Below are 72,089 nucleotides of genomic sequence, written 5' to 3'. Positions count from 1 at the left end.
CCAGTCTCACCTGTGGGACATCCGGCCTTAAGTGGGAACATGTAGTGATAGGGTGAGGAAGGAGACAGTTGGAGACATTCAGAAAGTTGTAATAATAACCATAATAAATTTACACATGCTGTCTTATTTGATCCTTATATGAGATAGATATTTTTATCCTTGTGTTAATTTTTTTTAATGTTTTATTTATTTTTGAGAGAGAGAGCGTGAGGAGGGGAGGGTCAGAGAGAAAGGGAGACACAGAATCCGAAGCAGGCTCCAGGCTCTGAGCTAGCCGTCAGCACACAGCCTGACGTAGGGCTTGAACCCATGAACCGTGAGATAATGACCTGAGCCGAAGTCAGACGCTTAACTGACTGAGCCACCCAGGTGCCCCATCCTTGTTTTAAAAGATGAAAAAAAACCTGAAGCTCAAAGAATTTAGAAATTGGCCCAAAGTCTTACATCTTGGTGGGAGGGAGTATACGGATTTATGTGATTCTAGGCCTCCATACTCCAATATCTTAGGCTGGGACCCATTATGCCCCTCTGCCCTGGCCAAGGGGTGCTATCATCCAAGAAATTCAGTGACCAGGTTCAGGTGAGTTTTGAGTTTTATTTTAATAATTTATTGTCCCGTTAGCTAACATACAGTGTATACAGTGTAGGCTTGGCTTCAGGAGTAGATTTCTGTGATCATCACTGATACACAACACCCAGGGCTCATCCCAACAAGTGCCCTCCTCTATGCTCATTTCCCATTTCACCCACCCAAGCCTCCACGCCCCCATCAACCCTCAGTTGGTTCTCTGTATTTAACAGTCTCTTATGGTTTGCCTGCCTCTCTGTTTTTAACTTATTTTTCCTTCCCTTCCATTATGGTCTTCTGTTAAGTTTCTTAACGAAGGGGAGAAATGAGATCTGGCACACAAGAAGGAGTGATGTTCATCTTTGGGTTGGGGGATAGGGCTCTATTAAATCCAGGGCACTAAATTCATGTGATTGGGAGATGGCATTAGCACTACAGATCCTGCCAAATGGGAGCTCTTGCACCAACCACTGTCCTTAGGGAACTTTTGTGTTTAACCTGCGATCAGTTTAGCATTATGGACTGTTAGCCTCAGGGTCTGTACATGGTCACAGCCTCCCGTAGAGTGGTCTCCAGTTCCATAAGGAATTGGGAGCTGGGAAGACAGGACTGAAATGGGCTCGATGCTTGAAACCTGACCCTTTCTCTTAAAGCTTGGAAGGGTAGCCAGTGTCACAAGAGGAGCATCAGCTGGGCACCATGTGGCTATTTGCAGCTTGACAGCCTCCACTGAATTATTGATACTCCTCAGTGCCTCGGGACCTCCCCCTTGTTAACAAATCGCGCTCTGTATTAAAATTTAAAGAGGCAAATGAGTGCAATCTCCCGCCCTATTATTCCCCCCTTCTTTTACCATCTGAGCTCTAATTTTTAAGTCAGTCAGCCTGAAAGGTGTCTCATGGGAGACAGCACAGCTCAGACAGCCAAGCCCAGGACAGGAGAACTGAAGGCCACAAATAACACCATGACCTGAGCCCTGAGTCAATTAATAGAGTCTGAGTGACTCTGGGCCAGGTGAGCACTGACTCTCTCTGAGTCACTGAAACCTGTAAGAAAAATCTATCCACCTTCTTACTGAAACAGCAATACCCCTGTCCAGTGTGTCACATCTCTAAAACTTCCCTGGAGCACAGTATGAAAACTTTTAAGTTGTGATCCAAATTTTGATTTTGGATGTTTTATTTGGTCTGCAGAGTCATATTGGTTTTTAAAAATGAAAAGAACTGCCAAAAACTTTAAAAATAGGAAGTTTTACACAAATATCCAATTTTCTGACTTTTCTTGAGAAATCAGAGGACTTGGGCATTCATTTGCACATTGTACCACTTCCTGGGGCTGATAGTGGCTGCTCTTTTATTTTTTTAATTTAATTTATTTTACTTATTTTGAGACAAAGAAGCGGCAGAGACAGGGAGAGAGAGAATCCCAAGCAAGCTCTGCTCAGAGCCTGATGCAGGGCTCGATCTTGCAAACCACAAGATCATGCATGACCTGAGCCACAATCAAGAGTAAGACAGATAACCAGCAGAGTTGCCCAAGTGCCCCATGTAGCTGCTCTTTTAAATGAGGTAAGACTTCTTTGCTTTGTCACAGTGTCTACCCTTCCCATTAATGGCTGAATCTGTGACCCTTAGGCTCAAGAAAGATGGCCAAACGGTGTTTCTATGTGCCGGCCCCAGTCTGTTAGCAGGACTGCCTGGGGTACCGTAATGGATCTGATCAGTTATGATAGACTGCATTGCACTTGGCAATTACTCAGCTTCCCTTCCCCATAAGAGGAGAATACATCGCTGACCATTGTCATGTGGTTATGTGCAGATTCTTGAAGCAGATGCTCTGAGAGGCATTGTCGGTTATCGCTGGCTGTCCGGCTCTTTCCCTCTGCCATGGGAATAGCATACCACGTGATCCTTCAGCCTGAAACCCCGTAGGACAGGGACACATGGTGCAGCCCAGCAGCTGACTTAAAGGTTGGAGCTGAGTCACACCCTTGACAGAGCAGCAGCCAACCCTCAACCTCCAGTAATATGAGTAAGCAGCCGTAAGCAACTGAGAATTGGGGGGTTATTTGTCACTGTTGTAGAACAGACAGATACAGTAAAACCAGGCTTGCTAGAACAAGGTACTGTGATGAAATAGCAACATTTCCCTGTTTTTGCAGAAGAGAAAAATGATGACCTTAGGGAATTCTTAAACATTAATTTTAATTGTCTTTAATTTAAAAAATAACTTAAGAGGATTCTGGAAAGATAATGGCAGAGGCCTCAGAAGAACCGGGTTGAGTTCCTGAGTTCACAGTTAATGAATAATTTCCTTTTATCAGAAAATTATCTTTTAAAAAATCACGTGATTTTCAGTTAATTTCACTTTGTAATAGTGAAGAAGACATTGCAAAATACCCATCATGTAAAGGGCGTCAAGAGTCTTCACCACTGCTTATTGTGAGGATCAAATGGTCTGAATTATTTGAAAATGTTTTGCCAGTACTACATGAGTACACACGCTGGTCTTTCCTAGGTTCGTAGTGATATGACATTGTTTTCCCATTTTCTCCAGTAGAAAGCAGGTCAGGCATTAGTATCCCCATTTGACAGATGTACAGACTGAGTCAGTAGGCAAGGATTTGTCAGCTACTTCAGGAGATAACTGAAGGAGAGTCAGTTTATCATCCAGACTAGAGCACCAGCAATCTGTCCATTGCCTTATACACAAAGGGGCCAACCAGGGACTTTTGAATAATTTTGCTAATACACAGATTTCTAGTCTAATGGTGTCAGTTATAATGAGATTTGGCCTGTACTGATTTCTTAGAAGTAGCCAAAACCTAATTAATTATCTACTTTCATATATATCTACCTTCTGCCTCCTTTGGCCCCGGCATTGCTTCTAATTTACATTTTCAGTTCATAATGTCAATATTCACCAGCCCCTTTCAGTCCTTGATTAACCTGGTCATTCGCTGAGCCATCTGGTGGTAGGCATGGTAGCTATTCTTATTTAAGAATTTGCATATGGGACGCCTGTGTGGCTCAGTTGATTGAGTGTCCAACTCTTGATTTTGGCTTGCATCATGATGCCAGGATCATGGGATGGAGCCTCTCTCTTAAATAAATAAATAAATAAATAAATAAATAAATAATAGCACACGTATTAGTTTGAAATATCCATGGCCTGCCAATTTCAATTCCAAGAGTTTCAGATTGGCATCATTCAGTAGTTTTGGACTTATTGTCTCTTATGACTGTAGGTCATTCTTTGGGACATGAAGGGCATTTTTACTTATCTGAAAGATATCTATGTCACTTGGTGGCTGGAAAACTCTAAAGGACAGGGACTGAAACTGAGTGCCTGGTGTCAGCTGGTACACCTCCCTTTCAAGAGATGCTGGTTTGGGGCAGAAGCTTGGTCACTGGTTAGATTTCCTATGCTGTCAGAATCCTGGGGGTCCACCAGGGCACCTGACCTCCGGAATCCTCAGGGATTTGGGAATGCCAAGTCACTGGCTCAGGATTCACGGGCAGATGGGTCGTCCGTGTGGCATGGTTCTTGCTTTAGAACCACTGTACGTTTAGAATGTACATTTCCCCTCCTTGTGTTCTTTGCTCACTTCTAACTGCTTCACGGAAAGTAGGCTTATGACACCACCCCATTAGGGAAAAGATTCCCTTCCGTTGACTTAAGGTTTGTTTTTTTTTTTAAGAGGAGGGTGTACTGAATCAGAAGTAGGTCAGCACGCAGGTCAGGTGAGGGAGATGTTTCCCAGGGGCCAGGGAGAGCTCAGAAGAGCTACTTGGGGGTGGAAGCAGTGAGGCCAGAGGTTATCCTGGTCTGAAGAGGAATCCTCACCCAGAGGCACCAGATCCTTAGGGCAGTCCCTCTGGGCCCCAGCCCGAGGCTTCTCTTGCATTTTCCACAACCTCCCTAATGTTAACATTTCTTAAAGCCCCAAGACCTTTGGTAAATTTTCCCCAGGGTCAGGCGTGAGGATAAGAGGCTCCTCAAGGCACTATGTTCAGTATGCTGGCCCCCCTCCTGACAATCAAGTATCACCGACTCCTGGCTTCTCTCCCCGTTCAGTGACGTGGCCCATTTTCTATCTACAGGGAACAGAAGTGCTCCCGTTAGAGAGGTCCCTGCCCACACAACCTCCATTCAGCGTTTCTGGTCACCCTTTCCATAGGAACACTCACACAAACCAAGGCCGTGTACCCTGACACCCGCTCTGCACATAGCATATGGCACCTTGTCCCCCCAGCCCCACATGAGGAAAACAACTAGAACCCAGGCCCTAATGTTTCACAGATACCCTGGAGTGTATGGAGTGATTTGATGCACATGACCACACGTCTCTTTACCTCAGTTGTTTTCAAGGCGGGAGCAGGGACCCCCATCTCAACTGCGGGAAGGCGAAGCCTCCCTCGGGTTACCCTACTTGGTCATGCCGCACTGCGGGAACCTGCAGACCAGCAGAGACAAACTCTCACTTGGAGTCCTGTCTTCTCCCACCGGGGTCAGCCCCCTGGGCCTGTGAAGGGCAGGCTCCTTCTGTGCTACAAGGAAATTCCCTTCTGTTTGCCCCCAGGTCCTATTTTCCCTTCTCCTCAGTTGGTTCCCAGAGCAGCCCTTCCACACACACCAAGATTCCTTCAACAGCTGTATTCCCTCTTCGCCCTGGACTCTCACAGGGTATATCCTTTTAAACCTGTTTCTTTTACAGTCTTCTCTGTTGGACAGCTTTCTCTCTTCCTCAAGTCCTCAACAAAGACCCTGTATTGTGTAACTTCTCTTCCTTGAGGTTTTTCAATGATACCTTGTGACCCACCTGATTAATGCATAATCTTTACCACAGCACACAAGCCTTCTCTCCTCTTCTATTTCTATTCTACTCATTTGATTCTTGTCTTCTAGCCATCTTTCATTGATTCGTGTCCCTCACTTTCAACAATGAACCTCTCTTTTAGGGCCTAAAGGTACAGGGTGTTGTTCCTTGCTTCTCTCCCCTCTTCAGGCCTAGAGCACTAGGTTTGTGTCACTTATAAGACATCACATTTTAGAATGTCTGGTTATTTCTTTGCATGTGTGTGTGTGCACGCTCAGGTATGATCTTCACTACCAGTGAGAGAAGTTCTTGAGGGAAGGGATCCCATCTAATACATCTTTATTTCTTGCTTTACAGTGTTCCTTACACACAGCTAATGCTGAATAATTCCTGGCTCAGTAACTAAGTAAATCATGATTGATGACCTTGGCTCTGGCTGTTGCTTCATTGCCAACCTGTCATGTGGCCACAGCTCCTACTATGTGCAGAACTCAAAGAACACCAGCCCATTGCCTACTGCCCCAGGAGGACTGCCCATTTGCCCACTGGTTGTTGTGCTGGTTGCAGAATCCAGAGGCCTATGGTCTCATTTGCTCATAGATTATCTGGAAGAGCAAGGTGCATGTGAGAACAGTTTGAAACATCATTTGATTATCTGAGATCTGAGTGATACTCAGAGAATACAGTAGATAGTGGCTACTCTTATGTTGGCTAAGAAGACTATAAATATTATGACCAGAGGTAAAGCCAGAAGTTAAAGCTAAAATTAAAGAAAGGAAAACCTTCTTTTCTCCCTGCTTCCTTTTAATCCCCTCCTGCTAGAAGAAGTTAAGGGCAATAGGAACCACATTGCTTTGCAAAGAATTCAGAGAGGCTGAGAATAAGGCACAGGTACATAAACACATACAATAATTCCCTCACTAATATGAAACCTCTTAGGAAACAGACTCATTCCAGAGGGTAGGGCTGGGCCAGCATAGAATGCTCCAAAAGGAGCCTCTGGCCAGGAGCCTTTGGCCAGTTGTAATTCTTCTGAGTTGTGGGGCTGGCTTACAATGTTTTCCAGCCCCTGTAGCTGTGGAGGAAGAGCCAAGACCACCCAAAAGCCTCCTCTAACCCCACTTCTAGTCTTCCTCACATTCTTCTATTCACTGTAGGTGTTGACTTCATAGTACCTCATGTTAGCCTTCACATGTGCTGTCCCACATGAGGCCGGCAGTACCATAATCCTAACAGCAGAGATAAAGGACTGACATGTGGAAAAATTCGAGTCTTGCCAAAACTTGTTTGCAGTAAATGACAGTGAAAGGAAAACGTTAGAGGAGATCAAGCTCTCAGGCATACAAACTGTCCTTGGATGAACCCAACATACACTTGATTTTGTGACTCTTCACTGCCCTTCTCCCTTCTAGCCTTCAAAACATTAAATGTCCCCCATGTCCCATGCAGAGCAAGAACCCACTGATGAACTTGCATTCTTTCTTTCAGACTACACTGATTTCTTCACCTCAGTAAAAGTGCCCCATGGGCCTTCTCTCACAGAGAAGGGACTCGAGATGTCCAGGCTGTCTGGAATGACTTGCTCCAAGTCACCAAACATGTGGTGACTGAGTCAAGTTTATAGTGAAAGCTGCTGCTTGACAGGGTCGGTCCTCCAACCAGCAGCCTGGGCCGATGAGTATCTCTTTATGATATGTTTTTCTCTTTGGCTTCCTTCAAAGCTCCTACCTCATGTTTTCTTAATCAATTACTTCTTGCGTCATCTGTTCCTACAGACTTGGCCCCACTATTGCCAGCACTTACAGCCTCCTTCATGCATTTCCTTAAAAATGTGCATGCTCTGCCATTTGGCAAGCTCTGTCATAGGTAGGAGACATCTCTGTTGTGTCAGTTTCTACTCCCACCTCACTACTAGTATTTCAGAATGAAATCGAAGTGTCCTTGAGCATCCCAGAAACCACAGGCTGATGAAGCCATTTCATCTCTAGAGTTGATTTCCACTTGCTCATTGCCATGGCCCACTGAGGGGTAAGAAACATTCAGTGGAGACTAGGATTTCACTGCAGCCTCTTGCTTGTGCATTCCAGATATTTGGCTGGAAAACTCAGTGGCAAGAGCTGGTGGGCAGGAACAGGGGGTAGCAGTAGAAGGGGTGGGTTTTCACACAGGGAAAGTCGAAGGACTTGAGTTCCATTCTGTAGTGGACATTGTATAGGGTACCAGACAAATCATGTTACCTTGTCTTTGTTTTAATTTCTTCTTTGGTAAAATAAAGAGGCTACCAATTTTAATTTGCTTGCATTGTCAGTAAGTAAGAATTTTTTTTTAAATTTTGTATGCCCAGATAAGGCCTGGAGTGTGATTAGAATGTTTCAGCAGGTGTGCTATGGCTATGCCTCATAATAACCTGGGGACCTTGGCCACATTACCTAATAACATCAGTCTCCAGTTCCCTTCAACTAGAACAAGAGAATAATAATTAGTACCTACCTCAAAGGCTTGGGTGAGGCTTAAATGAGTCAATGTGTATAAAATACTTAGAGTCGTGTCTGCATGTCTTTATTGCTTCGTGCAGTAATAGCAGTCAGAGTAAAATTAAACTAGCTCAGATGAATGGAGTTATGCATCTAGTCTATTCATTAACTGATAGCATTTGACAAGATGATCTTAAAATTTATACAGAAGAGCAAAGGACAAAGGATAAAGAGAGGCAGTTTAAAAAAGAGGTAGGAAAAAAAAAATAGGAAACTAGCCTTGCCCAACATCAAGACTTCTTATAGTGTTAAAGCAATGAAGAGAGATGGTACCAGTGTAGGAATAGAAAAATAGACCCAAATACTAGAGAACAACAACTAAAATATCCCATCCTTAAGTGAAAATTTGGTATGACAGAGCAGAAAATGGATGGACCATTCATTATCCAGATGGAGAAGAATAAAAACACACCACACACAAAAATCAATTGTAAGTGCATTAAAAAATTCTACATGAAAGCAAGAATGTAATACATTTATAAGGAAATATAAGAAAGCATTTCTGATTTAAGGGCTAAGGAAAGATTCCTTAGACAATGTATAAAAGGAAAAACCATAATGGAAAATAGTGACACATTTGACTACACTAACATTAAATTTTAAACTGATTTTTAAAAGAATGTCTCCATAAACAAAGATTAAGAGAGACACCAAGAAAGAATATTGAAAACTCATCATTGATTAAAGCCTAATATCCAGAATTTACAAAACACTACAACTCAGGAAGAAAAATATAGAAAATAAGCAAATCATAAAATGATAGTCATTAATTACCAATAAACACACAAAACATGCTCAAGGTCCCCAGTCACTAATAAACTACAAATTAAAACAACCATGAAATACCATTACTTACTCATCACCTTGACCAAAATTTTAAGTCTGATCAAAACAAGTACAAGCAAGGATAATAGATGCAAATCCTCCTACACTACTTTGTACCTAGTTAAGACCACTTTGAGCCAGTTCCACTTCTAGGCATATAACCTAATGAAACTCTGTCACATCTGCATGGGAGATATATAGAGGAATGTTGATTGCAATACTCTTAGTACTCAGGTAAAAAAGGGGAAACGACTTAAATAATCATCAAGAATGGATAAATAATTTACAGTATAGCCATACGATAGAACATCAGAGAGAAATTTAAATGAATGGACTAAAATTACATGTATTAACATGGATAAATCCCCAAAAGATGACATTGAATGATGAAAAGCAAATGACAAAAGAATAGGGACAACAGGATGCCATTTGTGTAAAACTCATAAGCCTATAAAACAAGGCACCTGGGTGACTCAATCAGTTCAGTGTCAACTCTTGATTTCTGCTCAGATCATGGTTTTATGGTTCCAGCTCTGCAGTGTCAGCTTGGGATTCTCTCCCTCTCTCCCTCCCTCTCTCTCTGCCCCTCCTCTTCTCATTCTCTCTTTCTCCTTCTCTTCCCTCCCCTCTTTCTCAAAAATGAATAAACAAACATTTTTAAAATCCTATAAAACAAAGAAAGACACATAAGACACCTACATGAAGAGTAGTATGAAACACGGAATGAGGACGACAAACATCAGATTTTGGATGATGGCTACCTGGAGGGTGGCTTAGAGAACTGGTGCACAGGAGACCCCAATTATAGTTTTGATATTTTATTATTTAAAAAATCTAAAGTAAAAAGGTCAAAGTGTTAAGGTTTGATAAAGTTAGGTGGTGGACACACAAGTGTTCATTATGTTATTTTCTCTCACTTTGTCCCTGTCTACAGGATTTTATAGTGTACTAAAAGATTCTAAATTGGCTTTTACTTCCAACGCAAAGGAAGATGAAGCGTAACTTTGCATTAAAGTGCTAATATATGACCACCTCTTTCCAACAGCCCAGGACAACTGCCCCTAGCACCTGCCATAGTGTTCCAGAGGGCTTGTGGTAAATGAAGATGGAAAAAAATGAATGGATGGAAAGGCCTATCCTTAGAAATGGAGGCCTGGTCATATGTTCACTATGCCTTTTCCATCATTAAATCACACTTGGGGAGTCATTTTCCTCCCATCCATCTCACTCAGGCTGAGTTGCCATCTAGTATAATAATTCGGGGGGATTACCTTTAGGGACCATTGCTTGCAATTCAGTCCCGGCTGTGCTCTGAATTCATTAGTGTTTTTGCAGCATTGGACGCTACTCAGAAGAAATGATCCTCTCTCAGATTAGGGCATTGCTGTCTTTCTCATATTCTAGTAATAATAATAACCAAAAACAAGCCCGAGGAAGTAAAATCACCGGGGAGGCCTTTCTCTTTAATTAAGGAGTTCTAATGCATCGCTGTCCCCACCATGCATGTGACTCAATTGTCCTTTATAAAGAAAGGATTGTGAATGTAGAGGGTGTTTCTGTTTGTGGCTCTGCTGTGTTTCCCCTGAATTTCTCTCTCCTGGTGCTGCTGCTTCTCTCTGTACATGCAGATAAACATATGTGAAATACATGACATGGAGATTTATACCTCTTTATTCATCTAGCCAGCTTGCACTTCTAAGATTCTTTTCATGTCATCCAAGGAAATATAATATTATAGCTTAATTGGTTGGTAATGGTGCTAATAAAGGTAGAGTCTTAAGTCCTATCCCCTAAAAGCCAGAAGGATTTTCTTTGTTCAGCAAGATACAGAGGACATCCCAAATCTTGGCAAATGTACCTCATTTATACATAGTGGATTGGACAAGGCAGGGTGTCAAGAATCGTGTCAAATGCACCACTACCATCGGAACTCAAAATTGTCCCCACCCTGGCGAGTCTATGATTTCTTTTATGAGGAAAGGGGAGTATCTTACGTGGTTAAAAAGGGTTATTAATGTCCCAGCTTACCTACAAACGTGAAACTGAGAAGGTGGTCTGGGCCCAGATTCCAATTTTTATTGCTAAAGAGTAGAAAGTAGATTTGGTCATTTTTATTGTCATTTTTGTGATTTTTCTGAATCTGAGTATATAATGAAAAATAAAAGGTGACAAACTCAAGCAAAGAGAAATTTGGGCTGAATTTCTGGGGCGGGGGGTGGGGAAATTCACATGAAATCTATTAGACTGTGTAATAGTTTCCCAAGGGGAATGACATAAACCTCATAGTTTTGCAGTCATTTAAAAGTAGAGCGATCCATGCATTTCTGAGCAGACCCTAGGGAACAATCCTGTACTGAGGAGGGAATAGGGAAGGTGATAGGCCAGATGACATAATAGTTCTTTTTCAACTTAATTTCTAGGATTATGGGGTCCTAATTAAAATGAGCTATATTGCCTATTATGAACCCATTACATTAATATTCTGTTAGGTCTCCAGGCAAGCCAAGGGAATTTCAGCTTTCTCTTATTTCTGGAGAGCTAGAGTCCATGAGCCACCTCAACCACGTTGTTGGTGCCCACGCTCTAACTTCTCCACCAGTAATGGTCAACTTAAAGTCTTTAAAGAAGTTAAAGCACAGACTCTGAATTAACATTTTATTCAAAGCAATCCAGTGGAATGAGAAGGATGCTTTGATACGTGTCATGACAATAAATTTTCTTCTGGCTAATGACCCCACAGTGAGCTGGATGTGTGATGGAAGCAATTGCCACCAAGCAACATCTAGGATGAAAATCGCTTTCTCAGAACTAGCCTTGACTTCTCCTTTCAGTTTCCACCAATGCTTGAAAAGGAGTGTTGATCACTGGAGAAATCGTAGCATTTCTGGTTCAGAGGTCCTGCCATCGTGGAACTACTCAGTTCTCCACTGACAGTAGCCTCATTTCCTTGACTGTCCTCCAGAAATGGAGACACCAGTGAGGAATACAGACAAGGCCACTGACAAAGTGGCCAGGACTGGACTGAGAACACCAGCCAAGGGACAGAGGGCACTGTAGACTCCAAAGTGGCAATAGTAGGGCAAGTAGAAGAGATCGGTGGTTCAGTTGCCCCATGTGGTGTTTTAGGTGAATCAGCTGGTAGATAAAAAGGAAAAAAAGGTGGGGTGACCGGGTGGCTCAGTAGTTTGAGCAATTGACCATTGACTTTGGCTCAGGTCATGATCTCACAGTTCATGAGTTCAAGCCCCACATGGGGCTCTGTGCTGAAACCGTGGAGCCTGCTTGGGATTCTATCTCCTTGTCTCTGCCCCTCCCCCACTTGCTCTCTATTTCTCTCTCAAAGTAAATAAAAATAAACTGAAAAAAAATTTAAATAATAAAATATTTCCTATGATTAAAAAAAAGAGTGATGACATCTATCTAGTAAACTATTTTATCAGTCTTCCTTGAGGATTCCCAAGAAGTTCTTGATGGGCCATAGAACTCTATCAACAGGAAGTAGACACTGGCGTGTCTACAGAGAATATTAAGCTCTACCTATTTTAAATTAATAAGCTCAGCTCTAATTAGCCTGCGGTGAGTTTCTATGGAAATTGAAGATATCACTCTTCAGTAGTACAGGAGTAAAGCATCAGGTAGGCAGAAGGATTGGAAGATCCCCTATTCCTTTAAGAGTCAGTTGGTGTCACCTCACTATGACATTATCCCTTACTCCTTTGGGCAGATTCCAGGAGCTCTCACTTCCATTATAATATTTCTGGTATGTAATTAACAGTGTACATATCCATATCCTATAGACAGGCGAGAGACTATATCATTTTGTCTATTTTCCCCAGAGGATAGCTCAGTCCTGACACAGAAGGCTTAATAATTAATAAAAACATGTTAGGTTATTATAGTGATATATTAGAACCTTGATTTCTTTATCTATAAAGTAGATTAGTAATATTAACTCAGATGGCTGTTGTGAGGGTTACAATGCCAGAACAAAGTCCTTAGGATGGTGCCCAGCACTTAAATAACATGCAGTTCTTTCTCCCACATTTTTGGTATTAGAGGGTTTTTATTTCTGGTTCTGCTAAATATCAGGCCAAAAGTGTTCTTAAAACAGCAAATAAGGTTGCAGTTTAATTATGTGTCCAGAATAAGTCAGTGTTTCATACCCTAAAAGTGTGATAGAGGTTGTACCAGCTCCAGCACAAATTGTGGGGCTTTCAACCCTTTTCTTCTGCTTGACCGGATGTGCACCATGAATAAGGGACATTTCTGAGATGGTCACACTTGATTCAATTTCAGACACCCATGAAATAAAGTTGGAGAATGAGTGAGTAACTCATCAGTGATGATAAAAATGGAGATTGGAAGGTGGCCCTATTTTTGTTTGTTGATCATCAGAATTTCACTCTTGTTGTCCCAGAACACCTGCAGGCCTTCCCTGACAATGCCCCTAGAGATATCTTCACTCTTTCTTCTTGCTTTATTTCTACAGAACAAGAAGCATCTACAGGGTGACTTGTGAAGGAGGCTTGTGTGGTCAAAACACACCAGAGGGCTGTGCTGGGTCTGCAGGGCCATCTTGGGACTGGGGGGCAGGAATGAGCACATGGACGGCCTACTTCCAACCAAAGCCAGGATGCCACTTTCCCACCAGTTCTGAATTTACCTCTTCCAGGCGCACTGGCATAACCTCGCGGCCTGCAGCTAGGTCCTCTCTGCTGACCTCTGATTGCCGCACCTGGCACTGGACCTGCAAGAAGCAAAGGAGGCCAAGAAGAGGAGGAGATGAGTGCTTCCATCACCCAGTTGCTGCCCGAAGGCATTAGATCTGTTGTGAGTTCAGTACCTGGCAATGCATTGAGCTCTTCCACCCCAAGCGCCATGCCTGCCCGGTCAGTCATCCCTGGGTTCCCGAATCTTCCACATCTTATCTCTCAACCACATGAAATCTATGTAGTCCTGGAGTCTGGGAGCAAGGGCCTTCTCTATCCCTTGCTTGTAATCCCAGTTGAACTCCTGACTTCTGACACTGAATTCTGCCCAGTAGATTTGCCCCTTTGGAGGCTGGAAAGTCTCCTCCTTGTGCTCTTTGCCCCCTGCTGGTGCACATTGTCATCTCTGGGTGCACGTTGTCATGCACAGCATGCAATAGGAGCGGTTTCTCTGCTCCTTCTTGATTCTGGTGCTTTCTCTTCCTTCTTTTTAGAACATTTGGCTGTAATATCTCAGAGTTTTTCCAGAAGCACTGAGACACCCCATGTCCCTTTGCTCCCAGTGACAGTCTCATGGGTCTGCCATAACACCTCTCTCACAGTGTCTGGCACTGGCCAGGCACTTGGTGAAGTTGACCTGTGGTGTCTGAAATGGGACGTGGCTGAAACGGTTCCGGAGCACTGAGTGGGGCTCGCGGACGTGGGGCTTAGACGCTGGCGGGTTCATGTCAGAGCAGGGTTTCTTGCTAATGACATTTGGGGCCAGTAATTCTTTGTTGTGCGGCTCTCCTGTGCTTTGCGGGATTTTTAGCAGCATCCCTGGTGTTGGGGTAAAAGCCCCACTTTCCTCAGACAGACTTCTACACACTAGGAGGTGCAGGTCTGCTCTCTGGGGCCATCCAGCGATTTGAAGAACACCCTCCTTCAAATTTATTTGAGAGATTGACACGATCACTCAGCTGCTGAATATGCGCGAGCGGAGGGAAGGGGTCTCATAAATAGCCTTTCTCATAAAGACTTCCGCTGAATCCTCCTGTTTCCTGCTGGATCAGTCTGTTGGGCCTGAGGCCTAACTTTGAGCCTTTCTGAGCCTCCCTCTCAGTCCTGTCCTGCCTCTCACTCTCCCCTCACCACCCACTGCCAGGGCCCTGGACAGCTGCGTCCTCCATCCTAATTCCCCAGTATCCCTTCTATATCCACGTTCCCTCTTCCTTTGATTTGTTAAAAGACTCTTGTCTGAAGGTACTTCTTTCGTATTCTACGTCATTGTGGGTTTATACTTACAATTTTGATTTCATTACAATCATTGGTAATCAGTTCTTGCTCTGTGGTCTCAGGAGAGAAAGGGAAATTTACCACCTGGAGTTGACTGGTCATCTTTGACCAGAAGGCATTCCTCCGACTGCATTTGAATGTCCCTTGTCCATCTCCCTCCACACCCTGGACTTTCCTCCGTCTCCACAGCACGTGCCACCCTATCCTAAGATTGGCTGTCTTTATCAGTCCTCCTGACTGGACTGTAAGCTCCTTGCATTGAGGTATCGTGTTTTTTTCATCCTTAACATCTCCAGTGCTGAGAAGGGCTCACAGGACTTAGGACATGCTCAGTAAAAGATTATTGAGTGCATGAGTAAGTTCAGCCTAGGAAAAAATTCTTTAATTTAAATTTAGCAGCAGACTTTCCTGAATTTAAAAAAACAAACAAACAAAGGACAAATATCTTTGAACTTCTAGTGCGTGTTTCTCCTCAAGGAGCATATCTCTGCTTTAGTTTGTCAAAACCTGCATTCAGGGGGGCGCCTGGGTGGCTCAGTCGGTTAAGCATCTGATTCTTGGTTTCGGCTCAGGTTAGATTCTCACTATTCATGAGATCGAGCCCCGGGTCAGGCTCTGTGCTGACAGCATGGAGCTTGCTTGGGATTTTCTCTCTGCCTCTCTCATTCTCTCTCTCTCTCTCAATAAATAAATAAACATTAAAAAAACAACAACAACCTTGCATTCAACCTCGGGTTTACTAGAATACAGGACTGGGAAGCTTCTGGTCTGTTACTGCTCCACTAGCTGTAATCACAGTGGAGTGGAGCCCAGTCCCCCGACATCCCAGTTGCCATGAGGGTGTCGCACACGGACACTACTGCGGACGCTAAGGCTGCAGACAGACAGACAGACCCTGACAGACAGACACTTTATTCCCGCCAGGACATTGATGGCGTCCCCTTAGACAGCCATCTAAAGACAAACAAAGCAGGATGAGTAAGAGGCTAAAGTGCCGGTATCACCTTCGTTGTGTCACAGTTCCATAATATGACCTGGGAGCCAACCTAACATTCTGGAAATTACCCAGAAGAATCAGACCATCTTTTCTTCCTAGGGCGCTTTTATGTGTACAAAACCATCACCATTACGGGCTTTGATTAACATTTATTGACGTGTATCACCATTCGTTTTATTACCTCTTCCCCAGGCCTAGTCACAAACTTCAGGACCGTTGTTTTACATTCGGGGACACAGAGGCATAGAGAGGTTTGGTAACTTGCTTAAGGTCACGGTTTGAATTGGGTGTGAGGCTGAGACCAGGAGGCGCAGACCGTGAACAGCGGGTTCCCTTGCCGAGGAGGGCTGCTGCTCTGGGGTCTGCTGTCGGGGGACAGCAGACAGAGTGAGCCACCTGGTAGCTATCCCAGACACCCGGCAAGAGGCAAGCTTTTCAAGAGTTAGCCAGCTCACTTTTCTGACACATGTCACATCTCCCACTGAAGGGAGAGCCCCACTGCTGCCAGGATTGTCCGTGGGGGCATGTCACAGTCTAGATGGCATATGAAAGACAAAAAGCTCCCTTGTCTGCCTTTCACTCTACCGAGACACATCCCGAAAGTGTGAGACGCGCAGCGCATATTAATCAGGGGGAGCGTATGCAAGCATTTTTAAGCCAGGGCCCATGTGTGGCTGGGCATGAAGACAGTAGCCACAAAGAGGTTCGGTCAAGGTTTGAGAGGCGCGTTCTAGGCTCAGATGCTGTGACTGAATCAGTAAGACCGTCTTCCCTGCCTCCATCCAGCCCTCCCGGCCCACCTGCTCTTTGGTGAAGTTCTTTGCAGTTTCCTAGGCCCAAGCCCCTCTGTGCTGCAGCCCTTGAGACTGGTGGGGTTGGGGAGGGGACAGAGGTGCCCCCACCACCTGGAGAACAGGGATGTATGCGCAGAGCAGCCTGGATCAGCAGGCTGAAAACTAGAAAACAAGGGAAGAGTTAGAAATAGAGTATTTTCTGGTCTGGTGGTTTTCAACCTTTCACAAATGCCATATCTGCTTGGGCAGCTCAATGTCCAGAAAGTATATATATATTTTTAGTTGGCTTGCAGTACTATTTCCTGAATATCACTCTTTTTTTTTTTTAATTAAAAAAACTTTTTTGGTTTAACGTTTATTCATTTTCAAGAAAGACAGAGTGCTAGTGAGGAAGGGGCAGAGAGAGAGGGAGACACAGAATCCAAAGCAGGCTCCAGGCTCTGAGCTGTCAGCACAGAGCCCATTGTGGGGCTTGAACTCACTGATTTGAGTTGTGAGATCACGACTTGAGCTGAAGTCAGATGCTTAACCTACTGAGCCACCCAGATGCCCCTGAATATCACTCTTTTATTATTTTTTTAATGTTTTATTTATTTTTGATACAGAGAGAGACAGAGCATGAGAGGGGGAGGGGCAGAGAGAGAAGGAGACACAGAACTGGAAGCAGGCTCCAGGCTCTGAGCTGTTAGCACAGAGCCTGCCTGACACGGGGCTCGAACCCACAAACGTGAGATCTGACCTGAGCCGAAGTGGGAGGCTTAGCTGACTGAGCCAGCCAGGCGCCCCTGAATATCACTCTTTTAAAAAGGCTCTTTTTTCTTCTTAAAAGAGGTGAGAAATAACCACAGGCCTCAGGTTTCATTCAGGTCAAGGGACCTTTCACCCTCTTGGTTAGGATTCTCCTGATGGACCCTACTTCTTTACATCATGCGTGGATAGAATAGGCCTTTTTCCTCCCTCGGGCCATTGTGCGGGTGCTAGTGACAGCTCACTGGCCTCTAACTCTTGCATGTCCTCCTGACCCTCCTCACCAGGCTGCTGTTCCCAGCTCCTGACGACAGGGCCCTGCAAGACACGGGATAGTCTTTCTGTTCTGCTTCCAGTGTGGCCAAGTGGTTCTCTCTCACTATTAACGGACTTTGGCCTGAAAAAGCTAAATCCAGTACAAGATTTACATAACAGTTCAAGGCAACAGAGGATTTGTCACAGGATGGCCCATGATTAATTGCCAAATACACCACACGGACAGCCTTGTGGCTATGGGAGTCAAGCCTCCTCGGGTTCTTTCTGGAAGTAAGCAGGGCACGCATTGTGAACAAGCATAAATGAGCAAGCTGGCTGAGAGGAAAGATGTCAGAGAGGACCGAGGAAAAGCAGTAATGTGCCTCTGAATGGCCTGTGACCAACTGGACCACACAGGAATTACTGGGCCATAAAGAGATCTTACCATTCTAAAAAAGTCAAAAACCAGTTGAATATTGATCTTTTGATATGGTTCAACTTAAACATCATGGTGTTTGGTAAACATTTTTATTCTCACATGAAAACATAATGTGGCTCTTTCTGTGAACCAGAAGATAAATCTGGACCAGAGTTTCTATCTCTCATTTGGTTACTGGTACTGACAGCTAATAATTGTCACATCCTTTCTTTGTACCTTACATACCACATGAATTGTCTCATTTCAAATGTATAAAACCTGCGAGTTAGGTAAGTTTTATTCTTATTTCACATAGGAAATCAAGGTTTGAGAAAGTTACATAATTTCCCGAAGCCACACAGCTGGGGGACGATGGAGCTGAGACTCTGCTGGGGCTCATCGGTTCCACAGTCCACACCAGTCACGAAATAGTGCTTCACAAGTGTGCATCACACTCGCGTGCTGCTCAGACCCCAGCTGCCCGGTCAGCTTTCCTATTTATAGTTGATGTTAAATAAATACTTCTTCTGGAGTGCCTGGGTGACTCAGTGGGTTAAGCATCTGACTCTTGTTTTTGGCTCAGGTCATGAGCTCATAGTTTGTGAGTTCGAGCCCCATGTCGGGCTCTGTGCTGACACCTCAGAGCCTGGAGCCTGCTTTGGATTCTGTGTCTCCCCCTCTCTCTGCCCCTCCCCTGCTCGTGCTCTGTCTCTCTCTCTCTGTCTCTCAATAATAAACATTAAGAAAATTAAAAACAAAACAGATTGCATATGTGTTGGATTGCATATATCATATCAAATCTATTATTTACTATGTCAAGCATAATAAATATACATAATAAATATTTATTATTTGTTATATTAAATATAATAAATACATTATATATCATATCACATATATATCAGAGAGAGAAAAAGAGATTAAAACTGTGGCCTAAACGATTATCACTACTATTTCTGAGCGTTAAGTTTGGCCCTAAGCTTCCAAGCAGCCAAAGCAAAATGGTACATCACCGAGCTGTTTACTCCTCATTGTTTTTTGAGAGAAACATTTTTCCTGGCACTAAATTCTGCATGGAATTTCTCAAAGCAGACCTTATCCAAGGTGCCGGCACCAACACCGCCTCCGTGTTTCATTCGGGTCCGTCCTCTCTGTAGCCTCGGAGGGCTCCTCTCCGGCTGTTCCGGCTGGAACCGCAGCCTTACCCAAACGCCAAAAGAAATAGAAGCTCTGGTTCTGCAGTGTCTCTGACCTGCTTGCTCGGAGTTATATTTTAAGATTGTGGCCCCAGTCCTTGTCAGAAATGGGTATGAGCCACAGCACATGCAGAATCGTCCCGTATTTTCTGGAAAACCAGTACTGAAGACACTGCCCGCTGTTTGTGCAGCAGGTACTAAGAGCCCACTCCCAGGAGGACCGTGTTTTAGGCAAATATCATGCAGCAGGGAACCAAACCGATCCAGTTCTGACCCTGCGGAGCCTACATTTCCACAGGAGGACAGACAACACACAAACAAGTTTATTATGGCAGCCAGGGCCAGGTCCTGGGAAGAAACAGAGCTGGGTAAAGGCAGTGAGTGCTAGTTTAGAGAAAGCTCGCTCAGGGCTCAGGCTGTTGCCTTTACATGGCTCAGCTGTCGCCTGTCGCTGTATTATCTGGCTACATCACCTTTTCCTTAGCAACGGAACCCAGAATAAACATTACAGAACTAAATACCTTTCACCACGTTGACCACTGAGGATGGGAGGAAAATGTTTTGCTACTATTTGAGGCTGAGGCTTTTGCCAAAATGTTCATAACAAAAATAACAGTTCATACCAGCCAGGTCATTTCAATGGTCAATCTAATCTGAACCTATGCTACTGAGTCCAAGCTCTTTCTGAGTTCCTTTCCAGGGTGCCAGAATAGCACCATTTATGTGGCACTTATATGGGCCATGCCCTCAACGTATATTAGGTCATTGAATGAGATTCTTGGTCATCAGGAAAGGAAAGAGCCAACAGATGATCAGGAAGGTGGACTCTGGAGCCAGACTACTGGGCTCTTCATCTGGACCCAAAGAACTCCTAGCCGGGTGATCTTAGACAAGCTATTCAACCTGTCTGAGATTGGTCTTCTTTTCTCTAAAATGAGGGTAGTGGTAGTAAATACCTCATAGGGTTGTTGTAAGGATTAAATTAGTTAATAAATGTATGACTCTTAGAACCTATCTGGCATAAAACAATTAATAGGTGTTTATGATTATGATTATGATTATGATTCCAATTTACAGAAGAGGATATTGAGGCTCCAAGAGCTTAAGTAACTTGCCCCCAAGGTCAGACAGGTGGCAGATTCAGAATCTATACCTAGTTTTTTTCTGATTTCAACTTCATGCTCTTCCTTCTATGACCTCCTCAGTCACTATTAATAGAAATTAATGTTTCCTCTGAAAAAAATCTAGATCCAAAAACAATGGTAAGGCAGTTAGGAGCACTAGTGAGAAACTGGGATCATACATTATACTGGTGAATGATTAATTAACAATCTTTATCAATTGCTATTGCCCAAAGTCTTCCAGTCAACGAAGAGTGGTAAGTCAATGCAGATGAATTTTCTCTATGCCTGATTATTCACTTCATTCCTTCATGTGTTTGTTTGCATAATATTTGCTGAGCTGTGGGGGATTCACAGAAATAGAGGAAATAATTCTGCTGTCAAACTGGGGGTGGGTGGGCGTGGGAAGAGCAGAAAACATATACAAATGACAAACCGGTTGAGAATCTGTTCAGATGATCAAGATGATGGGCTGGAATGAGAAGTAAGAGCATTCTTGGTCCAGTTTTGAACTGGTCACATAGAGTTTGGTTTAGGCCCCACATGAAGTGGCCAACATGAATTAGCCAGGCATTCTCTGAAACAGTAATGTCAAATTTAAGACCTGGAGACTGAATGAAGCTACCTGCAAACCCATTACTAAGTCAGTTGTGTTTTGGAAACAAACTTTTTTTAAGATTTTTTTTTTTTAAGTAATCTCTAACCCCAAAGTGTGGCTCAAACTCATGACTCTGAGATCAAGAGTCGCATGCTCTATGGACTAAGCCAGCCAGGCGCCCTCAGAGGTAAACTTTTTGTGACAGCTCCACGTTTTATAAAATATTTTTTAATCCATCAGTATTGTCATGGGAAGAAATCTGAATCAGACACCCTCATGCTAAAGGATTTCTTTGGTTCAGCAACTGTATCAGCCAGGGTGTGGTCAAAAATGGAAACCACATCTGTGATTTGAACAGAGTAAATTTAATAAAAAGAATTGTTAACCAGATGTGGTTGTTAACTAGATAACTAGAAATGAAAGAAAACTCTACAGTACCATCGAGGTAGCAACTGCAGGAAGCCATTGCCACCTCCAAGCCCTGGAGAAACAGGGAAAGAAACTGGAATTGTTTAAACTTGGAGTATTGGAGGATTCCCTGGTGACTGGGACCCAGACCTCTTGGTGGTGGGGGGTGCAGGCGCAGCTGGCTCATGCTGGCATCCCTTTGAGGGACATAATGAGGCTGGTTCTGCCAGGGTTGGAGAAATCACAAACAGAATTCAGCTGCTACTTCAGGAAGGCAAGGAAGTGTTGCTTGAGTGCTGCTCACAGGAACAGGAAGCAGACAAGAAGCCAAAATATAGCAGATAGGAAGGAGCAAGTCCCTTCTTCCTCCTCCAGTCTTGCAGCTTCTTTCTAGTGCTCTCTTTGCCAAAGCCTAACATGGAACCAACTGGCAATACAAATATGAACACAATACAGGGACAAATATGGCATCATCATCCCTTATCTTCAGCTTGAAAAGGGAGACAGACCTGGAAAACAGAAAGCACAATGAGTATATGTGATACCAGAAGACTGTCCAGGTTTAACGGGAGCACTGATTAGAAATAATTCTTCTTAAAGGAGCAGACAGGAAAGACTTTCTAGATAATTCTTTGGCTCAGCCTTCAAAGGTGGGCTTTGTTGGTCAGGTAGATGTGGTCTCTGAAAAGAACATTCCACAGCCTGAACAAAGGAATGGGATGCATTCAGAGATCATAAAAACAATTCATCCTGGCTGGACTATGAGATAAGAAATGGGGGGGGGGTGATAAAAGATAAGATTCAAGAAGTAGGCAGGGGTCAGATCATGAAGACTTTTCTATCCAGTCGAATTATTTGAGTCTTTTCCTAGAAGCAGTGAAAGATTTAACTTATGCCAGTAACATTAATAGAATTTTGCTTATCAGAACTGGTAACTCTTGATTCATTATGGAAAATAGGCTATAGGAGACCAAAGGAGGCTATAGGAGACTGTAATATTCCAGCTGTGTAATGGTGAGAACCTGATTAATGGCAGTAGTAGGGATAGGGTGGTGGACACAAACAGGAAGAATACTAAGGGAGTGAAACTTAAAGAAGCAGGAATTGCAGTGCGAAAAAAACATAGGCATCTGGGTTATTGGCTTAAGTCACTGGATAGATGGTGGGGTCATTCTCCAAGTTGGGAGGCTAGCAGAGATTGCCATGGGGGAAGGAAGAAATTAAGGGGATAATATCATGATGTAAATTTGGTACACATGGCCTTAATCTTTCAAGTGATGAGAATATTATTATTTATAAGGTAGTTGATTTGAACTCTTCTTTAATAGGACTCCACAGTCCAGATGACATCAACTACTGCCTTCCTAAATAGGTATTGCTCACTAAAAAGATGGAAATCGTTCAGTGATTCCAGGAAAGATCTCTGAGATCTTTGATACTAACAGAAGATGTGCCCATGGAGCACCTGGGTGGCTCAATCAGTTGAGCATCTGGCTTTAGCTCAGGTCATGATCTCATGGTTCCTGGGTTCAATCCCCATGTCAGGCTCTGTGCTGACAGCTAGCTCAGAGCCTAGAGCCTGTCTTCAGATTCTGTGTCTCCCTCTCTCTCTGACCCTCCCCTGCTCTTTCTCTCTCTCTCTCAAAAATAAATAAAACATTAAAAAAAATTTTTTAAAGATGTGCCCATCATTTCCCATATTAAAATCTTTTCCCTTCGTCCACATGATGACATGGGGCCTGTGTTGGCAATATGGAAGATGACTACAAATATTGTCACGTGAAAGGATTTGTCCTGGTGCTTCGTAACTAATTCCTTGATGTGATTTCTGACCTGAAATCTCCTTCTAAATAGATGTCCAGAAAATTCATTTTATAATATTTTACTTTGTGCCTGAAGTGAATTCAAATCTCAGATGATGATGTTATTGCTATATTTAAATTCTTAGGAAGAATAACTGTTGGGTTTTAGTCAGTTACTGTCATGATTATGATGAAAGCCTGTATGTTTCTTTTTTTCATAACTTCTGTGTCGATGTAGCAAATATACACATAGAAATCATAGAAAGCTAGCACTACAACAGAATTGCTCTCAAAAGAGGATCTCCAGAAGACCTCCTTGCACAGGCTCTCCTTTTTATTCATTCAAATTCTCTTCCTTTAAATACAGTATTATTGCTTGAAAGGGAGAGATGAGGAAATGCATGGAGTCTATAGATGTCCCAGAATCCACCAGGGGGCCATCTCATCTGTCATTTCCCTCTTCCTTTCTGACTTCCCTTCACACACATTTTCACCCCCTCAACCATTCAGGACTATTCGCTCTGCAAAGCCCAGGTCAAAACCACCTCTTTCTCTCCCAGCTACCCAAGCCCACAGCAGTCCTCTAAGCTCCCACACCATAGGACTGTAACTCCTTTAGCCCTTAAGTGGGCATGCTATAGCACATTACCATGTGCATAACCTGTCTTCCTAAGTAGAGTATCAATCTTAGGAGGGCAGAGACTCTCTCATTTACCTCTTTACGTATTTTGTGCATACATTGCTTCAGTGGTAACCTTGACCTCTCTGTTTTTCTAGGCTAAGCCCTAGAAGTCACCAGATATTTACTTCATAGGTATTGCCTGTCCTTCCCACTATTTATACTCATGTTTCTTGTAGCTCTTATTGAATCTTGCCTCAGTACTCAGCTTGAGTAAGATGCTTTCTTTAATCACTCTGTTCATCTCATTTATTTCTCCCCATAGGTGAGCCTCTTTTTAATTTGCACCATATTTATTAACTCTCTGTCTCCCAGTGATACAGCACACACATCTCAAGGCTACACACAGCCTTGATAAATAGGATACATGAGTGCTCTCAGAAGGAAACCAGCTGCCATAAAAGTTAATATGTTTAGTTCATAACGAAAAAATCTTCCCCCACACAACGGGAGCTTCGAAATTGGCATATTCACTTTATGACCTTGTTTATTAACCAAAACGATGCCTTGTCTGATCTCTGAAATTTGTTTAGGGTCATTAGGAAAGGACTCCAGGGTGTCACTCACTGAAAAACGCTAGCCTTGTATACAAACCTTGGAAATAAAGACTAAGAAAAATGCGGTTTTTATTTCCTCAAGGGTGTAATTTCTTCTCTCTACTCAGTTAGTATCTGAATATTTCTCATGTAGTTTGCATTTGCAGATTTTCCAAGCATCTCTGCAAGGCTGTATTAGTTTATCATCCTTGCTCTGGAGAAGTGGGAAGAGACAGACAATGGTAGAGACAGACTATTGGGGGATACAATGGTTTCTTAGAGGAGTCACCATCATAACTGAGCTCCCATACTACACTATTGAACATTACTTTCCTTTTTAGGTAGTTCCCTCTGCCCTTAAAACTGAGAAGAGAAGTATACTATCCTCCCTATTTTGTGAGCTGCTGGTTGTCAAGAATGGAAAGAATTTGAAAAGGCAGCTAAGAAAATGTGAGAAAACCTGTTTTCTGATCACTATTCCTATCCCCTCAGGTGCTTTCTCTCTGTTGCACAGGGTAAATGGGAAAAATAGAATTTTTCACCAATTCTTCCTTACGTTGGCATGGCCACAAAACCCCTACTCAACACCACTTTGCTGTTACAAACATATCTTACCTTTCCTTCTAACCTTGGCTTTTAGCAACAATATATGTCGGGTAAAGTGAGATATTTCCCCTCCATTTATATTTTAACTAAACATTGTCTATGTGCCAGAGGATGTGGTAGGAGATTATTTTCCAATAAGGATGTAAAATTTGCACCATGAACTATGTTAGTGATGCCTTCTGGGCTACATCAACACCATTATTAATTTGTAGCTATTCAATGATGAGGTTGAATTTGTAAAATCCCAGGATGGTTTGAATTTCAGAGAAGGTTGATTCAGTGGCTCCGTGTTGTCCTGGATGACCTGATTTTTCTGTTTTTCAAGGATAAGCATCACCATAAGTCTTCCCTCATGGTGTCAACATGGCTGAAGCATTCTTAGCTTCAGGTCCACACAGCACACCAACCAGAAGACAGTACTTTTCTTTCCAAACATTTTAATAAAGGAAGGCTATGTGGCCATGTCTGAGCATACTGGGGTTAGGCTGATGGGCTGTGCTGGTTGGCTTAAGCACATAACAACGTATCCCTGGGGCTCTGGATTGGATCAGCTTCTCTGGATGTATTTTACCTGTCTATAGTACTCATTTCCTTTTTATTATATCCTGTCACTCCAGGCCAGGCTTTATCATATTGTGCCTGGTTACTTGAGAATTTCTTACCTAAACTCAGAAATGTCTCTTCTCCATTCAGTCTATATTCACTTATTTAGGTGTTGTTTGCACTACTCTTTTATGTTATCCCCTTTTCATCTTTATTCTTCTTCATTGTTATGTCCCAAGATTCTATTTATGTTCCACTATTCTTTTCAGTACAGGTTAGACCTTCTCTCCCCTACTGGCAGGATTATTCCTCAGTCTCCTTTTTCCTCAGCAAGTTTTCCTCAGCTAACTGCTAATTCCACTTTAGTACTCCCAAAACAGACTCATCCACCGCTGTTCATCCATCAAGATATAAAATCTCATGCCAGAACACAGACAAATGACACCAAGAGTAGATATTCCATATTGTAGACTCAAATGTGAACTGTGTTTATGCTTCAAAAATGGATATGTTATGTTTCTTCTACTTTATTACCTTTGCACCTAAAATTTGACCAGTACTGGCTCAATATCTCCTTTCAACAAGTATGCAAATCAACAAAAACCCAGATGTTTGAATTTTGAATTCAGGAGCTTGAATGAAAATGACAAATCTCACAGTGAAACCAAGTCAATAAGAACAGAATATAATGTAGCATGTTTAAATTATCTTGGTATTCCAATAGCCCTCAGGAGTTGAGATGTTTATTTGATTCTCAAGATTGGGACTATCCCTCTTAGGGTCTTTGACTCCTCCAGGATTTGGTGATAAGACATTTTTGAAAAGTTATCATTATTATTACTATATAGGAAATGCTCCTTCCTCATACTTCTCTGATTTTGGCTCACTTTAGTCAGTGAATTCTTCCCAAGAACACTTTCCCAATCATTCCAAAAGCAGTTCTCTGAAAAATCTATTTTGGAGACATCGTTAGAAATGATAGAAGTCAAGGAACCTGTCAGAAAGAACAGATGGCTACATTCTGTGACAAACAAATGTTTTAAAAACTTCTTCTATTCAAAGCATTAACCAACAGAAACTGGCCAAACCCCTAGCTGTTGCTGAGACCTCTTTGCTAAGATTTTGGTTCATTGTAAAAAAAAAATCTTTATTAACCCATTAAGATACAGTGTTGTCAGACAGGGGCTTGATTGGATGCATGAGTGGACAGACTGTTGGATAGACATGTTATAAAACAAATAACCTAAAATATTAATGGTAGAATCTAGGTGGTATCTTTATGGATGCTCACTGATTCTTTCCACTTTCCCATATGTTTGAAAATGTTTCAAATGTAATGTTAGAGACAAAACAGGATGCTTACGAATGAGATGATTCAGATCAGCACATTAGAATATGGACAGACCATAAAAAGATGCCTATAAGCAATGGGGAGAAGTCTATATGAACACAGGCATTAGGGGGTAAGGTTGGCAGTCACTGGGCAGAATAAGAGGCAAGTTAACATCAGATAGTCCCTGTGAGAGACTATCAGGACGTAGACAATAGAAACAGCCAGTGGAGGATAAATTCTATTCAATATCATTTCTTTTCCTACTATTAAATGCCCCTTTTCTGAATGTTCTGACAAAAGGGAAGAGAAAGCCCTGACTCCTGTATCAAGTGCTTTACCTAAACTATCTCCTTTGCATTTTGTAGCATTCTTGAAACCACATTTTACAGTGTTTGTTTCCTTTTTTGCCTTCACAGCATCCCTTACCCCGTTTGCTACTAAAATCACACCAGTTTCCTTTGGGAGATGAATTCTCCATCACTGAATGTAGACTTGATGACCTACCTACTGAATTAAAGATGTGGAAAGTAACATAAGCAAGGTCAGATAAGCACCTTCTCCAAGAAATCTGAGTCTGAGCAGTCAGCCATAATGGGAGATGGTTGGAATGGACAACATGGAAGCCTTCAAGAATGCATTCATTAATTGTTACTACCTTCACAACTCCCTGGAATCCTGTCGTTTTGACTGGCTAGTGTTGCTTCTGTTGCTTGCAAACAAAGAACTCTAACTAGCGAGGCGATGTAGTTCCCATTTCAGAAATAAGGAAACCTAAGCTCAGAAAAATAAGTATTTTGGCTCAGGTCACCATTTGATATTTGTCACCAAGTCTCTTTGATTTCAAAACCTGTCTTTTATACTTATTCTACCATGTTTTCTCTCTTTTTTTTTAAATTTTTAGATGTTTTTTACTTATTTTTGAGAGACAGTTCAAACAGGGGAGAGTCAGAGAGAGGGAGATACAGAATCTGAAGCAAGCTCCAGGCTCTGAGATAGCTGTCAGCACAGAGCCCGACGTGGGGCTCAAACCCACAAACTGTGAGATCATGACCTGAGCTGAAGCCGGATGCTTAACCAACTGAGCCACCCAGGTGCCCCATCTACCATGCTTTCTCAAACGCTACAGACTGGATTCATATCTTATCTAGCTAGGTAAGTTTGGGAAAGCTGTGTATTAATTTCTAAATGCCAATTTCCTGATCTCTAAAATGGGATAACAATAGTCATTCATACCATAGAGTTGTGGTAGGGATAAAATAAGATAATTCATGTGAGATGTTTGGGCACAGTGCCTGGAATAAAATAAGTGCTTAGTAAATGTTAGTTTCTCTGATGATGACGGCAATGATGATGATGGTATCAGTGAGGGTTCCAGCAAGACAAAAAGGAATATTAAAAGAGATTAATAAAGGGACTACTTAAAAAAGCAAAGGCAAGGTTAAGGAAACCCAGAAGGGCTTGGGGAAGGATCCCCAGGAGCCCCCAGAGACAACAGCAAGCTGTGGACAAGGGCTGCCCAGCCTGGGCGGAGATCTATCGCTAGCCGTGTTTCTAAAATAGTGGCTGTGGCAGACATAGTCTACTGCAGCCCTGCAAGGAGGGAGCAGGAAAGTAAACACCCTGCCCCTCCCCTCCCAGTTCACCCTCTCATCTTCTGCCAGTGCCTTAAATTGGCCAAACTGAGCCAGAAGCCAGAGGACAGGGAAGCTTGGTTGATGCTATCTGTAAAGGCCAGTTTCTCAGGACACAAGGCAGGGTGGAGAAAAGTGGAGAAACACTTTCACCTCCAGACACATTCAAGACACATTTCACTTCAGCATCCTTTTATCTAAGTAAAAAAACCAAAAACAACCTTATGTCCCCAATACAGAGGACACACAGCTACCATTCATTGTAGGGAATATGAATTCAGCCAAAATCTCACCTAAGATGGGTGGGGTCCACTCAGATGTCAGCCACTACCAGTGCTTTTTATAGCAGGTTGCAGAGAAATAGAGGGAAAAACATAAAACATAGTTGCACAGTCCTGTTTCTGAGGCCAACATGAGAACTAAGTTGAGAGGATGGCTTCCTTTATCTCCTACCAATTCTGCGTTCTCCAGCCCTCCACTAGACGGGGTGCTCATGTGCAAGAAAAGTTTAAGACGCTTTGGGGGTTCGGAGTTCTTAGTCTGGCCTGCATCTGCCCAAATTCTCCCAACCCATGTCTCAAGCGTAGGCCTGGCTATTTTTTTAAATTTTTATTTATTTTTGAAGGAGAGAGAGAGTACAAGCAGAGGAGGGGCAAAGAGAGAGGAAGCCACAGAATTTGAAGTGGATCCAGTCTCCGAGCTGTCAGCACTGAGCCTGATGCAGGGCTCGAACTCAGGAACAGTGAGATCGTGACCTAGGCCAAAGTCGATGCTTAACGGACTGAGCCACCCAGGCGTCCCTAGGCATTGTTTTTAATTTAAGCTGCCAAAGAGGTTTTCTAACTTTCTACTTATGTCCTCACTGAATCTTCAAAGCTTTTAATCAGTACTTTTATCTGTGTACATTATTTAAGACTGACAGAAACAGCCAATTCACCCTCTTGTCTTAAAAATTACCATTGTCATCCTAGCACCTATGGACCAGAGCTAAATGATTTTTTAATACCTTTCCCTCCACCTGTATGGCATCCCAACCTCTGTTACTAGTAACAATTTTAATAACATACTATGGATTATACAGATTCCGTTTTCCTACATCAAAAAAGTTCTATGTTCTGGGGCGCCTGGGTGGCTCAGTAGGCTAAGTGTCAGACTCTTTTTTTTCTGCTCAAGTCGTGATCTCATGGTCCATGGGTTTGAGCCCCACATCTGGTTCTGCAGCTGACAGCATGGAACCTGTTGGGATTCTCTCTCTCTGTCTCTGTCTCTCTCTGCTCCTCCCCCACTTGCACTGTCTCCATCTCTTTCTAAATAAATAAATAAACATTTTTTAAAAAAGGAAGAAAATTCTATGTTCTCATCAAATGTATTAGTAACCTGTACCAGTTTCTTATTGCTACTATAACAAATCACCATGAACGTATTGACTTAAAACAACACATATTTATTACCTTACAACTCTGTAGGTAAAAAATCTGAGATGGGTCTTCCTGGGCTAAAATCAAAGTGGTAGCAAGGCTATGTTTTTGCTGAAGACTTTTGGGAAGGCTCTGTTTCCATGACTTTTCCATTTCTAGAGGCTGCCTGCATTTCATGGCTCATGATCCCCTTCCATGTTCAAAACCAGAAATGGCTGGTCAGTCTTTCTTATATCACACTACTCTGACACTGATTCTTCTTCCACTTTCAGGATCCTGGTGATTACATTGGGCCCACCTGGATAATCCAGAATAATCTTCTATCTTGAGGTCAACTGATTGGCAACCTGAATTCTATCTGCCATCTTAATTCCCTTTCACCACCTAACATATTCCCAGATCTCAGGGATTAAGATTTGGACATTTTGAGGAGGACATTCCTCTGTCTCCCACACAATACAATCCCAGTATACAGCTGTGGAGATCTAGCTCTTGAGGCCATTCATAGTGGGATCACTGCATCAGTCTGGGTCTTGTCAGAAAAGAAATGGCACATTTAAAAGCGGTGATAGGGCACCTGGGTGGCCCAGTCAGTGAAGCATGTGACTGGAGTTCAGGTCATGATCTCACAGTTTGTGAGTTCGAGCCCTGCATCAGGCTCTGTTTTGACAGCTAGGAGCCTGGAGCTTGCTTCGGATTCTGTCTCTCCCTCTCTCTCTCTGCCACTCTCCCACTCATGCTCTGTCTCTCTCTCTCAAAAATAAATAAACACTAAAAAAAAAAAAACCCAAATTGGAAAATATTTAATGAGAAGGCAATTTACAAAGATGTGGGCAGGGTTAAAGGTAATCAACAAGGAATAATAAAGCTCCCTAAAGACAATAATAGCAGAAAGGGGCAAGCATTGGAGGAAGCAGTTATCAAAACCAGGTAAGGGCAATGGCCTTAGATAGAGAAACCCAGCCAGTGCCAAATCATGGCCTAGGAGGGAAGGAGCCAGCGGGAATAAACACCCTAATCTCTCTTGCTTCCACCCTTTGATCTCCTCCTAGAACTGCCCATTGGCTAAACCTGCCCAATCCAGAACACAAGGGAGCAAGGTTGATGTGGCCAATAAAAGTCAATAACTCAGGACACAAAGCAGGTGGAGAAAGGTAAATAATTGGTGTGTAGGGGCAGACTCTACACACTTATAACTTAGTTACAGAATTCTTACTGAAGGAGAAATAGAATCTTCCAGGTAGCAGGACATTTGTATCTTTAAAATAGACCATTTAGCCCAAATTAATCTACAAGTGGAATTTATGGGAAAATATTTTTGAGCTGCAAAGCCTAAAGGAAGTTCTATGTATGAAATTACACTATAGGATGTATATATTATACAACCAATAAAAATAAAGAGGCACCATATATATATACACAGAACTATATGGACCAGGAAGGATTTCATCGGGGCACAGTGATGATAGCACTGATCCGAAGGGTTTAGCCATGAAGGAATCGTAATTTCCTATCATTTCATCAGGATTTTATGAGTAAACACAGTGGTGGCCACATCACATCCTGGACAAAATGTTCATCTGGAAAAGTGTGTAGGTTATATATCGCTTTTCATCTTGCCAGTGGTTACCCAGACGCCATTTTTCCAAAAACTACAATGAAGATATAGGTCCAGAAAGTAGGGAAAGCAAAGAAACCATTATTTGTGTGTCAGTCACTTACATGCCATGTTGGTGAAAAAAATTACAAACCAAACAAATAAAAGCCACAGCTTGGCTAAATACAGGCTCAGGGGAAAGAGTTTCCTTCACAGTGGAGAAGTTTCTAGTGAAAGAGAGAGACACAGTTATAGAGGAAAGTGCATTTTAGCAAATGGGAAAACCTTCCAAGTAAAACTCAATGTAGAAGAAATTCTTTTTCCTTCCTCAAAACACAGAGGGCTATAAATTCCTACCCCCAAAATGTCTGGAAGGAAAGGACCTCACAGAAAGCAGTTGTTCTCTTTCTCAAAGTGAAGTTCAGGAAGAACTGCACTTCCAAGTCTCTGCATTAATAGTTTCATTGGTAAAGAAATAGTGAGAGCATATAGATATACGGCAACTGAAGTCTGGGTCATTAAGGTCAAGGTAACCTTCTTTCTTGATTTTTTTTTAAAAAAAAGGTTAAGAACAATACATGCTTCTTATCCTGAAACATTTAAGCAGTACAGAATAATATAAAGTGAAAAGCAAATTTTTTCTTTTCTTTCTCTCTCTTTCCTTTCCTCCTTCTTTCCCTTTCTCCCCCACCTTGATGTGTGTGTGTGTGTGTGTGTGTGTGTGTGTGTGTGTGTATCCATCTATCTTTTTCCAGCCACTTACCCACATTTTGGGGGATAGCTAGCAGTCTGTCAAACACATTTTAACAAAGAAGGAATTTATAGAAGGCTATTGGGTAGCACACAGGATTATTAGGAGGCCTTGAGAACCAGGAATAGAAAAGCAGACAAACACCTAAGGGTTCCCAGACAGCTCTGGGCACATCCAAGTTCATTCCCCAGAAATTGCCCATGAAGGTGGTGCTATTGCCAGTGCCACCCCTGGATACGTGTTTTGAATGTGTCTGAAAGTGCCCTCACTTGACACTGAACTCCTCTCGTTGCATTTTCTACTCCTCTACTGTTGTACAAATGGCCACTACTCTTTCTGCATCCTCACATCACAACCTTCCTATTTGCAGTCTTGGGTAAAAAAGTTGGATTGACGAGACTCCATCTGGTTGGCTGAATCATAGCTTCCAAAAGGTAAGGATAGAGGATGTTTGGTTACTAGGGTGCATGGCAGGATGGTGCCACTGCTAAGAGTCACACAGTGGAAATCTCAAATTGAAAGAAAGTTTGGATACTGAGCAGGCCAAGACAGACAAACACCTGTTACCGACTCTGTCCTTTTAGTGGACAAGTTGTCTGTCAAGAGATCCAGCTCAAATCTTCCCCAGGTAGCAACCCCAAAAGAAAATGAACATCTCTCTTCCAATATCCATGTATTAAACTCAGGAAATATTCTGACACTCATTGGGTGCTCATTCCCACACCAATCACTGAAGTCTTTGGAGTAGAATGTTTTGACTAGCTCAGCCTGGACAAGCATGCCCACATTTGTGACTGAGAGTGAATGGTTAGGTAGACACCACAATTGAAAACCATTCATAACCCAGGAAGTGAGCAGAAGATGGTTGTTCCAAGGAAGATACACCAAAGAGAGAAACATCATGTACATTTTAGGAGGTCTCATGAAGATTTGGGCATAATTTGACTCTCATTTCTTTTTGTTAAAGATTTTATGTATGTATGTATGTATGTATTTATTAGAGAGATAGCGAGACTGATGAAGAGGGGCAGAAAGAGAGGGCAAGAGAATCTTAAGTAGGATCCACAACCAGCACAGAGCCCAATGTGGGGCTCAACCTTAGTCTAGTGAGATCATGACCTGAGCCGAAAGCAAGAGTCCAACATTTAATCAAATTCACCACCCAGGCACCCTTCTCATTTCTTTTTTCTTAAATTCAGTTATTATGCCTTCCTTTCTCAGTCATCTGAATATCATCACAAAAGTCTCAGATGCTGTTAGTAATGGATCTCAGATTTCCTTAGGTAGCTCTTTAAAATGATAGATAAGGCTTGAGCAATGATAGAACAGCTGGTGCAGGATTAAACCTCCTTCCATAAACAACTAAAACTGTATAAAATGCACATACAACCGTTGTCATGCATTGAGCAGGAGGCAGCACAAGTCTGTAGTCCTTGAGACCAGGAAAAACTCACAAGGTGATCCCTGTGATTGGCATCTCTCTCTGCCTGGAGACAACCTCAGAGTTTGGAGATGCTGAACGGTTAGGATCTTTAAGACAAAACAAGACACTAAGTATGGAGGAGTTACACAAAAGTTAGACTCAAAAGCCTTGACCTTGGCTAAGGACTAGGCTGTTCATGTTCTGGGTAAGGGCATGCTAGATTTACCAGAGAGTGGCTTCTATGAGAGTGGGAGAAAGGGATCTTACAGATGAAACTGGGAAATGTTAGCATGCCAGCCCAGCCAGAGAGTAGAGACCTCATTGACACCCTGGGTGTCCAGCCAAGGTATCAGAAACACCATGTTTAGCATTAAGGGTTATGATATCGCAAGGCCTCCAATAGACTCAGTAACAAGACCTAAAAGCAAGACTTCTGATAGATAGAGCCATCAGAGTTTGGAAGCTGACTCTACCCAGATTATAGAGTCTTAGAAAACACCAGCACTTTCCACATACCTGCCATAACAAAGCATAAAACAAGTCTACATTGATTTAAGGTGCTCAGCAAGCAATTGAATTGTCTCCTGAAACAAAAATCAACACTCTTCAGAGGAAGGTTATAGAAAGTAGAAATTGGCTACAAGATGGTCCAAATATTTGATTTGCAAACAAAGATTTAATGCAGCAATCATAAATATTTTTAAAGGTTTAAAATATAATGTGTTCTCAGTGAGCTATAAGATAGGGAATCTCAACAGAGGAGTAAAAATTAGTTTTTTAAAAAAATAAGAATTCTAGAACTAAAATACACAACAACTTAAATGAAAAGTTGACTGGAAATGATTCATACCTGAATGGAGATAACAGAAGAAATAATCAGTGAACTTGAAGACAGATTAATAGAAATTATCAATTAAGAACATTAAGTACAAATATTTCTAAAAATGGAATCTCTGGGATGTGTAGGATAATAGAGAAAAGTCTGACATATACATAATTGAAATGCCAGAAAGAAAAGAAAGTGAAGAAGATATATAAAAATTTTTTGTAAAAGTAATCGTTCACATTTTCCTAGATTTGGTGATTAACTGACTTACAGATCCCAAAAGCATAGTCCGTTCCAAGCAGGACTCATTACTACTAAGCAAGTAAAGAAAACCACAGGTAGACACATGTGATATGGACACATCATAGTCAAACTACTGGGTTTGATGTGTGAAAAGGCGAATCTAATGAATAGGGTCAGATGACAGACCAGTGCTTCCCTGGGTCTGGAAGAGAAGGAAGAAGGTTGACTGGAAAGAATCATGAGAGAACTCTGGAATGATGTTCTATGCATTGACCATGAGGGTGGCTGATGGCTATAAGTGTTTGTCAAAATCATCAGGCTGTATTCTTAAAGTGTGTACATCTCTTTGTATGCAAATTATTTTTAACTGAAGTTGGCTTAAAAAACTTGAGGTAATACTTAGTCAAGATAACACTTCAAACATCCTAATTTATTTTCTCTCTTATTTTCATGCCATTAGTCTATTTTTATTCAGAGAAATCTGATTTTTGTTCCTTCCTGCAAAAGAAGAAACTGGCCCACACGTGAACACTTTAAACACAAATGACATGTTATTTGCCTTTTCCCCCATCTAATAACAGACCTCTGCCTAATCAAATTCACTTACACAAAATACACCCAACTACAGGGGCGCCTGGGTGGCTCAGTCAATAAAGCGCCCTACTCTTGGTTTCAACTCAAGTCATGATCTCATGGTTGCTGAGTTTGAGCCCCACATAGGGCTCTGTGCTGACAGTGTGGAGCCTGCTTGGGATTCTCTGTCTCCCCCTCTCTCTGCCCCTCCCCTGCTCACCTGCTCATGCTCTCTTTCTCTCTCTCTCTCAAAATAAATAAATAAACTTAAAGGAAAAAATCCAACTACACATCTTCTGCCACTCAATATTTAATCTCTTTTATAAAAAAAATTTTAATGTTTATTGATTTTTGAAGGAGAGAGAGACAGAGCATGAGTGGAGGAGGGGCAGAGAGAGGGACACACAGAATCAGAAGCAGGCTCCAGGCTCTGAGCTGTCAGCACAGAGCCCAACAGGGGGCTAGAACTCATGAGCTGTAAGATCATAACCTGAGATAAAGGCAGATGCTTAACTGATTGAGCCACCCAGGCACCCCAATATTTAATCTCTTAATAGAATAGCACTGTTTCTGCATCTACTCGTTGACTACCACATATTACTGTTACTATATGTTAAAAGGCAGATTGCATAAACTTCCACTTTTTAAACATTCATATATCATAAATGAATATGAAAGTGCTGTTAAAACCAACATGTTGTGTTTATAATTTGCCATTTAGTTTCTTGCTTCATTATTTAAAAAAATTAAAACTTCAATATTTTGGAAGGGATGCAAAATTTCAACTTATGTTTTAAAAGTGTGCTGAGAATTTTATCCAATACAGATAGATTTTAGGTTTCTGTGGGAATAAAATGCTTTAAATTACTGAACGGATATGATTATTTGGAATTAGTCCTTCCCTTCCAAAGAAACGCTTTAGTTGTAGAAGAAGATAGATCCTGGTTGAGGTTTTGTGATATAAAATCAATGAGTACTAGAATGTTAGAAAAAGGCAGAAGGGGTATAATCTCAGTGAACAAAACAATAGGAGCAACAAAGCCTGTGAAGTTGTTTTGGTCAGTTTTTACTACATACATTTTTTTAAAAAATTTAAAGTTTATTTATTTATTTTGAGAGAAAGAGAGAGAGCGTGACAGCATTAGTGGGGTAGGGGCAGAGAGAGGGGGAGACAGAATCCCAAGCAGGCTCCACACTGTCAGTGCAGAGCCTGATGTGGGGCTCATACTCATGAACCATGAGATGATGATGTGAGCTGAAATCAAGGTCAGAAACTTATCTGACCGAGCCACCCAGGTGCCCCAGTAAAAAAAAAAAAAAAAAAAAAAAAAAAAAAAAAAAAAATTACAGAATGAGTGTATAGGGATAAAACAAGATGATATAAACAGAGAATAGGGGCTCCTGGGTGGTTCAGTTGGTTGAGCATCCAGCTTTGGTTCAAGTCATGATCTGATGGTCTGTGAGTTTGAGCCCTGCATCGGGCTCTGTGCAGACAGCTCAAAGCCTGGAGTTTGTTTTGGAATCTATGTCTCCCTCTCTCTCTTTGCCTCTCCCCCCGCTCATGCTCTGTGTCTCTGCTCTCAAAAATAAATTAATAAAGAAAACATCAACAGAGAAGAATGGTGTATTTGATAAAATATCACTGAAGTAAAAAGCCTTTTAATGAATACACAGCGGGAGAATAAAGAGAAACTCAAATCATAAACTTACAGTAGACCAGAGGGTCTTTTCAGTCTAGAATTTGGAACTGGCACAACGCTTTAAGTTGCTTAATACCTGTTTGATTCCCCTAAAGCTCAGTTTTATGTTTGAAAAACAGCTCTAATAATGGTCCTTGCCTTCCAGGATCATTGTGAAAATTAAATGAGATGATACATGCAAATTTCCCAACGTGGTACTTGGAACATAGACACAACCCTCAACAGCAGACTAAAAGAGAATGACCAGTATCCTCATAGATTAAATCTTGGTAGCAGGTGTGGCAAAGGATTCTCTTTCTGGCTCTTAAAAACTTGTAAGAGCCAAATTATATGAAAAGGATGTCTGTCCTTGGGCTAGTCATGCTTCAAGTGGCCCAAATGCCCTAGAGGAAATCTTATACTGTAGATGTTCTGGGATCCAACCATTTATACCGTAGAAGGGTGTTGGAGCAAGGTGACCTTCTGAATAACAGAGGAGCTGTTCTTATGCAGAACATTACACATAGCAGTATGTGTTATGATGATGATGTTAGCAATGACAGCCATTTCCCTAACCAAGTTGACTACTGACCCAAAAATGAGATTAAAAACTATACATTTTTTTCCTGAGCCCTGAAGAGAGAACTAAATAAGAAACAGGCTTGAGACCTGGATGATGTCCAGGTCGGTGGCTATAAGATAACCTTCTAATTGTTTTGTCACTACAAATTGAATGCCTACAATATGCCAGTGTCTGCACATTTTTATTTAGGACATGGAATAATAATTTGATTATGGCAGGCAGTTCAAAATGGTGACTACTCTATTTGTGTCTCCTTAAGAAATGTGCCAATTTCTTATTCATTCTGGAATATTGTTGGGGGGGGATGGGGAAGGGGGGAATAGGGACAAAGAGAGGGAGGGGAAGTGGACATATGAGCTACATAAGATTCTACCCCGCTGAAGACAAAAAAACCTAAAGGGGTTAAAATCTACATGATATAATATTGCTATGGCAACCACTATTGCCTTAGACAATACAAGATTTAAGGGTTTCAGTTTTTATCAAAATAATGATTGTGTGTGGTACAGATCAAGTAATAAAGAATTCACAAAACTTTATATTTTCCCAGCCACCTCTTAATATATTTGCATCTCTTTTCATTGTTTCTCTTTTTAATTCTTTAGCTAGTGATTTCCACAAGTGTAGTTACTATAATTATAACGCTGTAGTCTTATTATCGTGTATAATTCTGATCAATTAATGCATAAGAAATGAAAATTTACCTCACATTAACTTCTCCATTTCCATCCTCTTTCCAACATTTAATATTCATATTATTTTTAATTCTTCCATTAGTTACTTTTGCATTATGAATTAATTATTTGTTTCCATTGACTTTCTACAGATTCCCTCCAACTTGGAAAATGGCCTCACCCTTCCTTTCCATATTACCCCTACCCCCACTGCCATTTGTCGGCTCTGTACTATTTTATATTGTCATATATTTGTTCATAATTACATTTCATCCTGAAATTTCACCAATATTCCTGCTTTGTTTGTGGATTGACTCTGAAATGTAAAAATGAATAAACAGGGTTTGTATTAGAACCACAATAGAACTATTGTCTACTGCTCGGCACAGCAGTTGTTTTAGTGTTACTTCTCATTTTCTATAGGTCTTAGAGTGCCAGGGTGGAGCCACTGTAAAGAAGCTCCTTCTAGCATCAAAGCCAAACAGAGTTCCCTTTTTCCATTATGTCATTTGCCTAAACCAACACCACGTTTTGGATTCCCTCTTATTGCACAACACTTTTCTTGTAGTCTGTTTTTCTTGGAGTCTTTTTTGCCTCTCTTATTGGATAAGAGGTTAGCATTTCAGCCTTTTCTTAATATTCTCAATTAATGCCAGTCTTAATCACATATTTTATTCCACAGAGATTTCTCTCCTGGTTCCATCTGACCTCTTGCTCCAGTGGGGACTGGGGTTCTAGAGCTGCTGCAGACGTCACCCTGAAAAGTCCCATCATTGTTATAACTTGGTTGGAAAGACTGTTTCTTGAATCTTACGTCTTCCATTTTTTTTTTTTTTTTAAGTTTTATTTATTTGAGAGACAGAGTGAGGGTGCATGGCAGGGGCAGAAAGAGACAGAGAGAAGGAGAGAGAGAATCCCAAGAAGGCTCTGCGCTGTGAATCCAGAGCCAGAAGCAGGGCTCAAACTCATGAGCTGCGAGATCATGACCTGAGCTGAAACCAAGAGCTGAGGGCTCAAACTACTAAGGTGCCCTTCCTTTTATTTTCATCCCAATTACGTGCAGTACATCCTCCAGTAACTAAGACAAATCGTTTGCAAATTACATTTCTGAGTGCTTTCATGCTGAAATCGTGTCTCATTATTGGCCAGAGTTTGGGGATATAAATAACTTTCTTTAACATCTTTAAAGCACTGTATCTTTTGTTTAGTAGCCTCCAGATTTACTCTTTAGAAGTCTAATGATGATCTGATTCCTGTTCCCTTGCACGTGAACTGTTGTATCTCTCTGAAAGCTTTGGGGGATGTTCTCTTTTGATTGTTCGGTGATTTTATGAAGATGTATCCAGGTCTTTTTTTAATTCATTGTGGGGAAGGCCCTACCTAGTTTTCAGTTCTAGGACTTTTTCTTTGTAATATAATTTCCTTTGTTATCTCCCTCCTTTTTATCTGAAGCTTTAATTAATAAAACAATGGTTTTCCTGGGTTACTATTTGAATGCCTCCTTTTAAAATTTTACATATTTTATATTTTCAATCTCTTTGGCCAGTTCTACCTTTTGAGAGGTTTTCTCAACTTTAATTTTCAATCTTTCACTTGAATGCCTTGTTTCAGTCATCACTCAGCCCCTGGGAGCTCTTGATTCTTCTCCGATTGTTCCATTTTGGAGCCCATGGATAGCAGCTAGGGAGGTATACCTTTCAGATCTCTCTCCAGGCAGAACCTGCTAGAAGTGGTGCGGGTGACTGAGCACCTACAGGTGCAGTGCCTCTGGAATCCACCGCACCATCCACCCCAAGCCTACACTCACTGGAAGCTCCCAGCCAATGACCGACCCATGGTAGGGATCTGAGCATTTCTGCCAATAACCCAGGGGCCTGGCTGAGACTTTCTCAGATGGCCCTGTAGTCTGAAGCTCTTCTCCTCTCCTCTGAAAGCTGTGAGACCTGCATCACAGACTGAAGCCTCCCCCTCCGGTCCCCTCTCCCCTTTACCTTCATGGGCGTTAACCCCCAATACATCTCTCATACTTCCTACTTTATCTTGATTCTTGCTTCCCAGAGCATCCCATCCTTTCTTAATGAACCTACTCTCTTCTCTCATCTCTTTTAACATATTTTGCTTGTTCTTACAACACCCAACACATGTAACAGGACGCATTTTACCTGACATAGTGACCTGGTAAGGTCAAATCACATGGCAGTAAACTGAAATTAATTAGGAAGAAAAATGCCATCAACACATCAAAAAAAGGAAGGAAGGAAGCTAGATTCAACTACCCACCTCACCATGTTTTCAGATGAGGCAAAATTTTTAATAATTCTAATAGTTGAAATAACATAGCAATAGTATATGAAAGTAGGATCCTGTTCCATCTGCTCCTACATAAGAATTTCAAACTTGGTGCTGCTACCTCCTTCAAAGAAGCAATGGCAGGGATCGTGCAGGGCCTTGAACTTCAAGTTATCCTCACACTCGTCCAGAATTGTCTTGCCACTGGGTTTTTGGATTGTTGAGGGCAGGGGCCATGTCTTCTCTTCAGTGCCTGGTAATAACAACAGTAAGAGCAGGTACACATTACTGTACACTATCTATGCCAGATAACCTGGTCAACACTTTATATGCATCGTTTTATTTAATCCATGCAAACAACCCAGTTTTACAGATGGAAACACTGAACCTCCATGGGGCTGTGAGAGTGACTCATGTCCCCAGCTTAGGAGGTTAGGAGGAGACACATCTGCCTGCCCTCAGAATCAATGCCCTCCATCACCCCCATATACCGCCTCTACCAATGCATAACACATATAAGCCCCAGTAGCTTAAGCTACATATAAAATAGGTTATAAAAACCTCATTTATTTTTTAAAATTACTTCTGAAGCTGTATTTATTTTTAAGAGAGAGAAAGAGGGACAGAGCATGAGTGGGGAGGGGTAGAGAGAGAGGAAGACACAGAATCTGAAGCAGGTTCCAGGCTTTGTGCTGTGAGCACGGAGCCCGATGCAGGGCTCACACTCACAGACCGCGAGGCTGTGACATGAGCTTAACGGATTGAGCCACCCAGGTGCCCCCAAACCTCATTTAATGTCATGTGACATGTATTCTGTAGACTTGTGATGGGGAATGAATGTGCAGAGCCAAGGAAGTCATAAACATTTTGAAACAATCTTCCTGGGAAGACGCACACTGTTTGTCAATATCAAATCTTATCTCATTTGAAATTCCCTGACCCTCTGGAGCTCTAATGAAAAGTAGCTTTTTAATCTTTGAAATACAAATGCTGATCAGGAGACAGAACCTAAGGAGTTTTTTATTTTCCCTCTTCTGTCGTTTAGGGCCTCTGTGGGAGGGAAGGTAATGTTAATAATATATGCATGCTTGCTCTCTCAGAGAAAGCCATCTCTTCATTTATCTGAGCTTCTCCTCATGCCCCTGGAGAAGTAATTAAACCAAATCATTGACCTCTTCTGGAGTAGGTTAGGAGTCATTTTTTATTAAGTGAAAGAAAGTGTTTGGAAAAAAGAAAATGCCATTGGTCCAGAATCAGAATAAGTAAGTTTATACAGAAAATATGCACAGGAGATTTGGCAGCATCGTTTGTGGTCTCTTTTTTTCCTAATATTCAGAAACATGAACTTTTATAAGAATAAATGCCATCCCTTTTGTTCTTGGAACCCCTCTGTGTGTTGCATGCAGCTCATGAGGGATTGCATGTTATGACAATTACAACTTGCATGTTTATTATAGGTTTAAGGTTTATAAGGTTAGGATTTGCCCAAGAATTGAATATGTGACTCCCCTCCCTCTCCTGAGAAGAGTATAGGTATTTGGAGGCAAAATTCTATTTGTCTTTCCTCCTAATCTTTTCTAATCACCGGTCCGTATGGCCATAACATGTGTATTCACTTTTCTTAACTCATCTCTTCAGAAGTTACCAGAGATTAGCAATCATGATCCTAGAATATAAGGCGGCGATCCCAATGGTTAGAACTGAACTGGGACATGGACAAGGGACTGGGATACGAAAGATGTTTGGAAACTAAGGCTCGCTAGTCCCCAGGTACCGTTTCAGTTCATGGCCAATCTAAGAGTCTATGGAAAACCTAAACTGATGCTCTTCTGACTCCAGGTGCTAATGTTTAGCTTGTCTGTTTGAAAGTGTCATGCCCGTGAGCCAGAGCCAACTGAGGTACTTGCTTTTTCTCAAACCCGACTTAATGCAAGCAAGTCTTTAAAGTTTTAAAACATTTTTTGGAGTGCCTGGGTAGCTCAGTAGATTAAGCACCCGACTTCAGCTCAGGTGATGATCTCCTGGTTCATGGGTTCAAGCCTAGCTTCAGGCTCTGTGCTGACAGCTCAGAGCCTGGAACCAGTTTTGGAGTCTGTGTCTCCCTCTCTCTCTCCCTCACTCAGTCTGTCCCTGTCTCTCTCTCTCTCTCTCTCTCTCTCTCTCTCTCTCAAAAACAAATAACATATTTATAAACATTTTAAAAAACTTTTTTGAAAGATGGAATTGATCTGAAGGATGAAGAAACAGTTGCTTATGATCTGAAGTTCATTCGTTCTACAAATATTTATCAATTTTTTGCAGCTTTAAACCTCTGTGCTGGATGCCAGTGATATGATGGAATAAGACAGACATCACTAATAAGGTCACTGCCATCATGAAGCAATGGCAGACAGATCATCGTTTAAATACACATGAATTAGGGTTATTGTAGGTCATACCAAGGCAAGAGCTAGAGAGTTATGAGGGTGAGCAGGAGAGGGAAGCAATATCACTCAGGGGAGACAAAGAAATCTTCTTGAGAAGGTGGCCCTTAGGCTGAGGTGAGCTGGAGTTAGCCAGGGGAGGAGCGTGGGACAAGCAGTTCAGCCTGTGTGAAAGCGCAGAGGTGAGAAGGAACCAGAAAGTCAGTGTGAGTTCGAGGCAGAGTCTGAAGTTCTTCTGGGGTTCCAGGTAATCTCTGAAGAGTAGAGACTTCTATAACCACAGAGCGCTCAACCTCAGTTACAAATACCTGCAATCCACACAATACTGGACATGCAGTAAATGAGCAGCCATTTGTCAAAGTGCCATAAGCACAGACAGCTCAACACAGTGGAGAAACGTGAGCTCCCTCCTACAGGCACACCTGCACTCCTACCAAATGAGCTGCATCCAAGTGTATTCATGGCAACATTGTCCTTGCAAAAGACCAGAAACAACCCAGTGTCTCTCAGTAAAGAGACTGGTCAAGATAGCGCCATACAATGGAATAGTATGCTTCTGAAAAAAGAATGATAAGTTCCTTACTCTCTCAAATGAAAACATTTCCAATGTATGATATAAAGTGAAAAAGTAAGATCCAGAAAAATGTGTACCCAGTGCTACAGTGCTACCACTTATAATTAAAAAAAAAAAAAAGTAAAGAATAGTCAAGAGAATGAGAAGACATACCACACACTGGGAGAAAATATTTGCAAAAGATGTCTCTGATAGAGGACTGTTATCCAAAATATGTAGAGAACTTTAAAAACTCAACCATAAGAAATGAGCAATCCAATTAAAAAATGGGCGAAAGACCTGAACAAACACTTCATGGACACAGATATGTAAGTGCCAAGTAAGCATATGAAAAGATTTTCAATATCATATGTAATTAGGGAATTGCAAATTAAATAACTAACAGAGTCATATAACAAATTAGAATGCTTAAAATACGAGCAGATTTCCGCACAAAAAATTGCAACAAGAGTTTGTAGTAAATACCATGTATTTTAAATGAGGAATGCTGTGAATGTATTTCCTGTAAGAATCCTGTCCCTTTGCTGTTCTCCCTCAGCATCTGACTACTTTAAAAAATAAATAAGTAACTTAAACAATAGTAAGATACCACTACACATCTTTTAGAATGGCCAAAATTCAAACCTCTGACAACACCTAATGCTGATACGGATGTAGAGCAACCAAACTCTCATTCATTGTTGGTCAGAATGGAAAATGGGACAGCTACTTTGGAAGAAATTTTGTCAGTTTTTTATAAAACGAAATACACTCTTACCATATATATCATCCAGCAATTTCCCTCCTTGGCATTTACTCAAATGAGTTGAAAACTTATGTTCACACAAAAACCTGCACACAATGCTTATAACAACTTCATTCTTAATCCAAACCTGGAAGGAACCAAGATATGAATGGATAAATACACTGCGGTATATCTAGACAGTGGAATATTACTCAGCACTAAAAATAAATGAGCTATCAAGCCATGAAAAGACATGGAAGAAACTTGAATGCATATTACTAAGTGAAAGAAGCCCATCTCAAAAGGCTGCATCCTGTAGGATCCTAACTATATAACATTCTAGAAAAGGGGAAACTATGGAAACAATAAGAATATCAGGGGTTAAGGGAGAAGGAAAGAATGACTAGGCAGAGGACAGGGAATTTGGGAGGCAGTGAACTATTATGTGTGGTATTATTGTAATGGACACATTTCATTATAAATTCATCCAAACCCATAGAACATTCGACATCAAGAGTGAACCCTAACATCAACTATGATTGATAACTCTGATTATCAACTTTGGTTGATAATGATGTGTCAGTGTTGGTTCATCAATTGCAATAAACATACGTACCACAGTGGTGGGGGCTGCTGACAACGGGAGAGGCTGTGCGTGTGAGAGGACAGGCAGCACATGGGAACTCTCCGTACTCTCCTCTCAATTCTGCTGTGAACCTAAAACTCTAAAAAATGAAATCGATTTTTGGGACACCTGAGTGGCTCACTGGGTTAAGCATCTGACTCTTGAAGGATACCCATGCTTTGTGAGACTGAGTCCCACGTTAGGCTTCACACCGTCAGCACAGAACCTGCTTGAGACTCTCTCTCTCCCTCTCTCCCTCTCTCTCTGCGCCTCCCCAACCCTCTCAAAATAAAAAATTAAACTTAAAATAAAATAAAGTTAAATAAACTTAAAAGAAATGAAATAAAATAAAGTTTATTTTTTAAAAAGCAAAGCAAAAATAAACAAAATAAAGAATATATTTGTATTTGGTTGTATGTGCATAAGAAATTCTTAAAGGGTATACTACTCTAAAAAGCTTATACTGTTTCCTAAACTCAGTGCCTGTGTTTCCTCATGGGCAAAGTGGGGTTAATAATAGTTCCTACCTCACAGGAGTATTTTGAGAATTAAGTGAAGTAATTACATGTGAAGCCATTAAATCATTGTTTAACATAGTAAGTGTTCAATAAATCATGGTGATAATCCACATGAGGCTGCTGTCTAGAAATATATAACTTTTCTAATGGCATGTGTGGCTTTCTCTGGTGATTGGAATTATTGGTAGGATTGTGAATTATTTGTATTTTCTTTGTTGTGCGTACAATGTTTTGCAGACATTCTATAAAGATCATGCAGGTGTATTGAGAAAATCAGTAAGGTTTTTTTAATAAGTGGCAAGAACTCTTAACGTGCAATCTACCCTCCTAACAAACTTTTAAAGGCACAATACAGTTTTGTTAACTATAGGCATCGTGATGCACAACAGATCCCTTAATAATCTTCCATGGCTGAAACTTTACATGCGTTGAGCAGCAGTTACCCTCTCTTACCTCTCCCCCACCAACTTAGGCAACCAGAATTCTATTCTTTGTTTCTACATGTTTGATGATTTTAGGTATAGTGTTTGTCCTTCTGTGATTGGTTTATTTCACTTACCATAATGTCCCTGTTACTGCAAATGAGCAGACTTTCCTTCATTTTTAAGGCTGAATAATATTCCTGCCTCTGTGTGTGTGTGTGTGTGTGTGTGTGTGTGTGTGTGTGTGTGTGTGTGTATACCACATTTTCTTCATGCATTCATCTGTTGGAGGGACACTTACACTGCTTCCATATCTTAGTTGAGAAAAATGCTGCAGTTAATATGGGAATGGAAATATCTCTTTATATACTGATTTCAATTCTTATGGATAAACACTCAGAAATGGAATTGCTGGATCATATGTTATTGCTATTTTAATTTTTTTTAGGAACACCTGTGTTTTCCATAGTGGCTGCATCATTTCATATTCCCACCAACAATGCACAAAGGTTCCTTTTCTCTGTATCCTCATACACTTGTTATCTTTTTTTTATAATAGCTACCCTGATTAGGTATTGAGTGATATCTCACTGAAGTGTGTTAAACATTTCACTTACCTATTGGCCACTTATGTCTTCTTTGGAAAAAGGTCTATTCAAGTCCTTTGTTCATTTTAAAATCGTGTTATTTGTTTTCTGCTTTTGAATCAAAGGAGTTCCTTATGTATTTTGGATATTAACTTCTTATCATATATGGCTTACAAATATTTTCTCCTATTCCACAGATTGTCTTTTTACTCTGTTATATTGTTTGTTTTGCTGTGCAGAAACTTCTTAGTTTGACTTAGTTTCACTTGCTTGTTTTTGCTTTTGTTGTCTGTGCTTTCGGCATCGTATCCAAGAAATCATTGCCAAGACCAATGTCTTAAAGTTTTCCCCTTATGTTTTCTTCCAGAAGTTCCATTCCTATATTTAAGCTTTTAATCCATGTTGTATGGTGTTCAATAAATTCTATTTCAAAATAAACTAAAAACCACCCATTTTCAGTCTTAAGCACTGCCCAATGGGTTTTGCCTTCACCTCTGCCTTGCTTCTGGCAGTTCGGGATAGCCTAACCCACTCACTTCCTAGCTTTTGCCTTCTCTAGCTTCTGAGATAATTACCCCTCCAGGCCACACCTTTGTTCTTGGTTCACTATAGTTCCATAGAAGTCTCACTCCTGGCTTTAGGATTCTAACTCCAGCCCTGCCTCTGATCTTTAGGACTAATGTTTGCATTTATTTACCGTTTGAACTTTATACTTAAACCTGGGTATGAATCCCACCCTAGCTTTGTCTCCAGGAAACCACCCCTAACAAAAAACACTTGGCTATCACTAGGATATCAACTCTGGATATCTGGATAGCCCCTAAACTGGGGAAAGGTTGACGGGTAAGAAATTAAGATAATTCACATTTTGTGCAAAAGATATCTTTATTGGCGCTATAAAAGAGTCAGCATCTGGGCATGATTTTCAACCCAAGAAGTATCGAATTTATAAAAGAGCCATTTGATTTTCTAATGTGACATGATAAACGTGCCTTCCTCTAAAAGCATTTTATGGAAAAACAAAATGGCACCACACTAGGCTGACAGTAAAGACATTCCAGGAACAACTGCTGGAAGGGTTCCCTGCAGCATTCGAGGACTGCGTGATTTGAAAAGAAGAAGAAGAAGAATGATAAGAAATAAGCTATGCAAAAGTGTATGCATGAACAAGCCATACACTGAAGTCTGGAGTTTTAGGGAAAGAAGGGCAGTGGGGGAGCATTTCCAGCCTATAGTCAACATTGGATTTGACAGCCGGAGGGAACTCGTCCTGATGATGCCTGTCCTGCCCAAGATCTCTGCACTCAGTGCATCCTCGACGATTTCCAAGAGGCAGGGAAACGAGGCATCATTACTGGATTTTATGTGAACTGTCAAGGGGCAGAATTTGCCCATCAGCACATGTCTAACATCTGAAATAATTCCCACTACACTGCCAGAGGAAGGAGGGAAAAAACAATGGAAAACCAAAAGTGACTATTTTGCTGGCTCAAAAATATCTGTAGCCTGATACTTCTAGCTACCAGCATGAAAATGTCTACTTTTTTATTCCTCAGGATGATTTTTGTGCTTGTAGAACTTTCTAGAGAATACTTAACTTTAAACTGATAATCTAATTTTCTCGTTCTACAGGCATATTTCCCCCAGTATATATGTAAACTCAGACATTATGAGAACAAAAAAATGTATTTTTTACTTCTCTTTATCCTCCTCCTCCCTCTTTGTCACTTCTAGAAAAAGTAGCAGTTATTAAGTGTGCTTAATATAGACAATCATGATCAAGAGACTGCAAAGTCACATAAATTCCATTTTGACACTCAGCTAATCATAGCAATAAAAAACAGTTCCAAAGGACTCTGTAAATGGCCCTATATGACACTTCTATGTGGACTGGGTAGTTGATTTTGCTTTACGACTGTGTCCTGGGGGTCCTCCATAAAAAAAGCAGCAACATAAAAAGCCACAAAAGAGAAGAGAAAAGGAAATAACATTTACCGAGTGCTTGTCGTATATCAGCCTGGTGCAGATGTGTTACAGGCCCTCACTCTTTTATTCTTTTCAGGGCCCTATAAGAAAGCCACTGGTGTTCCAATGATGGTGAGCATGGTCACAACAATGACCATGGTAGTGGTGATGATGATGACTTCAGTTGTGGAGATTTTCTATGCGCCTGTCTTTATACTATCTTCCCCCAACTATTATTCATTCAAAAGTCACTTACTGAATGCCCACTCTGTGTGCCAGGAACGATTCTAGGCACTCGGGACGTATCAATGTACAAAGCTCATCTGGCCCCTGTGAAACCATATTTGGGGGTGAGAGTGGCCCTGGACAATACACACACACATGGGAAGTAGAGAATATGCTAGAAGGGGATAGTGCTTTGGAAAAATAATAGATCAGAGCACAGTGGGTCAGGGTTGTGGGTATGAGGGTCAGGTTGCAATTTTAAATCAGGTGATGACAATGGTAGGCTTCACTGAGAAGGTGACATCTGACACAGCTGAAGATATTGGCCGTGTGGGTATCTTGGAGAAGAGGGCTCCATGCAGAAGGAACAGCTGAGGAAAGGCCATAAGAAAATGGGTCCTTGGAGTGTTCATTTGAAAATGGAGCCTGGCAGGGCTGAGTAGAGGAGAGCAGTAATAGGGACCAGACCCTGCACGGCCTTGAAGGTTAATGGAAAGAGTTTACTCTGAGTGAAATAGTAAATCGTTGCACAAATTTGAGCAGACAAGTGACATCGTCTAATGCACATTTTTAAAGAATCCCTACAATTGTTGTATTGATAATAACCCTCTACCTTGCAATCATTCTCTGAGGTTCCTGGAAATTCCATTTTACAAACTAGAAGCTGAAGGGTGGAAAAATCAAGTAACCTTTAGATGAATAGCAGAACCAGGAATTAAGCCCAAACTAAGCATTGTCTGACTTCCAACCTGGGCTCATTTTTTGACCACCTTGAAAGAAGACGTTCAGTTCAAGTTCACGATGACTGAAATACAGATTTCAGGTATAGAAAGAAGCAGAATGTCCTGTCTGGCTTGGTTGATAAAAGGCCAAAATAAAACAAAACAAAAACAAACCCCCAACATACAAGGTTCTCAAATGACTACTGAGTTTCCATGTTTGTTGTCACCAAGGGGTAAGGCAAAAACTCACCCCTTATGTAGCTTGCAATTTAAAAAGGGAGATTGACAGCAATAAAGTAATATGAGTCACTTAGTAAGAATGTATAAGCCGCAGTGGGGGCCAAGGAAGCAGTGGTCAGCTCTAAGACAGAGGGAGTGAGCTGTGGTGTAGCTCCTTGTAGCTGGCAAATCCTTTCTTGTATCCGTATCCAGTGTTTCATGTTGCCTAGTGGCTCACTGGCTCTCAGTTTGGTTCAAAGGGCTGGAAAGAAAAGGTTCTTTCACTTTCCAGGCAAAAGGCAGAGTTTCTGATTTGAAGCTTCCTTTCTGAGTCTTGCCACTGACTTCCCTTCTGCAATTTCAGTCTGTTGACTTCTGTCTGGACACATTGCAGATGGTCAGAAATCCAGAAAACCAAAGGGCACAGAAGGCTGTCTGTGTCTTTGATGTCTGTGAACTATTTCATGTTGAATGTGTGTGTGTGCATGCACAGGCACACACTCGTGCATCTGCAATTCCTAGAAAGCCTGCCAGGCTGTGCACTCCATCCCTGGGCCTCCCCAATAGAACTTTTTTGTTTAAGAAGCTTAGTCAGTATCAAGTCACCATGTGGGAACTTTATCTGTTGGCTAAAGTATTCGTGTTACCTTTCCGGTTTTCCCCAGCTCAACTCTTGACTCTGCTGCTTTTCCATAGTGCTGCCTTGGTATTTCTCTAGACCTGATCCTCCCAAGGTACCTTGCCACCATCAGAAAGGTGGTGCCGTGAAAATGGCAACAGGATGACCCATGAACCTATACTGGGTAGAATTCCCAGTTCTGCAGTTTATTCCACTGTGTGACACTGAGAAACCCACGTACCCTCCTCATCTGTGACTCAGACATAAAAGTACCCACTTCATAAGGTTGCATTAAATCAGATAACCCACCCAAGGAGCCTCGCTTGTGACAATTGCTCCGGGCGCCTGGGTGGCTCAGTTGGTTGAGTGTCCGACTCTTGATTTCAGCTCAGATATCTTGATTGCTCTTGATTTCTTACAGTCATGGGATCAAGCCCCACATCGGGCTTGGTGCTGGATGTGAAGTCTGCTTCAGATTCTCTCTCTCCCTCTCCCTCTGCCCCACTTGCATGCAATCAATGTCTCTCTCTCTGAAAAAAAAATTGCTCAATGAATGCTAACTAGTTGTAGGACTATTTCAGTGACATTATCTTCTCACACGTAAATGTGCAGCAGTTCTGAGCACTGCAGCATGGCTTTGACCAACAATAATGGCCACTTGTCTCTTTGAGGAGGTACAGAGGGCTAGCCACTGGCTTTACTTACAACCCTGCCAGAAGGAAGAGGACAGAAGGCTGGAGAATCACTGCCCCATGCTGAGATTTCACCTCAGCTGCTACCATCAGTAGCCTCACCCCAGGGATTAAAGAAATATTTTGTGTTCCCAGAACCTTGCTCTGGGCACCATCCCAAGAGAGCTCGGTGTTTAGAATGTTGTGTCCTCAGCGGTCTGGTTTCGACTTTATGAAGCAAGAGAAACTGCAGAAGACAGGAGTCTGCCTCAGAGTGTTTCCAGGGAGGCAATGAAGAGATTATGGTCACAATCATCCAGAAGCACTCCAAGGCAGTTTTTCTGGGTGCCCAAATCATCCAATTCTTGGAGTCAGTTCAGCAGCCATTTACTCCTTGCTCCACTCTGTGGTCATAGTTGCTTAATATCCATCCTGTGACCCTTTGACATGAGACAACAGGGACAGGTATCAGTGTTAAATGTCAGAGATGGCCACTCCCTGGAAGTCAGCCACTGGCTCATGGGCTTGCGGATGCAGCAGAATCTAAACCCCTCAGTGGAATCCACAAGCTCCATACAGGAAGTGTTTTTCTGTGATCCTGGGACTTAGCCAGGAAAGCAGAAGAGTGGCACCCAGAAATGAGGGCAAGGGCCTACAGAGGCGCCTTTCTGGGGAACACGTCCATTCTGCAAATGTGCCCGGACCTTCCATGTGGGCAAACCCTGCGGGCTGTAGCTCCCAGCCTGGAGTGGGGGGAAGGGGGCGGAGGGCAGCAGAAGAGACCAGTAAGCAGGTCCAAGATGATGGGACACGCGCAGGGACAGAAAGTAATGTACAAAAGGCTCTGGGAGCACAGTGGAGGTGGTACATCCTCCTATGTATAGGAACGTGGCTTGATGGGATCTAGAAAATGAACAGATCCCCCAAGTATTTAAAAATTCCCGAGTCACAAATGCCTGCAAGGACAAGGCTTAAGCATCTTTGATTAGCTTTGTGTCATGTCTGCCAGGGAATGGAAAACATGTGTACACTGAATACAGGGGAGCCACTGTAATAATCAAGCAAGAGGCATGTGCTAGAATTGAGGGCAGGAAGGGTGAGGGAGGGCTGCCTTCAGTGTGGACTCATTGGCTCAGTGCTGATAGAGAGTAAGACATCTTACTGCCTTCTAGAATAATTTTCAGCCATCTCCATAGGTGATTTAGGCTAAATCAATTCAACCTTAGGCTTCAGTCGGTCTGTCCACCGAGTTGGAGTTTGCAGCCTACCTTCCCTTATGGAAGCACCAAGGAGGCTGGTAGTCTCAGAGAGGTGCTTTGTGTTTCCAGAAAGAAAGCTGTTTTGAACATCTGAGGCTTTATCTCTTGCACAACGTGACTCAATAAGGGCAACGTTACACTTGGGGCAGAAAACCAGGCCCAAGACACGTGAGAGGGAAAGTGTGCTCAAGCACGTCAGAAATAGACCAGAAGGTCATCGTCAGAAATAACCTCTGGGGCTGGGTGGTATCGGAATGCACAGCTAGAATGTAGGAACACCGGAGCAACCTTCTCTTTACACTCAGATAAAATCCGACCCTTTGGGGTCATGTGTCTAATTCCAGGAGCTTCAGCCGAGAAGGGCAATGGAGTTTGGACGGGCTTCAGAGGAAAGTTGTCAAGATGATTGAAGGGCTGGAAAAGAATACCTATGAGGGGAGGTTCAAGGAGACATGTCTGGCACCAACTAGCTATGCGACTTTGCACAAGTCACCTCAACTCTGAGGAGCTCCGTTCCCTGGTCTGTAAAGGACGGAGGCCTGGCTGAGCCCTCAGATCCTCCCAGGTCTCACAGTAGTTTTATAATCCAGAAGGAGAGGAAGCCAGGCAGTAACTGTGTAATTCATTTTAATTATATGCCTATCTGTTATGAATCCCTGTATTTCTTAAGGGAGACAGAATAAGAGAAAAAAAGGCTGAGACTGAAGATTAAGATATTTTGCTGAAGCAAAAGGAATGCACTAGAAAGCTTTTCCCAGCAGAGCAGAATTCAGAAAAATAAATGAAACGAACTTTTAAAGTTTTGGCTTAAAATGGTATTTCAGGTCTCCATCTTCATAAATTATAAGCCCACTCCTCCAGCTGGAGCCCTTTCCCCCTCACCCCACCCGTGCTGTCCTGCAAACTTGTTTCTTCCATCGGGATCAGGTGAGATAGGAATGATCATTTCTCTGCTCCTGAAGAGATGCCAGTAATCTGTCCCTACATGCACTGGCCACCAGTCACCTCGGGGCAGGAGACCCATGTAAAAAACAGGAGGGGAGAAGTTCTTACCAAAAAGTTCCCCCTCCCAGCGATGGTGCCCCCTCAGAGGCTCCCTGCCAGCTGCTGTCAGCAGGTCTCCAAAAAGCTCAAAAGGCTGACTTGCCCCTGATACTAGTAGCCTCAGAGTTCCACCCCCACTGCCTCCCTCCCCATCTCTCTATCCTTTGCAGGAGCCACAGATGGGAGGAGCAAGAGAGGACACACTTGCAACAATCGAAGATAAGAGCTAGAAAAAGGAACTCTCCAGCCTGTGGCTCCCATGCATCGCCGCCTGGGTGTGAGTGACTCAGCCGGGTTTAGGGGCACAGCATCATCGAGTGGAGTGTGGGAGCCCAGGAAGGGCTGTGCAGATTTCATTTGTGGGCTAGGCTAACACTCTAGGTCCCAATGTCCACCTTCCAGGGGACGCTCTTGGTCAGAACTGGTTCTCCACCCTGGCTACACTTTGCAGTCAGCTGGGGAGCTTTTTAAAAAATACCGATGTCCAGGGACACCTGGGTGGCTCAGTGGGTTAAGCAGCCGACTTCAGCTCAGGTCACGATCTCATAGTTCGTGAGTTCAAACTCCACGTTGGGCTCTGTGCCGACAGCTCTGAGCCTGGACTCTGCTTCAGATTCTGTGTCTCCCTCTCTCTCCTCCCCACCTAGTGCTCTGTCTCTGTCTCTAAAAAATAAATAAACATTAAGTAAAAGTAAAAAAAAAGTTTATGCTTTAAAAAACTACTGATTCCCAGACCTCATCTGAGATGAATCACATCAGGATCTCTGGGATTTCAGGAAGAATTCCCTTACACTACAGTCTTCCAGTAGCATATCAATTTAAACATATGCTTCCAGTAGCAAATCAACTTAAAACGCACAACACATCAGAAGAATCACAAGGGAATAGAAAAGCTCCACCTTATAATACCACATCCCTAACATAGATAACACTCCTTAAAAAGCTGTCTTCTTGTCGAGATGATGTGCTTGTTTGTGCCTGTGATAAGCCTGCTTTTAGGCAACGTCCTTCCATTAGCCTTGATTACCTGACATAACTGAGGATCATCTGCCCTCAGTGAGTCATCTGCAAAAAAATTGTTTGCCGAACGGTCTTAACATTCACTTAGCCCACTAGCCGCTTGGATGGTATTTGGGTAATTTATGCAGAACCTAGAAAGTTAGTAGCACTAAATCAATTTCCATATCCATAGGGGCTACTGGCTGTAGTCTAGATTTACTGAATTTCATTTCCAGCTCCAGTTTTCCTGCCCTACCTCATCTGTCAGACAAACAAAGGGCTCACATTTGTATTCTCACCGCAGGATGTTTTCACCTTGTCCTTAGATGCATCATTAAATAGTTTAGGATCAATTGCACAGTGATAAACAGCAACCTGTTTCACTGTGTACGGAAATTTCAGAGTTGGATTCTTTGCTTCCACTTAACATCTGAGTTGTTGCTGTTGTTGCTGCTGCTGTTGTTCAACATTCCTTTGCTGTTCTCCTGGTAGGTGCTGGATGATGGATGCGACAGGAGTCTAATCTATCAAAGCGCGTGCTGGCATGCAGATTGCAAAACCTACTACGCCAATCATCAGTCCCCACACAGAACCCCTGTTCCTAAGCTCTGTTCACCTTCCCTCAAGCTTCTATCTCAACCTGAGGCTCCATTCATAACCACCCTCTTTGCCTCATCAGATCCTGGCAGATTCCCCAAGGAACCTCTTTCAGAAAACCTTCTGATGGGTATCCTGATAATATCCACTGTTTCTCACCATGACCACACCTCCCACTAAGTCTGGACTCCCTGAGGACAGAAATTGTGCTCAATTGCCTCTGAATTCACAGAACTTAGAAGGTTATAGACACTTGATAAGTTTTGATCAATTCTTAATATATAATTGTCCAACCATCATCCAAAAATACTATGTTTTGAGAAAGTTATTTCTTTGCATTCTCTAAAGAAAAAAGCAAATCACTCTCCTTTGCTACAGAAGTTCCCAAGCGACAATGTTGGTTCCTCTTTGAGTCCTTTCTTCTTCTGGAATCCCTTATGGTCAGTCTCAACTCTGCATGCAGTCCCCTGCCGTGCTAGGCCTTGGCTGCCTCACCTCCCTCTTACAAGGCAGTATTGGCCTCCTCCCCCCGCCCTTCCCCTTTGGCAGTCTCTCTCACCTCCAATCAATTTTGCAATCTGCTTCCACACTAATGTCCATAAAGGGAAAGGCTTGCCTTTTCCTTGCTCTTGTTTAGGAGTCTATAATGGCTCCCTATTTGTGTTTCTTTTTTCCCCTAAAACCCTTCTTTTAGTCATTGTCTGATCTCCTCTCAATGACTTATCCTAAATCTATTTGCTACTCTCCTTGCCCCACCCAGCCAACAAAGATTGTCCACTACAGTTCAGGGAGTTGTTTCCTTTCCAATGCCACCACCACACCCACACCCCTTCCCACCCCACTCACTCCAGCTGTGGGGCTCTGTGCACTCCTCCGTCAGCAGACCACACCTTCACCTCCGTGTGCCTTGAAACCTACCCATCCTCCAGGCTCATGTCAATATCATCTCTTGAAAACATCTAACCTTACCATTCCTGTCCCCATTTTTCTTTCCTTGGTTTCCTTTTACATTATTAGCGGGGACCATGACTGCTCAGTGTTCCCTAAACATCGCATATGTTTGAGTATCTTTTCCCCAACTTGACTGGAAACTCCTGAGACAATGTATACTATTTCTTTTGTACTTCTGGCTTTGCCTATCATGGTGCATTCAACAGACCTTACTCACTGTGAGTGATAGGAATGTTATGAGATGCTGGATTGAGAGGGTAGAAAACGCCAAGAAACAAGCTCTGGATTCATCTAGGGAAAACAAAATTGGTCCATGCAAAAGGGTCATGTGTACATTTGTTTTGGATAGAATTAAGATCCTTATTAGTACACTTACTTTGGTGGTGCTAATAATGATAGTCATAGTAAACCAGAACCATTATTTTAATTCAACCCAGCACACATTAGACTATTTAATGAGTATATACTATGTGCCAGCTCCAGGAAGGAGAAGTTCAAAAGATTTCAAAAGGGAATAGACTGTAAGCAGATAATAACAACACCAGGTTCTAATTATAATAGTGATAAATTTTTTAAACTGTATTTTGGCTTATAGAAGGACTCCTAGAATCAGTGTCTTGATTCAGGATGCAGGAGTTTTGGGTTTTTTTTTAAGTTTATCTACTTATTTTGAGAGAGAGAGGACAGCGTGAGTTGGGGGAGGAGCAAAGAGAGAGAGAGGAAGAGGATCGCAAGCAGGCTCTGCACTGTCAGCACAGAGCCTAGACTCATGAACTGTGAGGTCATGACCCGAGCGGAAATCAAGAGTGGGACACCTAACCGACTGAGCCACCCGGGTGCAGGCAGGATGTAGGAGTTTTAACGGGAGAGGGGAGAACCTCGTAGGGAGGGAGGGTATTAAAGGATGAGGGGAAGGGTGGAATAGAGTAATAGTGCTAAGAGGTGCCAACTGCATGGGATTTGAAAGTACAAAGGTTTTTGAGAGAAAAGTCAGTGATATACCATTTAGTTGGAGCGTTAGGTATTTAGAAAAGGGTGGGAATGGCGGAACAGAGAAGGGTAGAAAGGTTCATTGGTACCAGGTTGCACGGGCCTCAAAGGTTTGAACTTTTCATGTAAAGAAAGGGAAAAATGAAGCCTTGGAGAGTTTTTGAACAGAGTCCTGGTAGCAAATTCTTGCAGAACTTTGTGACATAATTCCCTTTAGGATGTTGGAGAAGTAAAAGCTTGGCCTAAGGCGACCAATATCCTTTTTGCTTGAAATGCTAGACTTGAAAGAAATATGTCAGATAAAACTGAATCCTGTCAAACATCTCAGACAGCCAGGAGTTTGCACTCAAACATGTGAGATTTTGCTAAATGCATAATATTTGCATGTTTCCAGTGTTGTCATAGAAACAAATGGCATGTTTTTGAGGATGCGGATCTCTGGTGTTTCCTGGCTAGTACACAGTGTACTTTCACTGGGGAGGTTGGATGTCTAGAGCCTTACCCAGGATACACCCGCACCTTCCAGGGTTGATGGGAAGTGAAAGGTGGCTCTCATCTGTAACATGAGCAGCTCTTTCAGCCTGTAGCAAGAGTTCCCACTACAGTAAAAGTAAATCGGGGAAGCTGCAATCGAAAGGAGTTCATTTTCACCAACAATCTCATTTGCACTTAGTTATTAAAATTAATATTTACTGGAAGTGGCAACTTGCGCTCATTTTCTTTGGATCATTAAAATGTGGTCATCTGAGCTATAAACAGCACCAGCCCTTCCCAGATATCAACTAGAGCCACAGGTTTAGCGATAATGGCGTCACAGCTCCATTGTGGCATTTCACAGAAGCCCACTGGATGGCAGTCACCCAAGACGATCCTGGCAGGTGGGGATTATTAGACCACTTGTTCTTAGCGGTTTCCATCCTCAGGCAGATCTGATGGGGAAGGGATGCTACCAATCAACTACTCACCCTCAAAAGCATTTCAGCACCTCAGCTACATTGGTGGTAAAAATAGAATAATATTATAATGGTAAAAAAATTTTAATTTATTTCAGCTATGGTTTATGGAAGTGCTCCTGGAATCGGGGCCCTGATATAAGATACAGAACTTTGACAGGAAGAGGTAGGACCTTGTAGAGTATTGGAGAATGAGGAAAAAGGTAGAGTAGAGTAATAATGCTAAAAGGAGCCAATTGCATGGGATTTAAAAGCATAGGATAAAATAAGCAATTATGTGTGGAGAAATGTATTGTTATTGTTTGATTTTAAGCATAAACACCTTAAAGCATAAACACTGTAAGAAGCTGGTCTTACCAACTGGAGTCCCATGAATGGTATTTTGAGAGCCATTTTTCAGATAATTGATAAATAAAAACAAAATTAAAGGACTCCATTAGGGCAAGGAGAAGCGAAAGAATGGGTGAGAGATGGCTCAAGGTCATGTTCTGGAGTCTGGTTGCGTGGTGCTTCTAAGAATTGGGCATTCTTGAATCTCAATTTTCAGATACATGGCTGGAAATGCCTCACTTTAGAATCCTTCAGGTTCAGATCTGACCAGAGACACATGCTCTCTCTCTCCAATCCTTGATCCCTTCAAAATGAGCACAAAGTAGGTGCTCAAAGAGCATCCACTGAACAAATTTTCACAGATACTGCAACTTCACACATTTCAGTGAATCTGAACATGAATGAAAAGATCTCAGTGCCCTGTTTCCAAGAGGGGCAAGCCCTGGAGGCTGGCAGTCTCTCTTTGTTGATTTGTTTACAGTTATCTGGTTTTTAAATGTTAGTTTGTTTCCCTGTGCTTTTGATAAGAACAAGATGTGCTTTTTGCAAAGGTAGAATAAGAACTTCCTTTCCTCAAGGCTATGCTCATTCTTCCAAACTGAGATGAAAGACACTATTATTAGCTTTAGCAATGCTTGAAACAACTTGTCCCTAATATATTGCTTCTAGGGGACAATGGGAAATTCTTAAAACTGGGTAACCAATACAAAAGATTCAGAAAGAATCAAGTATGACTAGAATGTCTGAGAAAAATGTGTTCTCTTGAGCAAACTGGCCCTTCAAAAGCACTAACAATTCAGGAGTATTTTGAATAATCATCACAGAGACACCGTCTATAACTCTCAGTGCCTGAGTTTCCTCATCTATGTAACGGATAATAAAGAGTGTTATGAGGATTCAATGAGTCATAAATGTAAATGTGTAGAAGAAAGCCTAGCATAGAGTAAGTTCTCAATTCTAGAGTTCTCAATTTATTCACAGTAAGTTCTCAATTTATTCGCATGATTTTTTTTTGAACTTGTAAAATAAATTTGTGCAATTGCAGCCTCTTTTCCTTTGGGATCTAGAAACAATACCTACCAATTACTGAGCAACTATCACTTCTGGGCATTGGACACATAGTTAATTTGGTCCTCATAAAAATCCTATGAGAAAGGTACTGGAAAGTGAGGATCAGAGAAATTAAATAACTTGGCCACACCTAGTAAGGATGGAGCAAGGATCTGAACTCAGGGCAAAATGACCCAAAGCCTCCTTCCCCACCCTACTGTGCTGTTCTGTAAGGAAATTGCTCTCTGAATCCCAAAAGGAAACAACTCGATTAAAAATAATCACATAGGTCAAAGACTTACCTCTGACGGGGTAGATGCTTGGTGCCTCTCAGAGAATTTTAGCTAACACCCTGAAATTAGTTAGCCTTGCATCTCTGATCCACAGAGGTCTGTTTAACTCAAGTCACATGTGGGCATTTTCACTCCGATTATAACGTCGGTTCTAAATCTGTTGGTATGTCACAGAGGCACAAAACCCAGGAAAGAACTTGATCTGTTACTGTTCCCAAGCAGAAACATCCTTGGAAGCTTATCTGAACAGAAGGCCCATCTGAAACCTTGGAGGTTTGCCCGACGCTGGTTTCCTGTCTAACCGAAAGCAGAGAGGCCCAGACACAGAGCCAAAAGGTTCGCACTTGTGTGATCAGCAACCTAAATTTGTGAATTTGGACCAGTAAGGCCGAATGCAGCCAGCAACCAGGGCCCTGCATGTGATGCCACCACTCCAGTTGGCCCAACGGTAGGGGGAAGAACTAACAGAAGACAAACATTGTAAATGAAGCAACAATGCAGTAAGGCAAGCCGACTTTCCACCCAGCAGAGAGGGGGAGACAGAACCCCCAGGATTATTTTTATAAATTATTCTGCTGTCCTTGGCACCCAGAAAGGATCCTTTGCTATCTGTGATAACGCTGGCAGCTAGCATGTACTGGGCGCTTGCTGTGTTTGTGAAGCTCTACCAAGCACCTTGCATATCTCATTTTAATGGTGAATGAGTAGAACAAAGTGGATGAAAAGGTTAGTGTGCAGGGGCGCCTGGGTGGCTCAGTTGGTTAAGCATCCAACTCCTGATTTCAGCTCAGGTCATGATCTCATGGTTTGAAAGTTCGAGCCCTAAGTCAGGCTTTGCACTGCCAGCATGGACTCTGCTTGGGATTCTGTCACTGCCTCCCTCTCTCTGGCCCGTCCCTGCTCACTTTCTATCTCACTCTATCTAAATTAATAAATACACTGTTTGAAAAAAGGCGAGTGTGAAGCTTCAGGATTTCCATGAAGGGTGTCTTTTGGGCACAATCTTAGCTAGCAAGGAGCCACCTCTGTTTCTAGAGCTGCACCATCTCACGTGCCTACACCACTTTTTTTTAGCCCAGAAGAAGGTCAGCTTGAGTCAAGACGCTTCCTTGTTGCTATGCCATGGCCTTCACTGCAGAGATGACCCCAACCCAACACCCACCCTGGGAAGCAGAACACTTGATGCATCCAAGGCCTTTCAGCGGGTATTTATGTCCACCTCAGAATGGTGCTTCCTACTCTGGCTACACTTGAACCCCACAATCAAACCATATTGATTTCCTAGATACCCCGCAGGAAATGTCATGTGTCATTGACCAGAGTTTGGTCATATACCCACTTCTGAATCCAACCTTCACAGGAACGTGACTACCATGATTATCTTAGGCTTCATGGGATCTGCCCCCGAAGCTGAGACAGGGTTAACTTCCCCAGGATCATGTTATCAGAGGTCACCGCCAGAAGAGCTGGGGCACCAGAGGCCATGACAGCTGGTAGGGTCCAAGCAGGTGCCCATATTCACGGGTGTGACTGCCCCAAACAAAGTCTTACTTTCCCTCACCGCTCACCAGTCCAGGGCTCGTCCTACTAGTCCCCAGGAAGAAGAAAATCTGTCCCTCTTTATGTTACCATGCCAACCTCTACCTTTTCTATGACAGCACTTATATCTTTTTTTTAAGAGCTGTCTTCTTTTCACACATATCTCTTCCAGCTCATCTCCGAGCTCTCCCATTACAGAGACCATGTGTTAGTCAAGTTTGTATTTCTAGTGCCTACCATAATTTTCTGGAATAAAATAGGAGCTCAGTAAATATTGAATTGAATTTCTTTTATGGAAGTCCATGTCATTACCTAGAAAGGGGGATGGGGTGCAGGTTTGGTTTAATAAGTGGAAAAGAGGGGTGCCTAGGTGGCTCAGTGGGTTGAGCGGCCAACTCTTGTTTTCCACTCTGGTCATGATCTTGCAGTTCTTGAGATCGATCCCTATGTTGGGCTCTGCGCTGGCAGCTCAGAGCCTGCTTGGGATTCTCTCCCCCTCTCTGCCCTTCCCCCTTTCGCGCTGTCTCTCAAAATACATAAATAAGGCATTTAAAAAATAATAAAAAGAAAAAGAAGAAACGGGAAAGAAAGGAAAATGGCTTGTTGGTTTGTTATATTTAAATTAATTTTTAGGGGCGCCTGGGTAGCTCAGTCGGTTAAGTGTCCGGCTTCGGCTCAGGTCATGATCTCACAATTCGTGGGTTTGAGCCCCGTGTTGGGCTCTGTGCTGACAGCTAGCTCAGAGGCTGGAGCCATCTTCAGATTCTGTATCTCCCTCTCTCTCTGACCCGCCCCTGCTCACACTGTCTTTCTCTGTCTCTCAAAAATAAATAAAAAACATTAAAAAATTAACTTTTAACCCACCTAATTCAGAATAAGGATGTAAGGGAGCGGCAGTGCTGGATGTAACATGCTGTGCTTATGTCACCCTGCCTGCGCTCCCCAGAGCACACGGGAGAGGGTGGGATACAGCGATTCAGACCTCATGGGTCTGTGCTCAATTCAGAAAGACACGTTTCCCAATTGGCCCAGGGCTCTGGCAGGGAAAACTCACATCCCTAAACTCAGGTCATTCTAGCACACCAGTACCCAGCTGGGTTTTCAGCGACTTGGCTGGAGCCATCTGTTTTCCCAGCCCACATAAAAATATGCACAAGGAGGGTGCAAATCAGCAAATCTACAGCTTCCAGGGGACCTGCTGGGATGTGCCCTCCCCTGGGGGATCACTGAAAGGTAAATGCAGCGCGGGGAGACAGAGCGCGAGCAGCAGCCTAAGGAGCTAAGCAAATCCAGATTCTGTGGTTCCTTCTTTGCCTTTGCCTAGAATAGAGCCCATCTGGCTCCCCGGCCACGTGGCCATTGTGTTCGCGCCTGTGTGAGGGGCACCGCGGGGCACGCTGAGTGCCCGGAAAATTACCAGCGGCCTCACGCAGTTCCCACCCGGCACCGGGAACTGGCCGCATAGGCACTCCCTTCTCCGACGCTCGCGGGTCCTCTGACTGCCTGGGCAAGCCTGGGGTTCCCACATAAGGAGCCTGGTGAGCCCAGGTGGTCGGGAACAGAGGGGCTTTTTGTGTCCTGGTCCTAGAGAAGAGAGCCCCTTAGCTTTTCCCACATAGCCACCCCCACCCCCCACCCCTCTGGGGCGGCGGCCTCCCCTTTCCTGCCACTGCACATCACAGAAGGGAATTTAGAGCGGTCTTGGCTCTCCAGCAAAGACAGAGGACAGTAAATTCCACATGGAAAATGGAATAAAATGGGGGTGCTGTTAGCCAGCTTCCCAGGTGCAGCCGGCTTTTGGCAGCCCAGGACCCAGCGGTGATTTAGAAGGGTCTGTCTCCAAGCCATTACAGTTAATTGTGGCAGAGTTACAGACTCATCAGCAGGCAAAGAGCCAGCTCCAAATCCCCAGGGAATTTCAGATGGATTAATAAACAAAGTGGCATGCATGTAAAGCAGCTGATTCTCTATAAAGAAATGATTTCATTTTTTTCTTTATTCCTCACTTCTGGATCCACTGCCTAGGATCCACTCTCTGCCACATCTTAGAAGGCATCTGTCCAACAGGACCCTGGGTTAGGCCAAATGATCATGTTCCTTGTTTTTGATCTAGCAACACAAATACTTTCCCCATGGGGTAGTGCAGTTTTCAAGACTCCTGATTCAGTTCAGGAAGATGCATCTCAACCTGGTCATCTTCTTGACTTGTGACATTTACTGTTAAACCAAGATTCTGCAGAGACAGTGATGCAGTCTGAACATCGGTAGCACGGATGACATCACCCCGGTCTATGTATAGAAAGCCTATGTGCCACTGGGAGCCGAAGCACTAGCTTAACTGACATCATACACAGGAACAGGGAATCTGTGCATTGGAGCTGGTGCTGAGGAAAAGAGAAACGCAGTGCTGGGCTTTGAATATTACTTCGTCTTCCAGTTTCTTTTTCTTTGGTGTTTATGCTAAGGACTCTCCTATTACTCCTGCTAGGCAGAAACTGTTTCAGAGAGTATACTGTTTTTTGGTGTAAATGCCTGCTAGCACCACCCCCGACCCCGCCCTACAAGAGTTGTAAAATCCCCTCCCTCAAGAAGGAGCTGTGCCTGCCTTTGTCTTTCCTTGCTGCTTGTGAATTCCCTTCTAAGCCTTCTCTACTCCGCACAGCCCCAAAAAGTAGTCATGATAAAACAAAGAATCTAACTTTATAAATGAAGAGGAAAATGCATTTTCTAAAAAACAAAACAAAACAAAAAACTAAGTGAACTAATACCTGTGCAAGGAAAAGAAAGTTCTTCTGAACTGTTTAAGAGTAACGATTTCAGGGGCATATGGGTGGCTCAGTCAGTAAGCATCCAACTTCAGCTCAGGTCATGATCTCACAGTTCGCGGGCCTGGAGCCTGCTTCGCATTCTGTGTCTCCCTCTCTTTCTTCTCCTCCCCTGGCTTGCCCTCTGTCTCTCAAAAATAAATAAATAAATAATAAAACATTAAAAAACTTTTAAAGAGTAATGATTTCAGCTCTGTGTTACTTATTTGAAGATACACTTTGTATTTTACTCTTTAGTGTACTTTTGAATCTAAATTTCTCAATATGACTGAACACTCTGTTATCGAGTTCAAGCATCCATGAATTAAAATTGCATGGAGATAATGCAGAAAATAAGTGAGTAGTATTGACCGGCTCCCAGCACGTAACCTACTCAGGCAGACTTCTGAGGAATAATACTTCACAGCAAAGTTTAATACTTCCGGCAAACTTTTCCTGCAGGTGGCCAAAGAATTAATATTGTAGGTTTTGTGGGCCATACAGGCTTTACTTCAACTATTCAGTTCTGTCCTTATAACCCAAAAGCTGATATAGCCAGCATGCAAATGAGTGAGTGTGTCTGGGTTCCAATAAAACTTTATTTATAAAAACAGGCCACAGACCTGATCTGATTCATCGGTCGTAGTTTGATGATCTCTGCTTTGTAGTAAAACCATAATAAATGTTCTTCTTTGGCCAAATAGTGAGTGGGAGCTTGCAAAATCAAAGTCATTCTGAGGGGATGACACATCCCCACATCAGATGGTCGCCAGCATATAATAATTGGATTCCTGTCTTCCACTTTCTAACAATAATAAGAACTGACAATTTGACAGCTATTTTCAGCTTAACAAAGTGCATGTTATCTACTTGAACTGCAAATTCTGTGAGATAATATAATCATATTGCAGACCATTTTTTATCTTGGACTTTAAGTTTCTGGGAATAAGCAGGTAAGTTATCCAGACCTTCCATCCTAATAAAAACAACCAAAAATGCTAAATATAATACAAAAAGCACTTACTTAAAAGCACCCCAAAACTAACAAGTTAGAAAGGGATTAGCATTCCCTAAATGGAGGGAAATTATTAAGCAAGCACAGAAGCAACTTTTGCTCTGATACTATCTGCTAACCTTGGCGACATGGAACTTTTGTTTTGGTGACTTCATGGACTGATCAGAAATCAAAGCCTAGGCTGTATGAGCTACAAAGTCTACCAATAAATTACCCCTACGATAAAGTTGAACCTCAAAGAATAACCCTTGGGGTAAAAAAAGCCAGAAGTGAAGCAGCTACAGATAAAAAGGTGGATTTCATACCCCCAGGTGGTCAAGGGCTCTCAAGCCTTGAAGTTTGGTTTAAGGTGGAAGTTTCTCCAGACATCTTTCAGAAACAAGTAATAAATTCTTTCTGGAAGAAGGTATATATAATTCATCCTGGGCCTCAAATGACTCCTATAAATGATTTTCCAAGCACAAGGACCTAGCCTATCGTCAAAAATATGAAGGTTACAATTGAACAAAGCACTGTGAAGTCATCTAAAACAGAGTCGCAAATATTTAGCTAGTAGAATTATCAGATACAGGTTACAGAGCAAGAGTGTTTACTATTCTGAAAGGGAGGGGGGAAAGAACAGGCTTGATAGCAGAAATCTATAAAAAAAACTACAGTGTAAAATTTTCTTTAAAGAATCAATGAACTTATAAAAAGGGAAAATGAAATAAACCAAAGTTTAAACTTAATAGAAGTTTGTAACAACAGATTAGACACGCCAAAGGAGATAATTAGATATTTTTGGAAAAGAGGTGGCCAATATTCCACTAGTAGTAAGTACCCAAACATGATAAATTTATTTCTTTGGAACCCAAAGTCCCATAAACTTTTCAATCTATGGCCAACTTTGCAGTCATAAGTGTTTGTACTGCTAAAGGAGAGGAGAGAACTCACCCCTTCCCCACATCACACTGACAATTTCCAATCCAGTTTTTTTTAATTTTTTTAAAATGTTTAATTTATTTTTGATAGAGAGACAGAGCATGGGGGGGTGGGGGGGTGGCAGCAGAGAGAGAAGGAGACACAGAACTAGAAGCAGGCTCCAGGCTCTGAGCTGTCAGCACAGAGCTTGCCGCTGGGCTCGAACCCATGAACATGAGATCTGACCTGAGCCAAAGGTGGAGTCTTAACCAACTGAGCCACCCAGGCGCCCCTCCAATCCAGTTTTGATGCCACGTTCTGCCTCTTAACTACAGATTTCTCACCATTTCACTAGAACACTGCTGTCTTTGTCCTGTCCAGGAATTTTGATCTATGACCAAATTCACTTGATCTACCCTAGTAGAACTCAAATTCTTCCCTTGGATCTCAGTTTGCTCTAGATTATAAAATAAAGAAAGACCAGCCTGCTACTTGATCAAAGGGCCCTTGTGTTTAATAACCAAACATGAACAAAGTTGAGAATAGAGGGGAAAACACAATGGAAGGAGGGCTAATAAATACATTTCTTCATCTAAAACTATTGAAAAGTCTCTACATGAGAATATTAGTCCCACTGGCAGTCCCGCTGCTCAGAGGGAGGGCTGCACAACCATGCGCTCAAACAGCCTGGACACTGTCCTTCGTCTGACGCTCCTTCTAGCTCCCAAGGTCCCCTAACCCTGTTAGTAACTAACTTCACAGTGATTGAACTCTGTCCATATGCCTTCACATGGACCCTCAGGACTTGACCAATTCAGTAAGATTTTTTTCTTTTTTTTTTTTTTTGCTTCCCACAATAGACTAGAGTCCAATTGAAACCTCTGTCCTAATTTTCTGTTATGGTTTTCATGAATTTTAATTCTCTCTGTATTTTAAGGCCCACAAGACAATCAATACACATTATATTTACTATCTAGTCTTTCTATAGGTCTTTATTCCTTCTTGGATTTCTGGAATAACTTTCCTCCTGTCTAGAGAATTCCCTTTAGACTTCTTTTAGTGCTGGTCTCCTAGCGAGGAATTCTTGCTTGAGTTTGTCTAGTAATGTATTTTAAAATATATTTGAAAGGAATTTTTACTGGATAAACAATTCCAGCATGACATTTTTGTTTTTTTGTTTTTTCTTTTGACACTTTGAAGATGTCATTGCACTGCCTTCTGGCTTTTATTTCTCTTTTGAGAAACTAGATATCAGTCTGATTAATGCTCCTTTAAAGGTAATGTGTCTACTTTCTCTGGATACTTTTAAGTCTTTGGTTTACAGAAGTTTTACAGTTATGAGCTTAATAATGGTGGTTTGCTTTGTATTTATACAGGTTGGAGTTAGTAACACTTCTTTGGTATATTTCATTAATTTTGGGAAAGAGCCCAGCTGTTATTTTTCAGATATTACTTCTGAATGATGATCTCTCCCCAGACTTTCTGTGACTCTAATCATATGTATGTTGGATTTTTCCTTCCTGGTCCACATGTCACTTATGTGACTTTCTGTGCTCTTCATCCTTGTCCCACTTGACATCTATTTCTCTAGAACACATTAATCAGTATTTTTTAAATCCATGTCTCCTAATCCTAATACCTAGGTTAACCATGGATCTGCTTCAGTTGTCAGTTTTGCTTTTAATTCTGTTTCTTGATATGTCTAGTAATATTTTACAGAATATACAACACTGTTTATGGAAAACTGTAGCTGTTCAGGACGATGTCATGTTTCTCCAGAGGAGATTTATCCTATCCTCTGACAGAAGGCTATAGTAAACCCCCCAAAGTGGGATGATTCAAGTAACTTGTCATCTTAGTAAGGTTTTGTATACCTCTGGCATATCAACCAAAAGCCTGGAGTATTGACTAGATCTCCTCCTCCTTGGCAAATTCCTGAGCTCCAATTTTTATCTCCTCATGACACTGCCTCAAACTCCTTTTTGCTTTCCACCAGCTTTCCTCTTGGGCCTCGTGCCTGCACACCTTAAGAGTTTAACAAACGCTTCCAGGTGAAAGGCTCCACACCTCTCCTTTCACACATCTTGGCTCCTCAGGTCCTGTCTGCCTCAGCCGCTCTGAACTCCAGTTCATGACCCTCTAGCTGCATGAGACCACTGAAGTCTCTAAGTTCTTTACCTCTTAGCATCACTGCCTTTCCTTTCAGGCTGAGAATTGTCACATGTCCTGAATGCGGTACAGGGAGTATTAGAGGCACTTAATGAGCCTCTCCCTTTCATGGATCTTCACCCCTCAAGTCCTAGACACCTTGGCTGCTCTTTGATGTATTTTGTGTTTTATATGGATTTTCTAGGTGTTTCAACAGGAGACTTGGTCTGTGAGATACTGCCTCATAACAAGAAGTAGGGTAAGCTTCCTATAATAGAAACACAAAGTGTTTATCTTTCTGCTCTCATCTTTCTTCTTTTGTCAGGAGCAAGAAAAAATTTGACTCTAGATCTCTTCTCAGATACATGAGAATCTTCTTCCACTGAAAGAGCTTCTGGCTTCATTACTTTAGGGCTCAGCCTACTCAGATAACACTTCTGAATATGTCTGGACTTTCAAGTAAGAGAATATGGTTTTTGCATGTTACCTGCGGTGTGAGCTTCCAGTCCAATGTCTGAGAAGACACATTTCCTTAATCTGTGTTTTCAAGTTTTAGGTTAGTCTGCAAATTTCTAAATTTCTCAAATTTAATCAGCCTCTTCCTGCTTTTCAGAATGCAGTTTCCTTATTTATTCTGCAAACATTTTTTTGGCTTTAATAACTTCTTGGCTCTTTCCTTTTTGAGTCTGCACTTTTTTCAAATGGAAGAAACAATAAGACAATCCTAGGTAAATCTGTTTCTATGCCCATTGCTATCCCTCCCTTTTCCTGGTAACTCCTTTAAAAAATATCTTTTTAACTATATTTAGAATCCACCCAATGATGCCCATTTATTACAATTCCATTAGGCATTATTAAATGAATTAAAATATATCATTCTGTAGACGTTGTATTGAGCCTAATTTAAAATGCATATTGGAGCCATAATGGATCACTCCATTGTCAGATATGGTGGGTCTTCATCTGCTGCTGATAAAGATGAAACTGTTTCTTGAAAGTAAAAGCCATCTGCAGCTGCCTTGAAAGTCAATTGACATTTTGTTAATTAGCATTTATTTACAGTAGTTGAATAACAATATCAAATTACAATAAGGAATGAGCCGTTAACAGTAGGGAAAAAAAGCTGGCGCCATTGAGTTTCATCACTTGGCATCTAGTTAAAAACACGAATTCTTTCAGATATGTAGCAGGGGATTCATTGAAGTCTGTTTAAATGTAAAATGAACCAGAGAAGAGAATGAAGTCCGGAGAGGTGGGGTCAAGGCAAGAGGTGGCTCTTAGGTCTTAGAATGGAACAGCCGAGCATCTAGCAGTTGAATATCTGGTTGAGCAAACAGAGGATAGGAAGTGAGATGAAATTATTTCCTTATTTAATGACTTTTTAACACATGCCAAATCATCACTGGAATTTTGGCAGTCAGCAGATTCCAAATGACTTGGGTGATCAAATTAAGATATCAAATTCAGCTCCGGTCCTGAACTATTATCACCGACCTCTGGGCATGAAGCAGGCAGGGAGGGAGGGAAAAGGAGAGGGACCTGATTTTAGCAGGAGCATTTTGATATATTAAAATTAGACATGGGGGGGGATGCCCATAATTTTGATTTTTGGCTTGCTTTCTTCCCTCCCTGTGACTCCTAGAAGTATGAATGTCAAAACTGAAAATGACTAAGATATTTCCATAAAAATAGCTGGTGACATGGTACTAGATTTCCAGTTGATCTCAACTGCTGTTACCAATAGACAAACAAATCGCGATTTCACCATAATCCATAGAGAAGCACATTTGCCACCTCTACATGTATTCTCTATAATTGGCACTGTGCTAAATGTTCATTGACAAAGGAGAAAAAATAAAATCTTCTGCTCTTCTGTCTTTTAGGAATGTTAATGGGCTAAGCCAGAGGTCCAAAGTGCCTGAATTTTCGTACGAATAAGCTGGACACAGTACTGCTTCTTCTTTCTTAAAAATGCTGGCAAGCCAGCCTCCCCACACTTAGAATATTTGGTACCATAACTGTCTTCCAAGAGGGCAATAAACCAAAACATATTGCCAGTAAAGAGCTAATGGTTTCCATGATCGTAAGCATGCTAACAGCTGTGCACTTACGGAACTGGTATTCATTTTCTCATTTCTCTCCAGGTTTGCTAGGATTTTCCTAGCCGGCCATGATTCCCCCTCCAGGAAGTAAGGTGGGTAATTAGTGATGTGGAATATCACTCTCATCCTGGTTGGAATCTGCAACTCTGCCTATCATAATACTCAGGTACAAGTTAGGAATAAAGATACAGAACATTTTAACAGGAAAAAAAATGCATCACCATTTCCATTCCCCGGCTCACTTCAGCCAACTGACAGGAACCCACCAGCTTAGACCAAGAGTTCAAAACTAGTCTTTTAAACCACTCTCATTTACTGCAAAGCAATTGATGAGAGACTGTAAAGCCTAGTTGCTTGGAGAATGTTCACTCTGCTAAAGCCAATGGTTGTGCCTTAAAAAGAAGCGGTGGCTTTGTATTTTAATGATTAATCTCACATTGAACAGATGTGTTCTGAATCTGCCCAGCTACTCAAGTCAACTATTCCTTTAGCTATGCATGTAGAATGCTAATAAATAAAATATTTGTACTATAAAGTATTCCTCAAGTGGCCGGTTAGCTCAGTTGGTTGGTGCTGATAAAGTATTCCTCTGGCAAATACCCATCAGTTGTCCTAAAGATTTAAGATGGGCAGATTTTTAGGGGTGCTTGGGTGGCTCAGTCGGTTGAACATCTGACTTTGATTTAGGTGCAGGTAATGATCTCATGGTTTCTGGGGTCGAGCTCTGTATGGGGTTCAGTGTTAGCAGCATGGAACCTGCTTAAGATTCTCTCTCTCTCTCTCTCTCTCTCTCTCTCTCTCTCTCTCTCTCTCTCTCATTCTGCCCCTCCCTTTCTCAGGCTCTCTCTCCCTCTCTCAAAATAAATAAATAAACATTTTTTAAAAATGGGGAGATTTTTAAAAATAACCAGCCTAGGGGCACCTGGGTGACTCAGTCAGTTAAGCATCCAACTCTTGATCTGGGCTCAGGTCATGATCTCACGGTTCATGAGTTCAAGCCCCACATTGGGCTCTCTGCTGTCAGTGCAGAGCCTTCTTCAGGTCCTCTGTTCCCCTCTCTCTCTGCCTCTTCCATGCTTTCTCTCTCTCTGTCTCAAAAATAAATAAACGAAGCACTGGGTGTTATATGGAAACCAATTTGACAATAAACTATTTAAAAAAATAAATAAATAAAAATAAAAAACCAGCCTAAAGTACAATATGATGGCAGGACACCATCTAATTGTGTACATTGGCTCTGCATTTGGTGTTAATATTCTTCGGGTTACCTTTTTGCTTCAGAACGTGAAAAGATGTATTTTATTTATTTTTTTTTTAGTAAACATTTCCCCGGGGCTCCAGGCTGGCCCAGGCAGAAGAGCATGAGACTCTTGATCTCAGAGTTGTGAGGTCAAGCCCCACAGGGGGTGTAGACATTATAAACAAACAAAGAAATAAAAATTTCCTTTCATATCAGTAACTTTACCTGAGATCTAGGGAGGGCTGAGCTTGCCTACCCTTATTCTAATCCCCAGAAGACCACTAGCTTGAAAAATAAATTCCCTTTTGCTTTACAGTAAATCAAAATGTGCCATGCACTTCAACATATACCACCTTCTTTAACATAATTTAGTCCTTCAACAATCTTGCAAATCAGGCATAATTATTCCCATTTTATGTCTTAGGAAACTGAGGCTCACAGAGGTAAAGAGAGGAGTTCAAAGTGACACAACTGGGGAGCACCTAATGACAGACAGATCTTTCTGTGACTCCAGTGCCAGCGCTCTGACACAGAACAATTTACTCTTTTTATGAAGACCACTGGGAAGATAGTGGGTACTAAGGCGAGGCCCTACCCCTAAGTTGCTAATTCAGTTCTGAGCTGTGCTATCTTTTGTTTGAATTAGTCCTCTTTTCTCTCAAAAATCAAAACGAATGCCCCCCCCCCCCCGCCCCGCATTATCATTCCAACACCCAGAGCAGGCTAGCTCAGTCTCCTGTTTCACCTGTTGCCAGATTGGGGGGGGGGGGGGCGCTAGGCATATGTGCTATTGAGGTTTCAAATTCAGAAGTCAAGAGATAAGATGGGGCACCTGGGTGGCATCTGACTTCAGCTCAGATCATGATCTTGTGGTTCATGAGTTTGAGCCCCATGTCGGGCTCTGTCCTGACAGCTCAGGGCCTGGAGCCTGCTTCGGATTCTGTGTCTCCCTCTCTCTCTCTGCCCCTCCCCCACTTGCACTCTGTTTCTCAAAAATAAATGAAAATGTTAAGAAAAAAGAAAAAAAGTATAAAGAAAAACAAGTCAAGACAGGTAAGAAACCCAAAACAATCTCTAGAAGTTAACATGGACTTTCTTATGGCTGCCATAGACTGCCCATCTCTCTCCTCT

General features: G+C 42.1%; 1 long non-coding RNA gene across 4 annotated transcripts; it reads right to left on the bottom strand.

The window, feature by feature from the left end:
- Positions 1 to 21,200: 21,200 nt before the first annotated feature.
- Positions 21,201 to 59,652, bottom strand: LOC115288154. 4 transcript variants are annotated; one of them, XR_003906835.1, is made up of 6 exons: positions 59,220 to 59,652; positions 44,788 to 44,896; positions 44,205 to 44,319; positions 43,296 to 43,429; positions 40,442 to 40,703; positions 21,201 to 21,773 (listed from the first exon to the last, which is right to left on the bottom strand). It is a non-coding gene; the product is annotated as an uncharacterized LOC115288154 (long non-coding RNA). The 4 variants fall into 4 exon arrangements; XR_003906836.1 differs by having other exon boundaries at positions 43,308 to 43,429; XR_003906833.1 differs by lacking the exon at positions 43,296 to 43,429.
- Between the last annotated feature and the right edge of the window lie 12,437 nt (positions 59,653 to 72,089).

Source organism: Suricata suricatta, chromosome 3 (genome assembly GCF_006229205.1).
Source record: "Suricata suricatta isolate VVHF042 chromosome 3, meerkat_22Aug2017_6uvM2_HiC, whole genome shotgun sequence".
Lineage (NCBI taxonomy): Eukaryota > Metazoa > Chordata > Mammalia > Carnivora > Herpestidae > Suricata > Suricata suricatta.
The sequence above is the reverse complement of the archived record's forward strand: the minus strand, read 5'-3'. Positions and strand labels throughout refer to the sequence as shown.